The sequence below is a fragment of the Larus michahellis genome, chromosome 7 (assembly GCF_964199755.1).
Source record: "Larus michahellis chromosome 7, bLarMic1.1, whole genome shotgun sequence".
Classification (NCBI taxonomy): Eukaryota; Metazoa; Chordata; class Aves; order Charadriiformes; family Laridae; genus Larus; species Larus michahellis.
The window spans coordinates 1,430,771-1,491,856 of record NC_133902.1 but is presented as its reverse complement, the minus strand read 5'-3'; the positions used below and the strand labels follow the sequence as shown (position 1 = coordinate 1,491,856).

The 61,086-nt window shown below is 41.2% G+C and overlaps 1 protein-coding gene across 5 annotated transcripts; it reads left to right on the top strand.

The window, feature by feature from the left end:
* The first annotated feature begins 9,311 nt into the window (after positions 1 to 9,311).
* On the top strand, positions 9,312 to 58,566 carry RABEP1 (rabaptin, RAB GTPase binding effector protein 1). Of its 5 annotated transcripts, none has more exons than XM_074596268.1 (19): positions 9,354 to 9,493; positions 28,456 to 28,584; positions 30,773 to 30,976; positions 32,242 to 32,402; positions 38,443 to 38,562; positions 41,250 to 41,385; positions 42,151 to 42,329; positions 43,169 to 43,294; positions 45,983 to 46,450; positions 48,598 to 48,702; positions 49,465 to 49,581; positions 50,863 to 50,961; positions 51,393 to 51,428; positions 52,447 to 52,587; positions 53,307 to 53,496; positions 53,765 to 53,820; positions 54,713 to 54,811; positions 55,660 to 55,776; positions 57,927 to 58,566. In XM_074596268.1, exons 1-19 carry the CDS (start codon positions 9,460 to 9,462, stop codon positions 58,026 to 58,028), a joined length of 2,619 nt encoding a protein of 872 aa, XP_074452369.1. In that variant the 5' UTR covers positions 9,354 to 9,459; the 3' UTR covers positions 58,029 to 58,566. The 5 variants fall into 5 exon arrangements, with proteins under 5 accessions (XP_074452370.1, XP_074452369.1, XP_074452371.1 ...); XM_074596273.1 differs by lacking the exon at positions 9,354 to 9,493 and adding an exon at positions 9,527 to 9,646; XM_074596269.1 differs by lacking the exon at positions 51,393 to 51,428 and having other exon boundaries at positions 9,312 to 9,493.
* Positions 58,567 to 61,086: the final 2,520 nt, after the last annotated feature.

Here is a 61,086-nt window from a genome sequence, read left to right as displayed (position 1 = left end):
GCAAGACATCTTAAAGGAATATAACTCACAGTTGCTTCACAATATTCTGAATGCAACTTAGAAATTCCCATATGATGCTCTTTCATGCCTCCAGGAGTCGGAGCTTCTGCACAGGTAAATTTGGGCGATTTGCAACACCATTAATCTGAAAATTTGCCCAGCAACGGAGCCAAGTGTCCTAAGTCCCAGGAAAGGTAATGGGAGCTCTGTGTGCTCAGCCTGTCCTAGCTGAAACACTTCCTAAAGTGAAAGGAGTTAATCTCAAACACCTCTAAATTAGGTAGTCCATATGCATCGGCCCTTGATTCGCCTCTGCTGTCTCAGTTATTGAAGTGAAAAACCTGTGAGCCTGCCCTTCCGCACTGTGCCCAGCAGTGGCATGTGATTTGGAAGGCTGTGGCTGGGGATCTCTTTAAGTACAGGCACTTCATTCTGTTGTATGGTATCAGTCATACAACATGACAACAGCTCCCATTTCCCTCCTCACTCTTCAACTCTGCAGGACGTTTTCTTTCACATAAAGCAGGACTGGCAGTGGGATCTGTCAGTGCTGAGCAGTGGGATACCGTTCATTTCCCCTGGCAGGGAGGTCTTGCATGGATAAATCCACACTAGGTCCCTATGAGGGGCAGAGACGTTTTACACAGACAAAAACTCTCCAACAGGGTTACCCTCTGCAGACACATCAGGCAATATCTTCCCTAAGTCTCTGGATAACCACTCTTTCTTCTTTCTCCATCACCTTGTGGACAGATAAAAAGCCTTTCAGGGAGATCTTAAGTCAGTGTTGCCATTTCAACCCCACAGATGCCAAAGTGATTTTTATACTCTTTCTGCTCAACTAATTGCCAAGCCCCAACAAAAGGACTTTAATGGGTTGCACCAGGCAATAAACCATCCTCTATTGGCTCTAGAAACAGGGAAGCAAGAGAGGGAATGTAAAGCTGGAACAAAGCACAGACCCAGAGCAGGTCCAAATATTTGCAGAAACTGATTTATCCAAAGATTCGATACCAGATGTTCTATTCAGACAACTTTAACAGAGGTCCATAGAACATTAAATGCTTCTCCTGTTTTCAGTATTCAAACTGCTCCATCTGGGCACTTCTGCCACAGGCACAAACAAATGGCTTAATATTAATCAAAGAAGCGAGTTCTGCTCTGCAAGTCCAATATACAGAGTAAGAGCAAACACATGCTAAGCTGTTACTGGGAACACTGAACACAACAGAGGAGCTGTCTTTGATTACATTTGATGTGGCATTTCTAACTTATGCCAGTCCAAAGTCTGATTTTAGGGAGGATATATTAGTGATATGTTACTACAAACATTGTGCTGAAGTGGAGCACTCAGCATATTTGATTAACAAAGGTCACGTTCCTAATACACCAAACATTCCCGTTTCCTTGTTTACCTAGAGTTTCAATAGATTGTTGCACAACTACTTAGTCCATGGAAAAGTTGCATGCTTTTTCTTGGACATCTATTTGGGTATCACTTCTTTGCAGATAATATTAATTTTTCCTGTGCCCATTTTTAGCCTCATGGACTCCTTGTTCTCCTATTAGTTCCTTCTCTCTAGCCCACAAAAGCCTGTAGCCATAGGTAATAAGAATTACTACTTATTGCACACTTCTGTGCAAAACCTTTTTCCAAATAATTTTCCTTCTTGAAATCCAGGACTACCTACATTTTCAAGCAATACAAGCCATTGAGACTGGGCAGTGGCAGCTGAAGTCACTTCTCCCTTATTTTCTCAGCTGCCAGTGCAACGTCCTAGCCTGTTCTTGCTGATTCTGCTCTGCAAAGGGGAAGGATCACAGAATAAGCATCTGGTCCAGTTTTCTCTCTCTGCCATAGTTCCTTCCCTTCATGGACTTAGTTTGCATACTTTTCTTGACCAGCCCCACCTATTGCCCCCTCCACTTCCTCCTGCTTGTGTCTTTTGCTCCGTCAATCATCAATAATTCCAACTCAGAATACAGCTATTCTTTAAAAGACACGATCTTCCAGGTTGTCTCACGTCTTCCTGAAAGGTTGACAACTTTGCCAGTCTTCCCTTACAAGTTCCTTCTGTTACTGGGTGTAGCCTCTAGATCATCATGAGCCCCACCAGGTGTAGCTTGACTATGAGATGTGCAGAGATGCCTTTGTATCAATGCCATTGAGTTTCTCTGTATTTACTCTGATTAGACACTGGATGGTGCTCTTTGCATTTTCATGCCAGCAAAGGCACTTTCAAAGCAAGCAAGCTCCCCCTTCTCATGAGAATTGCAAAAATTCCCCAGGGTCAGATCCGGTTACATGTCTAAGCCTCCAAGTCCTGTGGGAAGAGCATGTTTTGACTACACGGAATGTAGCTGAAGCTGCAGTGGAAGAAGGTCAGGTAGGTAAGGCCAAATGCTAAATAAAATGTCACTGCCTATTACACACAAATACACCCAGTAGTGGCTTTCACATTCCTCCTCAAATACTTCATTTGCTAATTGGTTCCTTATCAATGTTCCCCATAGCAACAAAAGAGATGCAAGTGGCATAAAGTGGGCTGAATGACATTATGGCTGCATGTAAATGTAACTCGGATTGTGCATGGAGGAGATGATCCGAAGGAGGTTAACAACATAATGTGAAACCTCCTGTGGTCTCAGAGGAGAAGGGAGCTTCTTAATGCTGCACAAATGGTGAAAGAGTAAGGCAGGAAGGCATATCTCAGCAGCAAACATTTTTGAGAGAATCAAACTGAGATTCTATAGAAAATGAGTTCATTTGATCTTTTTACCTACGATGAAATATTCATTTTACAATAGATGTTTGTCTTAAGCTATTTTTCGAAGAAGGTCAGAAACTTTTTGATATTTTTAAAGGATATCAAAAAATAAATAAGCAAAGGAAATATACTTTATAGCAAAAAAAGCTATAGGGAGATAGGAGATACACGTTCAGGTTTTCCCCCCTATTGCTGTCTTTTGTGTATCCCCAGGCAAATCAGGCTATCTCTCTGGGTCTTCCCAGCCTGTAAACCTGAAATAATTTCTTCTCATCTGGCTCTACTAAAAGGCTCTTTCTGCACTGAAAGGTGCTACAGAAGTAGAAAATATTTTGTGTGTCTGCATCTAAAGGCCACAGGTCTGAAAAAGGCACTCCAGTGAAATAAAGAGGCAAATAGAGAGACCACTGTAACACCTAGGAGAAATCAGGGAAAACAGGGAATAAAAGGATTCATAAGGATGGGATGGCATTGATAACAAACAGTTGGACTAGCTGGGTCTACCCACCGACCTAAGACGTGGGATTTAAACTGGTATCAACAAGTACTTGGGTTGGTCCACCCCTGGGCATACAGGCATAGGCAGAGCCCCAGAAAAGGCTCGGGAATGACTGAAGAGTCACACCTGGAGTCTACGCTTTTGGAGCTTCGACCAATCCTACCTGGATTAAACTGTACAGAAGGGTGGGCTTGTTCAGATGAAGGATTTGCAAAGATTTGGTGATCCTCTGAAATCCTATGGCATCTCTTCAGCTGCCTGGTCCATTGTTTACACAAAGACTGCTCAGTCTTCTGACTATCACGTTCTTCTAAGTATCTCCAAAGACATTTCTGAAAGGGACATACTGGGAGTTAACAGTTGGATTAATAAAACACTCCAAAATGAGCACTGCTGTTGAAGCCTTAACATGGAAATCTTTTGGCTATACCATTTCAGACAACACACACGGGACAATGAATTTTACAGTACTCGCAACACTCCCTCCTCCTCTTGGCAAGTGGGCATTGCAATAATTAGAATTTATGGGATATCTGATCTGCTTATGCCTCAGAGGAAGAAAATGAGATAAAAGGCCCAATCCTGCAGATCTGACATGACTCACCTTATTGATGTTAATGAACTGGTCTTCTCAAGATTAGAAAGCTGAATGCATGAGATGCTACTGCTAATGTGGTCTGCTGTTTTGAAAAAATACTACATGCAATACTTACGTGCAAAACAGCCTCAATAAAGCAGAACTCCCTATTGTTATTTCAAGTTTTTTAAAGAAAAGTATAATCTCATGAACAGAGTCAAAAACAAGGGAGCTGTCTCTGGGGTCCCATTACCCTTGTTGCCCCTGCTGCTGGATCAAGTTGGGCTTTGCTGGATGAGGTCTGATGAATGTGCGGTGACTGACATGGGCCTTGCTGGTGCCCGCTCTCCTCAAATATAAAATCCTGCTACAAAAACAGAGCTGGCAGGAGGGCTGTGTGCATCCACACTTCAACTACTGCAATACAAAGGCCAGCATCTCTACGTAAATCGCTGATGGAAGCAGATCTGGGCTAAGGCTAAACACCGCATGGCTAAGCACAATCTTACACTCCGCTCCCTCTGCTTCCCTACAACAGCTACCCCTAACACAAAGGCAGAGCAGGCTATAGGGCACTTTAAACCATTATGGGAAGGTTTGTCAGAATATTTGCTGAACCCCTTTGCACCCTTCTCTGTGTGTCTGTAGACAGATGCAGATAACTTTGTTAATACAGGTATAGTGAGTCTGAATGGATTATGGCATATTTTTACATCTTCCAACGAAGGAGTGTGTAAGTACAAAGCAGTGTCGGTTTTGTGCCTCCCTGCAATGACAGTTCTAATGAAGTATTGCTGAGCAAGGTTACCCAAAAGACTATGCTCTTAATGTGTCCTTTGTTATGCATACAGAATGAGTTTCTGATTCCTTGGTTATTTTCAGTAAGAAAAATTGTTTAGTTTCATGGTACATCACAATATTCAATGAGCTTGCCCCTTGGGAACGCAGAGAGCTTTCAAATCTTAATATAGACATCTTTCAAATGAGATCATTAATGTGCATATATCTACATTTAGGGCCAATGCAAGCACTTCGATTTTTGCCTGCCAAATTTTCATTTTTGGCTTCATTTGCTTCCCATATATTCAAAGAACTGTACCACATGGAATCCTTTAAACAATAGATGGGATAACATAATTTTTCAATTGCTCTTGAAAAGGTTTTTAACCACATAAACTATTCCAGGGTTCGCTAAGAAGTTACCATTGCAAATAATGTAATTGTTCCAGACTGAATTCCTTGCATTCCAGAATAACTTTTGAAGCAAAGAGCATGACTGGTTTGGGATTTTTAACCAACCTCTTTATGGTAATACTTAGATGAATGTAAATTTTCTCCAAAAGCTTTGCATTAAAATGAAAGGACCAAAGCCTACAAACACTCATATCTGCAGAACTAATACTTAATGTTAATGACCCATCAATCTCAACAAAAGGAAAATAAATGCTTAAACATTAGGAAACTCTGAACGTTTTTTTGTTTTAAACAAATAAAAAAGTGAGAAAAACAGTAGACAAACTCTGGCAAACCTAGAATTATATAAAGTGCAAGCAATAAATTCTGGTTTTCCCCTTCTCTTTTGCTAGAAGAACAAATCTGTTACTTGCCTTTTGAATGAACCCAAGGCTTGCTTCGCAAGCAGCTGAGTCCCTCCTTAAAGATCTGTGCAACTTCTGTTTCCCTGGGCTTCACCTGGAGTTAAGAACACAGAGTTTTTTCTGGTCATATGTTTGCTCTCCACATTCAAACCATTCTTGTTGCATTCATCTAAAGACAATTTCATGGTTTGTCCAGTGAAGGAGTCCGTTACCAAAATCTTCACTGTGTAACACCGACAGGTAGAGTCATCTGGGACAGGTGGGCTGTTGCTCTTGAAATTAGTTCTTCTTGCTCAGGCGGGTCCTCAGTTCTGCAATTTTCATCCCCTACCAGTGCAGTGGAGTCTTAGTCTTGGCAACCCACAAAGCCACTTCCCAAATCTACCTTGTTACTCAGCTTTTTTGGATGAACTGAATTAAACTGTGGGTGGTTTATGACATGAACTACACTGGGGAGCAGGGCTGTAATTCACTGCATACTCCTACCATACAGCGCACAACGGAATCAAACTTCTTTGTGGCCAGTGGGCCAGTAAAGCAGCATAAATGTGAAACAGCACACTTCAGAGGGTGGTTTTGATCTCCATTTTGATTCTGTGCTACAGGCCAGCTTCTCGTTTCCCACACATCAGCCTGTTTCCACTGAATTCACACCAGATGTAGACTTGGCCTTGCAAGTCCAGAACTTTAGTTTATCTCTTTAAAGACTCTGTTTTTTGTAGAATTGGCTTAGCTGTCATATAAAACAATAGTATCTTGTACCATTCAAAACTAAGGGAATTAGCACTGCATTTTATTAGCCTCACTTCCTATGAATACAAAGCTTTTGTGATCACGCTCTTCATCGGTCTGACCACAGCCCTGGCCCTCTGATCATTGACATGAAGGGACTTGCTGGAGAGTGCAGTGACTTCCCCCAGCGCTGTGTACTTTGCTGCAAGTGGTACTACAATGTAGGTAATTCGGTCTTGTCCTGACAGGGAGTTGGGACATAGCCAGGGTGACTCAACCAGACTTAGGACCTGGGACTAGTTTCACAGATAAAGACTGTGATCATTACAGTCTTCAAAGCCTAATGAAAACAGATGCTTCAGTTAAGGTTAAAGTGCCCCAATTAAAGAAAAAAAAAGAAAAAGCAAAGACACAGAACGAGAAAAATCTTTCTACATGCTCAAAAAAAAAAAAGTCAGGAAAAGTTTCATTTGGAACTTGGAGTATTCATAAGCACTGAAGTCAGTCAACCACAAGACAGATCTATTAGGAAAACAGATTTAATTAGCTCTTTTGCTACTTGTTTTATTTTTCTCAGGCAAAAAGAGAATACCTCTCTCCTAGATGTGTTATGTAAATTACTTCACTATGGTCTTTGCAACCAACCAACCACAGTTCCCCTCAGTTTACTCCTGGTCTCCAGACAACCACCAAGTATACACACTCACTGCTTGTCACTGGATGTTACTGTTAAATAAAAGCTGCAAACTTATCTTTTTCAGTAAGCCTGCAAGATTAAATTTCAGGCACAGTGCAAGGTGACAGCTACTCCTCCAGCTTGTACTAACACGACACACATTCTCCAGGAAGATGCATCTTCCACTAACTTGTGTCTGCTGCTTGTGGTACTGATGCTAAACACGCCCATGATAGACTTTTAAGGCCAAATATATTTGATAAAAATGCATGGGATTCTAGGAGTGTTATTATTTCTGGAGAAGTTTATGCCAGAAATAGTCTCTGCCCACCTGCAGCTCCCCAGATCAGACCCATGTCTCACTGACTCAATAATACTGTGCTCGTCCAACATTTACAGCATGAGGATTGGAATTCAGGACTTTCGGTCTCTGCTGGCTCTGCCACTGCAATATACCTGTTCCTATGACTGCAAACCGCTGTTAAACTTTGCGTACCTCTTCTAAAGTTTAGCTGAGTCACGTCGGAAAATCCTTTGAGATCAAGGCTATAAGAACTACAAGTGATTAGAATGAAATAGAACATTTTGGGAGGGGCAGAGGAAGTTACCCAATTGTTCCAGGTTCCAAGACACTGTGACTAGATACTACATAAGCCTTTGTCTCTGTCAAGTTCAATTACTGTCCAGAAAAAGAAGGAAAGGTTAAGTAAGAACCATACCTATAAAGCTAGTACATCTTTAGATTGGAGAACAAGAAAGAAAAAAAAAAGTACTAGCCCCTTGAGAGTTTTCCTATTCTTCAAACTACTGTATAAAACCCATTTAATATGCAAGCTCAGGAGTTCTGGTGCAGATTTTGAAATGTTGCAATTCCAATAGTCAATATTTTGGCAATGGGAAGTGATGGAAGGGATCTGATATTCATCCCTTCATAAGCGCTTGTAGGTACGACAGAGATCAAATTTATTATCTTACTTTCTGTTTGCAGCAGGAGTGATGCGTAAGGGTTTGACCCCGGACCGATCAAAACGTGTGGGAGTTTTGCCTTGACATGAACAAGATGAAAGTAGCTGCTAATACAGATGGTTTGGGGTACCCATATGAACACACATGAGGACAGAGTTTCAAGAGCTCAGTTCCCACAGTTAGGACTAGATTTTCAAAAGGATTTATGTGTTGAATGCTTCTAATATACAGCTACTTCTAAAAAAGCCTAAGCAGGAGCTCAGAAATTTGGAGAAGTACCTCAAGTGACAGATAATTAGTCCTTTGATCATTTTGTCACTAAGCCAGCAATTCTATGAGCAATCTGCAGCTCTGGGTTCTCCAAATACCTATGAAGAGAAAGCTCTACGTGACTTAAGTTGCTCACACTGAAAAGTTAAGCCTTTAGTTTAAACCTGCTTTTTACAACAGCAAAGACTGAAAGATTTACCTCACCTGATCAAAATACGCAAAATGTAAAGGATTAATTTTCAAAGACTCCCTCTTTCAAGTTTGTATTTGGTTTAACTGAGCAAGAATTTAATACGAAATGCAAACCCCCATGTCTTGCCATACCACCTATTTTGATAGCAAGGCCTGATAAACTGTGGCAACAAGTGAGGGGATGGGCGAAGTCCTGTGAGGCCCAATTTAAAAACTACTGGGTTTTAGGGTATGCAATCTGTAAGAAAGGCAAGCTGTAATAGATCCTGCCCTTGACAGGCCTTGGTATCTTACCACCCACTCCAACGTGGCTTTCTGTGATTTTACATGCACGTAAAGGAAGTAAATCAGCTTTTTTATTGGTAAAAACCTGGAGTTTAGGCATGATCTCCCCATTAGGTGGAAGGATTAGTAACCTCCTCCATCAAAACAGACCTACGCACCATGAAATCCTGGCTGTCAGTGGGAAAGGGATCCTGGGGACAGGCTCCTTCCAACCCCATCCCGGTCACACCCGCTTCCCTCCCTGGATTACACAGCACAATAGCATTCTGTTGGTGTCACTTTAACCAATTCCCTGAATAATAAATACTAATAAATGCTACAGTTTTAGGCTAGCCTGACTGAGCGCAGACCCAGGGATGTCTCTGCGGCCAGGGAGCCCGGCCGGGGCCCTGGGGCCGGGCCGGGCCGGGCGGATTGGGCAGGCGGCGGCTCGGACCACGGCCGGGCCGCCGGGCGAACGCGGGGCGAACGCGGGGCGAACGCGGGGCGCCATCCGCCATCCCAGCCCTTCCCGTCACGGGCGGAGGCTTCGGCCAGGCCCCCGCCGGGGCCGGCTCTGTCTCCCCTCCCGGCCGTTGGGTGACAAAGCACCTCAGCATGGGGCCGGCCGCCGCGGGAGAAGCCACCCTGCCCCCGCCGCCGCCGCCGGCCCTCCCAGCCCCGGTGGCGGCAGCCGGTCCCGTGGTCTCACCGTGGGCGCCTGCGCGGCGCTCCTCCTCCTCCTCCTCCTCCACCTCCCGCCGGCGGCGGCCGCTGTCAGGATGAGGCGGAGGAGGCGGAGGCCCAGGCCGGCAGCTCCCGTCTCTCGCCGGGGCCCCCTGGCGTAGCGGTTCCCGCTCCGACGCCGCGGCTGGAGGCGGAGGAGGCCGCGGCGGCGCCGCCCGCCCGCCGAAGCCATGGCCCAGCCCGGCCCGAGCCCCCCGACGGACGGTAAAGGGGGAGGCGGCCTCGCTCGGCGCAGCCGGGGCCTTCCCAGCCCCGGGCTCGCCTGCGGAGCCGCGCCGGCCAGGGGCCGGGGGGGCAGCGGCCTGGGCGAGGCGGCCTTGCCGGGCCGCGGCGGTGGGTGGTGACAGCGGCGGGGAGGTGCGCTCGGCCGGGGACAGGGTGTGCGTGGGACAGCGGCGGGGGCGTACAGGAAGGGGAGACCCGCCGAAAGGCCTGTGGGGCCGGGAGGCAGCGGTGTGAGGGGAGGGCGAGCGGGCGGTGATCGCCCCGGCGGGGGGAGCATGGCTGGGAGAGGTGGGTCGGCCAGGCCTTGCGAGGACGGAGGGGGCATCGCAGGGGGTTATTAGTCTGTAAATGTGCTTAATGTGGAGCAAGGGCGGCTCCCCGGCGCGCATAGGGAGGATAATGCTTCAGAGGACGCGCTGCTGCCGGGAAAGGGGCTCTGGGACGGGGCTGGGGTGGGACGAGGCCTCCCCGCCCTGGGAAAGGGAGGAAAAGGGTGGCGATGCTTCTATCCAGGTAGACATTTCTCGTCTGGGCAGGACTTTGGCCACGGCAGGCGATGTAAGGCTGTGAGAAGGCACTTGGAGAGGTTGAGGTCAGGATGCTCGGCGGAGACAGTTCATTCCTGTGCTGGAAAAGACAAAGAAAATGACAGCTCTTCTGTCGGGATGGTGCTTACCTGTGCAGGAGGAAGATAAGCTTTCTCTGAAGGTTTTTGTTATGGAAAGGTTATTTGTTTCTGGTTGGGGAGGCATTACGGACAAGGAAGTATTTTTTACCCTTGGAATAGGTTACAGAACTGTACGCATATCTGAAAAACTGTAGGTAATGCATGGCTTGGAAGGTGGACGTGTGGGGTGTGTGGGAAGGGGTGAGAGCAAGAAATTTAAGTTGAGGCTGGTCATAATGTAGAAGTAGGAGGACTAGAGAGAAGTGCAGAATTTTGAAGGACAGGTGCTTACCCAGCCATGGGACTGTGCCAGAGCTCTTGTTTTTTTGGTTTGTGTGTTTTTTTTTGTTTTTTGTTTTTTTTTTTTTTTAAAACAGATGAGTTTCCCTGGGAAAGCACTCTATTAGAAAAGGGCAATGATGTATTCTTAATTATGCATATCTAGGGAATTGTGTGTTGATTTTTTTTTCATGGATTTACATGAGAAAGTGCTCATCCTCAGGGATTTCAGTATTTCAGTCTACTTTTTCGAAGTTTTAATGATGAAGATGCTTAGATTGTGGGTTTTTTTCCTACATTAAGGTCAATGATTGCATGCTTGTCCTTCTAGAGCACTAAGGGGAAGGTGAATTTACTTGCTGTCATGCTTGTAAGATCGATGTTGGTATGGGCTGCTCTTGTGTACTTTCTGGTGAATAACCATTGTTTATTGTTCTTTAGCCTTTTCTTCTGAGAGCTACAGAACAACTTCCAACAATTTTTCTTCTTGGCTCTTGCAGACTATCTGGCAGCAGGTGTGCAGTGGATCTGTGCATTGTACAATGTTTGCTGCCTCTTGACCAGGAAAGGTAGTTGTATGTTAGTAGTATATTAGAAGTTACAAGTTGGATAGATTTTAATTTTTTTGTTGTTTAAAAAGAAGGCCAAAAGGAGCAAGTAAAATTCAGTAATTTGATAGGTTGATGAAGTCTTTCTTGTAGGAGGTACGGATTGCTCTCTCATGCTTTCTAGCTGTGGGAAGATGAGGATGCTGTAAATAAGGCACGTGGCGGCGGGGAACTGGCTGCAAGTTGGCTGGATTCTGAAAGTGGTTGCTGTCTACTCGCACTAAAGAATTAGAAACTCTAAAATGGCTCCTCTCCCCCATCCTCCTTTGGCAGGAATAGGACCAGTTTGGGGTTTTTAATCCACTTTGATTACTATGCTATTGTTCTCATGTGTGTTGATTTTATTTTTAAGTAACTTGCCAAAAATGTGCCTTGAAACTCCTCTGTTCTATTCTAATGTGGAGAAAATATTGAAGAAAGGAATAATTTAATATTTTTAGTTGTCTGCACTGAATTTATTGCTTAAAGGAGTAGCGTAACCTCTGATTTAAGATTACATGTGACGAAATAGAACTGGATTAGCATGTTCCCCTAAGGAAAAATGATGGCTTTTTATAATTACTTATATTGATTATAAATACCTTACGGATTCTTTACTTGTGCAAGTATAAAAGAACTACTATTTCCACTGTAGTAGAAATAACATATATGAAACAACATGAGAAGAATAGAATAAAGAATGTATATTCTATCCTGGTGCCTATACTGAAATGAAAATGTGCCCAAGAAGAGGGGAAGGAATAGCACAAAGAAATAGGAAAAGAATGGACATCAGGTTCTACACCGGTTTTGTACTTTGGCTTAGTATAGAAGTTAATAACCCTCTAATTCTTTTGTGTGGGGTAATAGAGTTTCCATATGATAAGAATCACAGAAAGGCTGAGTGCAGAGTCCTTTGGCTGCTGGTGTAGCTTTGTGCACCGTGCTGTGAACTGTTAGCCAATGATGTCAACCTGGGGTGCACGTAGGTGTGTGCTTCTTGCTGATCTGGTCAAAGTGCTGTTTTTTTGAGATTTTAATGTGTGTTGTCTAGATTGTGGGACTGGGATAGTAATGCCTAATGTTTAAAAATATTTTTATTTTTGAAGGTGGTGTACTCTCATCCTCCCTGGGTTTAATTCAGATCTGGATGTTTGCCGTCTCTGAAAATAAAGGGTTACCAAACAAAATAGTTTGGCGGAGTTTTTCACTATCATCAGAATGCTCAGGCTCTAGTATTGTTCCCTTTCTTGTATCTGGAAAAAGCTTCAATGGAGAGACTGCACTTCCATAAAACACTAATTCTTCAAGACGAAAAAATTAATTACAATGACGTGCAAATTATTAAACTCTTCTTACTGCACTAGTAAAATTAAACCATTAATACAGTTGGACTGATAAATAGTATATCCATTGATACTATTTTGTGATAAAGCAAACTGTTAGTGGCACAGTCTGTCAAATATTTTAATAAGAATTTGCCAGCCAAAAGAATTTGTACAGTATTGGAGTAACTTGTTCTTAACCTTGTGCTTAGGCCAGTAAAAATGGTGTCTCTTTTTTTGTGGTCGGAGATAACAGCAGCTCTCAGTGGAGAGAGCTGCTCAGCTGTATATAGAAGATTAGAGGATGTTGCCATATCGATTTTAATGCCACTAGCAGCACCATGAGCTGCATTGTTTCCCTGTGGCAATAATACAGGATCCTGACGAGAGCTGAGACTTGCTGTCACCGTACTTTTCACGTATCCCAGAGGCTGAGCGTGGCTAGTGGAGGGGTCTGGGATGTCATGTAGAAAATTAAGTAACAAAACCTAAGCCTTAGATGCTCTTATGTTTCTAGTTATTTTCCGTATAGGTATCACATTTAAATTAACTTGAAGTATCTAAAGATGCTATTACTCATCTCAAAAGCTAGGTGTGGTTGGTAGGGGACTATTTTGGGTGCTGAAGTTCAGTTCTGTGTTGTTGATGTAACTGTCAAATATTAAACTCTTCTCTCTTGGGGAGTAACTTCAAAATTGTTGGTACTTTCCAAGAACCAAAAAATTTCTTCCCTCGCTTTCATTTTGCTTTGTCTTAGTTTTATTATGTTATTGAATAGTTATTAATATTATTAAAACAGTATATTTTTTATTAAAAACATAAACATTCACACACCTTTTTTTTTTTTTTTTTTTAAAGCTGCGTGTTTTTCCATGTCAATTCAATGGGCAACTCTGGGACTTGGCTTCAAAAGCAAAACAGGCACGTTGAATGTACATGTTTCCACCTTTTAGAACTTCTACGGAAGCTTTGATCCGCTCAGCAGGTCAGTTTGCTCCGTAGTGGAAATATGCATGTTCAGGGTGTCTGTTTTCCTGTTGAAGCCAAGTCCCAAATCTCTTTCTTAATTTTGAAAAATACTCTGACCCTGCTCTTTATAATTAGCTGTCGAATTGCCTGAAGGCACAATGAATATACTTTTAACACGTGGACTGACACTCTCTTGCGTTTTGAACACCAGAAAATATAAGTTCTTTGCCCATTGGTATTGCTTGTTGGCCACTTCGCCATCATCACAGAGAAGATGGCCCCCCAGTTTTCTTCCCTTCCTGGACTGATACCTCACGATGTGTAGTTGCTTTCCCATAGCCCTTTGTGGATGGAGCAGATTACCTCTGTGGAACTAGTTTGTGTGTGCTCCCTTGAAAGTGACTGAAGAACAAATTTTGTTTTAAAACTTCTAAGAAGCTAAAACAAACGATGTCTCTCAGCGAGGGAGTGGACCAAATCCCGTAGGCTTCCTAACGTGTGATGGCTGAATGGCAGACTTCCTGGGTTTTCACTCCGGGCGCTTTATTAAAAAATACATCTAAGATGTGAAGTTTTCTACATTATACTTAGGTATTTTATTGTATTTAGTATTTTTTGAAATAAAAATATATAGTTTAAAAAAAAAAAGGCATAAGGTTATGGCTTTACTCTGACTGAAGTCTTCCAAGATAAGAACTGATAACATTGATAAGCAGCACTTACTAAGCAGACTTCTAAGCAGTCTCTGACAGCAAGGTTGAAAAAAACCCCAACCAAACAACTACCCCCACCTAGCTATAAATGCCATTGGTTGTGTATTTAAGAAGAAGAACGTCTTTCACTCCAAAGGTCTAGTACTTCTGAGTGGTTCGTAGTCTTTACTTGCAGAATTGTTTTTAGTATCTGATTTAGTGGTGTCTGAGTTAGTGGTACTAGCCTCTGCAAGTTATTCTATAAATAGTGTAAGCATTGTGTAATTTTAGTCATGGTATAGTCAGTTAAGCATGATGATGAATTATCTCTGGAAAAACTTAAATCACTTGATATCTTTATATAAAATGGCATAGGCAGAACAAGTAAGTAGCATACCCTTAGTATTTCTATGTCTTTCAGAAAGAAGAGAATTGCTTTTTAGCTCTACTGAAATACATCTGGTGCTTGAGAGAGCTTCTGGGTCATCCTGTCGCTTTATTAGCGGTGCCTATAGTACCTGAAGAATGCAGAACTGCAGCATGACTGTTAATGTAATGAAGAATTGCTGTGTTTAATTTATTTATTTATTTCCATTCATGTCTGCCTCTGCCAGCCATGACTCCTCTTGGCGTTCAGCTGACCTGTGGTGCTTCTTTTCTCCTTCCTGTCCCCATCCTGTGCTTATCTTCCCTGGCTGGACTCCTCCAGATACAACAGAGAGGAAAAATAAAAGCTTTTGAATCACCCTTCACATCTGTTTCCATCTTTCCTGGCAGTTTCTGCTTCCACACAGTTAAGTGGCAGAAACCTGGCCTTACTTGACCTTTGGTCACAGATTTTTTCCTCTACCGTCGAACAGCAAGTCATTTGACCTTCTCTTGGACAACTACCACTCTTCAGCCAGTCCTCTGGTTTCCTCACTCCGCCTTCCCAGCCGTCGCCTCATGTGCTTTAAATATTGCTCTCCCTATCGCAGGCCTTTTGCAACCTCCAGTCTGTGGGTGTCCCACGTACCTTGCCCTTGTTTTGGCTGCTCCGTCTTTGCTTGCTCCGCTCTGTAATTAGCACACCCTCGCTCTCAGCTTCCTCCAGGCCTCCACTCTTCTTCTGCAGAAAATTGCATGACCATATAAACTTCCTCTGTGAAAAATGTCTTTTCTTTTCCAAACAGCATTGCTCCCTAGCTATGCTGAATTTTAGCTTGTTTGCTTTTTTTTTTTTAATATCTTTTATTTAAGATCTCTCTAGTTTCTTTTACTAAAAAGGGAAGATCTCCTGCTTTACTCTTGATGTAGAGCAAGTACTCGTCTGCTCTTCAACCCTGCCTTATACATCTTCAGGTTCTGAGTTTTCTCAGAACAGGTTATAGTATTCTGCAGGCAATGGACTTCAGTTACTCACCTATTTATCGTGAGGTTGGCTGACATTTAATTCTTTATGCCTCAGTATCTTTATTTGTAAACCAAAGCAGTTATGTGCCTGACAGATTGTGAAAATTAATCGCTGGAAGTTAATTTATGCCTCTTGAGAGGCAGAAGAATATAAGAGTTCCACATTTTGGCAATCAGAGCATTTCTGAAAGTTGGTATCAGTAGGGAGTGGGGTAGGAAACCCGCACTGCTGCGATTTGCTCGTTTTGTTCCGTGTGCAGTTAAGAGCCCTGTCTTGTCTTGTGTGTCTGGCAGTGTTAAGAACTGAAAAATAACCAAGATCTTAAAAAAAGCAGCCCGATTTAGTTACCTAATAAGCAGAAGAGCCTTGTCTTACTGTGGTGAGTCACACCAAGAGAAGAAATTTAAATTCAGGTGGGATTTTTTTATTAATATTTATCTTCTTGCTACATTTTGTGGTTGCTGAAAGTGTTTTTTAGTAAATCTATGGAGCAAAAATGCAATAACAGGTAGAAGTTATACACGGCAAAGTGAATCAGAATCAATAATTGAAAGACAACAGAAGCATTAACCGTGTGGTGCTGCAGAGGGAACGGCCTGTAGGTAAGAGACCAGGATTAACTGAGGCTCAGACCAGACCAGCTTTGTTGATTGTAGCGGTGTTGTCCATGCCTTTAAGAAAGTGACCTGAATGGACTGTATGGTTTTTATTGCATCTTTAGTCGATACATGTTTTTAACTTACAAATAATTGCAACACTACTTGAAGTGGTATTTAAATGGCAACAAAAGAGAGAAACATGCAAAGCGAAAGAAGAGTGCGCTCTCACCTTTTTTTGTCCAAGTGCTTCCATGTGTAACTGTTTACCCACCACACCCCTGCCTTGTCGGGGTAACCTTCTGTTTGCACGGGTGGTTACCATTAAAATACTCCCTAACATAAGTAATTTTTGCGTTATATTTTAATCTGTGCTACATCAGTGCTATGCAAAATGATCAGACTAGCGCCGTGATTGGTCGCTTTTAAAAAAAAAAAAAAAGACAGTAACTTGCAGACAGTAGCTTGGGTACAACCACAGACCATAAAACAATCCTTACATCTGTATTTTCAGGGTCACTGGCTTAATCTACATAGGAGGAAACACAGATGAGTGCTAGAAGTTATGGCTCAAGCAATAATTATGTCAAACATCCACTATAAATTTTCATGTCTGGTACCCTTTAAGAAAATTGTCTTTCTTAAGGCCTGCTGAAGTTCATGTTAGACTCCCGTTGGCTTCAGACACGGGAATTAGGACATTCATCTTGCATTGACAGTAGTCTGTGCCAAAATCACTGTGATAGAATTTAGCTGTGGTGTTACTTGGTTTATTTTGGTGAAATATGAAGCATAAATTTGGCTCTGTTAGTTCAAATCATCTGGCAAGCTGGCATCTTTATGTCATATGCAACATCTTTTAAATTTTCTTTTAAAGATTGGTTTCAACTAGGGTTTTCTTAATTGTCAGCTTGCAACGTCTGTTTATATCCTTGTGTGGTATCTAGAGATGTGTGCTAATCTAATGGGAAAGCCATTAGCCAAACTCTGGTTTCTGTGCGTGACTGACACTTCTAGCTGTGAACATATTATAGCTGTCTGTCTGGTCTTCACACCTTCTGTTTGAGTTTTAGATGGAACCGGAGATAAAGATGCTAAATCTCTAAATGGTGTAGAAACTCCTGATGTTGCAAAGGTTGCATTCATTTGAGGCGCTGAGGCTAACATTTACCTGATGACACACCAGGAAGGGTTGTGATGGCACCTTACAGGGTCTGATCTAACTGCAGTTTTGTACTAGCATATTTGCTTTCAAGTAAGAGTAAATGTGAGCCTAACCTTATTCTGGAACACAAGTATACTTTTTTCTGACGTATTTTTATCTACAGCTCTAGGTATCATACCAGTCTAAATGCATGTATACTGGAGACATCCTTTCAGTTGCATTTGTTCAAAACCGGTATGTAGACGAACACTCATGGGAAAGCTGAGCTTTGGAATTTGCTTTCTGATACAGATTATGTTTGTAAGCTTCCCCTGGAGAGCCTGAATGGAAATCAGGATTTGAGGAAGGTCATTTATCACTTACAAATGACAGTCATCAAGTCTTAAAAAGTAAGTTCTGCTGCATGACTACACTGATCTCAGCTGCCACAAGGGAGAGTGCGGGACAGAAGGAAGGCCGGGCTATTTCTTTTGGCAAGCAGCGTGCTGCACTTAGGTTTAAACTGATTATCAAACTGTACCCATAGGCTGTGGTTTCATGTTGCAGCTGAGCCAGTCTAGAAGGTTGCTGCTGCAGAAAGGAGGGATTCTGCTCTCTTCTTCCTGCTCCCACAGCTGTGTTCCCATTATTTCCTTTGTCCTAGCTCTGTGCGTTGGACCTGTTGATGAGCCAGTTCATCTCAGTCACCCAGCCGAGAACTACTTGCTGCTGGATTAATGAGTTTAATTGATTGAGTGAAAGACCTGATGAGCATTAGAGATGGCATAAAGGAAGGGATGGAGACCACACAGTAGTAATATCAGTGAACGAGGCTATAGCTCAGTCTCTCTTTTCACAGCTTAGATGAGTCTACACCGTCACTGTCATGTTTGTGTCAGTTCTGGTACACGCTCAGCCAAGTGATGAGCGTGATCAGGGACCTGGCTTCACACACTCCCCCTCACCCCCCAGCTTTTGCTGTCTCACTTCTCTGATCCCATCACTGTACAGCCTCAAAGGCTCTCATAGCATGGTGGGGATAAAAGGCACGTGTGGTCAGAGCGAGGTGGAAGTGCTGCGTTACCCTTTCAGGTGACCACCAGTACTTAAGTTGATTTAAAATGATTGTAACTGCAGGCTTTGTAAAGTCTTCATCTTCTATATTGCTTATACCTCAGGCATATTTAAAAAAATTTTGAAAACTTCATGCTGGAGGAGGATTTTCTTCCTTTTTAGCTGTTCCAGAATTAATTTGGTTGACAAGTGGTAGCAAAAAATATGAATATATAGAGTGATAGCAGTGCTTTCTGGCAAGAAACAGATTTTAGAGGCTTGGGGGAGTAGTAGTCTGTTGTTCTCAGGGAAACTATTCAATTGCTGTAGAAACCTTACTCCAAATTGTAGGAACTGTATCCTGTTCCTTATCAAATAAAGTTGTTAATCATCTTTTATTATTTGTCCTACTGTATTTATCACCACGGTGTCTCCATAAATACATCTGGCAACCAGATTTTCCAGGCCATTTATTAAGATTTATATCCTTTAAGTGGTTATTCTAAGGCACTGTGTTTTCATGCCTGTAACCTGCTTTTCTGGCAATGACACTTTTAAGTCATTCTTTCTTGAAAGTAAGTCTTTACCTGTTCTCTTTTTCAGTTTATTCTCTGTCTACCAATTTGGGTGGCCAAATAATGTCAGAAGGGATCCACAGAGGGCAAGAAATCTGGTGTTAACTCCCTTTTGTGGTGCTTGCCCACATTCATAACTCTTGGGTTACGTATGAATTGCTGCTATTTCTGAAGCTTTTCTGGTACCTGTAAAAAGACAGTAGTGCTGTCTGATAGCTGCACGCATGGAAGTGAGTTTGCATGCTATTATTGATTGTGTCAGCTTTTGAAAAAGTCTGCAAAGATGATGATGTGCTATAAATGGTGGTCTCCTCATCCCTGTAGTAATGGTAAATTAGAGAAGCCATTTCCTATACAAATTTCACAAACAGTGACTTCTTTTTGTTTTTCTCTGCATTGTTTTCTTGGTCTAGCTATGTGCTTGTCTCTCCAATTGAATATTTCACTTTTTGTACCTTCCTTTGAATTTTTAAGTGTGTTAGATCATCATTAATGTGTTCTGCTCAGAAATGGGGAAGCAGAGCGTTAGGGGTGGTCTGTAGCCTGAATGCTCTGAGCTACACCTCATTGTTGTCCCTACGACAAATGGCACGACAGCATGAGATCTTAGACTAGTGGTATCTGGGGGAATTTTTGAATTAATTGAATGGTTTTGGTTTATATATTAAATTACTTCATCAAAGAGAACAATGCAGTAGGGTTGGTTTTTTTCCTGAGAGCTGAGTCATACTTTATTCACTTTTTTTTCCCAAAAGAGGACAGCCTTTAATAAATCTGTAGGCGAAGTGATAAACATATTATAAGGAGTCAAAGGGATTATTTTTTTTTCCCTCCTACTGAAAATGAGTCAGCAATTAAATTATCTTGAAAGACAATCATTACTGAGTTTGCTGTCCGGGTTTAGCAAATGTTTACATTTTAAGAAAACATTTATACAGTGTTCAGAGTGATAAGTTGTGTAAGTGGTCTGCTGTATAGTGAAGTCTGTGTCGGATTCTCACCCTAAATGTCTGCCAGTCTGAAATATTGATATTGTTATTTGATCAGAACAGCACATTTCTGATGGTTTACTGAAACAGACGATATCCTCTGTTTAAGTTCTGTTTTTCATGCAAGGCAAGATGCTCTGAAAACCTCACTGTCAAGTGTAATTGCCACGTGAAGTAGTTTAATCCTGTTCTGGATTTGTGGTTATATCCTACGAATGCTGAGATGTGGTAGTGTGGAAAAGCTTGGCAGAAGCATTCCTGCGTAAATACCAAGACTCATTCATATTTTAGATGTTGCTTTGGTCAAGAAGAACAAAGTGACTTGACAGTTTTTGGGGACTTGCTTTAAAATACATGGAAGGGGAACAGGTGGCTCTGCTGGAGGAGCCTCCTCTGTGCGTCTGCTTAAAATACCTTCTGTTGAATGTTCAGCTTACCAGTTAATGAGCTAGGACGGACTGATGAAATCAAAGGAGTGGTGAAAGCGTGCATGAATACCGACATGTTTGACAGATGCATTATTTAAGCTTAGATGTATTAAATCCCCTTTGCCAAGGGGATGAAGTCAGGCTGTGACTGCAGGGTATGTAGATCCACCTCGGCCAGCTCTGAGCTGCTGGTGGTGTAATCGTGGCCGCGGTGATGCTCAGCGCAAGCTGTCAACCCTTCTAGAGAAATGGGACCAATACTTGATACGTCACCTTCACTGAGTTCCGTGCTGCCACCACCATGCTCTTGTTTGCTCAAGCAGTGACTAGTTTGAGCAAATGCACACAGCCTGTAGAGTAAACAGACCCTTCATAAACCCAAGAAGTCATTCAGCGTTTTTGCTGCAGTCTCTTTTTAAAATTGATCCTCTTGTAAAGAGCAGTTATAAAAATGAAAAATCATTAAAGCAAGCGGAGTAAGATGCAAGCACTGAGAAAGCAGGGAAAATGCTGATGATTGTGATTAGATTGTGAACTCCGTTCTCTCCATTTTGTGTCACTGTAGATGAATTTGAACTGTCTGTGCTCGCCAGACTGTAGCTTGCCGTTGGCTTTTGAAATATTCTGATAGGCATTCAAGCTTACCAACGCTGAGTTTCTGAGAAGATTCACTGATGGTAGCAGCAGGATGCAGCCAACATGCTTTCTGTAGGTTACCATCTATTGTGATTTCTGGTTGACTTTTCCAACTCTGTGATTCATTCACTGCCGCTCTATTTAAGTTATCCCTGAATTGATGAGGCAAAGAGCATGGCTGATTGTCTTGAAAAAATGCTAACAGTGTTTTCCTAAATTTTTAGGAGGGATTGTTCTCACTCACCAAAACATCAATGGCAATGGCAGAAATGGAGTAAAACCTAACGATGGCGCATCGAGTTGAAACTTCCGTGGGGAAAATTAGGCATGTGTACAAAACTGAGAGCCTGATGGCAATGCTAGTTAAATGGTGAAGGAAAGAAGCTGCTACTATGGTAAGGGATGTAGGAAAAACCCAGGCAATAGTAACGGAGGTAGGGGGCTGTCCTTGGGCAGAAACAGTGCTTTTAGCAAATGAAAGATAAATTGCTGGAAAAAAATTCAAGCCCACTTCGGTCGTGGTGGACATATGTGATTAACTGCATTCCTGTGATACTTGATGTGAGTGAACACTGTTCCATTGCAGTCCACTTTAAGTAACGTTTAACTAAGCATAAATATAAAAATAGGCTTAAGTTGCCTGGGGCCAGAATGACTAAATGTGTAGAAGAGGTGAGGAGCATTACTCATCACATGAAGTGGGCTTATTAGAATCACAGAAATCAAAACTGGTTGTGTCCAAGAAAGAAGACAAGGGAAACAATAACAAAGCAAGGGAGTAGTTAACATGTTGTGGGTGCTGTGAAAAGGAAGAAAAAGTGGGAAGCGGAAGTGGAAAAAATGGGGAAGGAATCACAGAATGGCGGGGGTTGGAAGGGCCCTCTGGAGATGACCCAGTCCAGCCCCCTGCCAGAGCAGGGTCACCCAGAGCAGGTGGCACAGGAACGCCTCCAGGCGGGTTTGGAATGTCTCCGGAGACGGAGACTCCCCCACCTCTCTGGGCAGCCTGTGCCAGGGCTCTGCCACCCTCAGGGTAAAGAAGTTCCTCCTCGTGTTGAGATGGGACTTCCCATGGTCAAGTTTGTGCCCGTTACCCCTTGTCCTGTCGCTGGGCACCACTGAAAAGAGCCTGGCCCCATCCTCCTGACACCCCCCCTTTAAGTATATTTATAAGTGTTGATAAGATCCCCCCTCAGCCGTCTTTTTTCCAGACTAAAAAGATGTTGGCTTTTTTTCCTTGTAATTCTGCGTGAAGATGTTTGCTGTATAAACATACTTTGAGAAAGATTTGAGTAAAAATGGTTGCTCCTCAAAGAGGACAACGTGTTGTCTTACTAACGAGTACTAAGTGACATTTCTGGTAATCTGTGCTTGACCTGAACCTGGGAACACTCTCACGTTCGTTCGCCTGCTGTCCCCTTCTGCATCGACTGAAACCAGCTGCACCAGAGGCAGCTTTGGTGCCGAACTCGAACTGCGCTTCCCAGTGAATAGCAGCTGCCCCAGCTGGGGGAAGCAGGAACCAGATCTTGAAAGATGATGCACCTGTGAAACACAAGCAACTCATGTAAGATGCCATGAAGATGGTCATATAAACAGCTATGCAAGGTTTTGCAGTATTGTGTCAAACATTACCTAGTTGTTATTGTGTATGGCTATTCAACTGTGCAGGATTAATTAAGCCATTTAAAGGACGCTTTATTTTTCTGTTCCCTTTGTTTTTGTTCTCTTATTGATTGTATTGTAGAAGAGAATCTTCCCATTTATTCAAACACCTACTTTTCTTTAGTTTTTAATTATTTTAATTTGGTGGTGGCTATTCTTTTTTTTCTGAGATTCTTAATGTAGCATGTTATACAGTGTTTAACATAAAAAAAAAGAAAACAAAGAGTAGGAATAGGCACTACTGAGACTGCAAGTTATAATGGAAGGGTGTGTTTCAGTCATTCAACTTCAATGAAAAAATAATACTACTTTCAGTCTTTAATAGTATATTGCAAACTTCCACTTGATGTTAATATACGTATAGTGTGGTTAGATGTTTGTAACACACAGTGCTCAGTGGAATATTCTTGATTCTGCAATTATTGATTTGCTGCAATAAATAAAAAAATCCTGTAACAGATATGATGCAGAAGGCTCAATTCTGCATCATAAGTGATATCTGCGTTTGTTGGGAACACCAAGTTTCTATGTATATAGCATTAAAATTGTACCGGATTGTTTGCTTGTGAATGTTTAGTCAATAGAGAACAAATTGTGGATGTCAGATAGCCTTGAACTGTACAATAAACCAGAAATTGTTGGATGAATGTAACCATGTCTCTGAAGGCCACCCTGCCCAAAATGGGGAACGGCCTGAAAGTTACTTCTGCAGAACTGCTGGTAATACTGGCAAGTAACGGCATGTCTTCCGTTGCACAGCTGCAGCTCAGAATCTTTTTTTTCTTTTTTTCTGGTGTTATTTTTTTTTTTCTCTGTAGCTTAGTTATCATCATTGCATGAAGTGAAGTACTCTGAAGAGGAGAGGTGTGACGGTGCAGAGGGATTTGTTGCCACTCTGAAAACAAAGGTGGCAAGCGAGAAGTCTGGTGTAATTCTGTGTCCTCAAATAGAAGTAGAACAGGATATGCTGACCCGTAAGCTTTAGCCATTTGACCAGGGAAGTAAAATGCTTCCAAATGCAACTTTGGTCTGCCGCTGCTGAATATCTGTCTGTAAGGGGAAATTTTATTGAAAATAAAGCAACCTCCATTTCATAAGTGAAGAATTATTTTTGTTCAATGTGCTTATTAAAGGAACCATAATCTATTTACTTCTGGATGCCTGTTACAGAACAACAGTATTGGAGTATATTTTAAGAGTGTGGAGGTTTTCGGGGTTGTGTTTGTGTGGGGTTTTGTTTTGTTTTTAGTGAAATCCTGTTTGAAGGAAATGAAGAAAAGCTTTTTGCAGTCTAAATACGCATCCTGGTGGCAGACTCTTAGATTAAAGATTTATATAGTAACATAATTGTGGATCCAATATGATGTCATGTTAGATGAAAATTAGTACTCTTAGGAAATAAGCATGAAGAAAAATGGACAGCCATATATTTTTATTTTTCTGTACTTCTGTCTCAAGCAATCACGACAGGAGAAGAAAGAGGTGGAGAATGACATAAGTGATTTTTTTTTTATTATTTTTTTTGTCTTCAGAAAGTTTGTTGTATGTGTAGGTTTTTGGTTTTTTTTTTCTGATCTGTTTTTCAGATTTCAGCTATGTAGGGCTGAACTCTTGATGTCATGTTTGACACTTTAAATATGAAGTAGAAAGCTTTGTGGCATTAATTTTATAAATAGACCTAGTAGTTAAAAATAGCCTTATTGATAATCAGCTTTGTCTGTCTTAGTTCTGGAATGGTCACTACATGTTTGTGTAACTGGAAACTTTGTCATACATAAAACTTAATCCTTTCGGGAGCTGATATGGGGAACAGCATTTAAGTAACTAGTCAGTAAGAAATGTGTGTTTATTCCGGTGTTTTCCTTGAATTGAAATTTTGCTGTGTAGTGGGTTAAGAGAAAGTTGGGTCCTTTTCACTATTGTACTCCAACAGTTTCGTGGTAAATTGATGGCTCCACAGTGAAATGAATTGTGCTGCCCTTGAGTTCCTCCACCTGGCTAAGCCACGGAGCGGTGAACGCTGTACTTTGCTATAAGGGTAGCGCTGAACAGGGAGATTGTGAGCCCTGCGTCTGACCTGAGGTGTCTCTGCAAAATCCGTGTTGTTCGTTAGAAACAAAGCTAGTAATTTAATTGGCGTGTCTGACTGCGCCATCAGTAGTCTATTTGCCCCAGTGCTTCAGGGGAAAAAAAAGCGCTATTTACAGCTAATAAATTCTTGGCCAAAGGGACTTCTTGTTTGTTTGTTTTTCAGTTTGGCATATCAATTTTAATTTAAATTCTTCTCAATGCTATTTCAGGAGTTAAGAAATTGTGTCTTTAGGGGGTTGGTTTGTTTCTTGATGAGTTAGGGCCCTAATTAGGGAATTAGATCTTCCACACTACTGCTCTTACACCATACAGCATGTCCTGTGCCTGTTCTGATGGCGTGTGCAACACAAGATCTGGTTTCAGTCGGCATAGCTCTGCCAGAGCTGCCCATCTATTGACACTTCATCCGTGTCGATAAACATCGATAGCTGCATTCCTGTGCATGGAAATGGGAACAGAGAGTCAGGGACTCTGGCACGTTAATGAATACCGTCATTGCAAAATGTATGTTTTGGTTTGAGGATTATTTTTTTTGGTCAGTTTTAAGTTGATAGCCTATGATGGTAAATACAGTTTTCTTTTTCAGCTCTGTTACAGACCAGGGGTGAGTTGGACCTAAATTCAGAGCAAGAAGTCAGCTATAAATGACAGAGGCCTAATTGAAAATCTATGAACGACTCATATCCCGCCGTTGACTCAATGCCCTTCCAGGCGGACTTTAGCCCACAGTTCCCTGTATCTGGCAATTGGGATCTGGGTCCACGTTTTGGAAAGTGGAGGGTCTTGTATGGCCATCGTACAAATCATTCCCCCAGAGAAGGAAGCAATTTTGGTGAAAATTTAATCATTCGTACTTAGTAGAAAGAAGGTAGTTGTCATACCGTCTTAGAAAACAAACTTTCCTTTGCTTTTACTTTTTATACGCATGTTTTTCAGGAGGCTGATGTATTACACAGCTTAATGTCCTCGAGTTTACGTGCCTTGTACCACTGCGATGGGGACAGTGGTGGTGGGGACACACTCCTCTGCTGTGTGAGGCACGGCAGGGTCTGTCCTGAGCCATATACATAGCACAGGTGGTAAAAACACTTTAAACTTAGTATCTCAATAAACAGGCCGATGTTAATACAGAGTTGCAGTGATGCGTTACGTGCAATTGAGACCTTAAACTGTTTGGGTTTTTGAATGCCTACAGCTGGTCCTGACAGCGGCCAGAGCTCTCTTGTGGTGGGGGTTGATTATTTATTCATTTTTTCGATATAACTGCCAGGCTGTAGGGAAGGGGAATACTGTAAATGTAAGTACTTGAAGTTTAAATTGCATTTCCTGCTCGGTGACTCTGCCATCCCTCTTCCCGTTTGAGCGGGAGGATTTAAGAAGGATGAGTCCATTGTTGCCCCAGCACATGAAGTTGCTGCTCTTGTGCTGTCCTCTCTTCCTTCCATCCTCAGCAGAAGCAATTCTCACCTTTGGAAGAAAAACAACCCGGTGGCCTTGCACAACAGCTCTCTGATGGGAGCAGTAGCACAGCTGCTGCTGTCTCTCTGCAAAAAAACGCTGGAAAGGGATCCAAGTAAACACGGGGCTCTTGAGTCTTCTTTTGGGGATGGGGAGGTTTGCTGATGTCTGCAGTTGATTTTTTTTTTTTTTTTTTTTTTTTTTAACTTTCAGCATTAGTAATTGTAGAATTAAACAATTTTTGCATGGTCTTCAAACCAGTGTTTGCAAGATGAGTGATGTCCGGATTCCTGGTGGGTTTGGTTTGAGAGCGTGTGTGTGGCTTCAGGCCTCCCGGCTGCTGACGGAGCCCATGGCCGCACCTGCAGGGTTTTGCGACCTGCCCCTCGCCGCAGCGTACGGCTCCCTGAGGAGTCAGTGCCTCGAGTAGTTTCCTTTCAAGAGCTGAAACTGTGGGATCAACCCCAAGTCCTCAGAGCCCAGCAGGGCTTTTTTGTCCCCAGAGGTGTGGGGCAGGCGTTGCACGGGGCTGCGGGGAGTGCAAACGCAGGCAAACCCTCTCTCTGTGGAAGACTTCAGCAAGAGATCAAAGGCATCACTTTAGCCTTGGGAAGCGTTTTTGCTGCCTGGGCCTGGCTCCTGGTGTGCTACTTCTTTCCTGGTTTTGATCCAGCCGCTCTCTTAACTCGTTTGAAGGTTTGCTCGCAGTGTGTCGTCTTTGCTGCAGGTTTCTTTCATTTTCTGGAGGGTACCCTCATGCAGTTGGCTTCGTGCAATCCAGGTGGGGGTTGCTGGCCAGAAAAGCTGATGTGTTGATATTTAAGATGATAAAAAAAAAAACCAAAATAAGGATTTCAATAAAACAACAACATTAAAATTTCTTCATTTCTGTATTTATGGATACCTTTTATCTGATACAGAACTGTGCTGTATTTCGTAACGTCGTAAGCCCTCATAACCAGCAATCAGTAGAACATACCTGTTCGTGTCTGCTCTTACTCCAAGGCATCTGGTACTAACAACAAATTTAACTCGCTCCATGTCAATGGCATTGACTGTCCAGTGTTTTACCACTGTAAGCTCTAGAATTGATTCCGCCTCTTTGCAAATCTAAATGTTTGGTGCTGCTGAAGTCACGTAGCCTCTGTACTGTGTTTGCACTACTTGCTTTTGGTGGGAAGCATGGTGGGTGTGATACGTGAATGCCTCTGATGGATCAATATTTTTATGTATCTAGCCTGTGCTATATAGAGGTTATAACTGAAGATCAGTGATTCAGAGTTGGAATGTGTCCATAAAATGCTTTTGCAGAACAGATAGAGAATTGTGTAGAGGAACATTTATTTGCCCAGTGCACTGCAGCACGGAGATGGATTTTGTTCTAGCTCATCTGTCTTTTGTTTCTGTTTCATATTTGAAGTCTGAGGTGCGCAATATGAAACTGTCTGGCACCTAAACTAAACCTATGCTTCTTGAAGTGCAAAGAAGTTAATATTGCCCATGAAGATCAGTATTACAGGGTGGGTGGTTGTGTGAGATCTTTATAGCATCATACAATGGTATTGTATGTATTTTTCAATAATAGCAGCATTGTAATAATCTTTAGGTACTTTGTGGACTTCCTACTGTTCCCTTTTTTGTTGTACCACCAGATCAACCGCTAATGTGGTAAATACTGGAAAAGAGTATGATGTATATGCGCCCTTGAGGATTTTTACCTGCTGGAAATGATGAGAGTTTGATCTTAAGATCAATTATTCCTCCATCGATTGTGGTCATTTTCGGGCAAACTTCTCTGACTGCAGTCTGGTTCACTTTCTTTTGGCGAACGTGCAGAACCGAAGACAGGAAAGATAATGGCACCTAATTTTTAGCTTGGGGGTTTTTCTGTGCTTTGTTCTTCCATAGTTGTTAGCTGAGCAGCTGTCGTGTTCTTTTCTTTACCTCAGCCTTTGAGAACTTGGTGCTTTGTTGCTTGGCCTTCACGCGCTGTTCCTGCGCCCCGGGACTAAAGTCCCAGTGTTTTGGAAAGAAGCACCAATAGAAATAATTCTGGCGCTGGTTTTTTTTTTTTTCCATTTCTTCCCTCATTGTGTATAGAAAATTGTGGTTTTCTTTGGGAAATTGATTGTTTTCTGCAGAATTCCGTGTGACATGCACCTCTAGTGCTGTGAACATGTCTGATTACAATTTGGTGCTACAGTCTGAGAAGACTTATTTTTTTTTTTTTTTGTTGCCTGAAGGATTCTGACTAGTTGTTTTGAGGTATCATGGGGCAGCAACTCACCTAATGAGTAAAGATATTTTAAAAAGAATAAGCTGCAAGACTCAAAACTTGCAGAAGGGGTTGCCTTACCTGTTAGTGATGTACCTTATTTTCTGTTTTATTTTCAGTTGCTCTTCTACAACGGGTAGCAGAATTGGAAAAGGTCAATGCAGAATTTCTGCGCACAAAGCAGCAACTTGAGCAAGAATTTAATCAAAAGAGAGCAAAATTTAAGGAGTTATACTTGGCTAAGGAAGGTAAGTTCTCAATTCTGTGAATTATTCTGAAGTTATTAAACTTCATCTTCAAATAATGCCTTTATGAAGAATAACCTTTGTAATGCTGACTACTACCCCCCATTTACCCATGCACACCATGTGCTTGCCTTTTTTTTTTTTTGGTTTTTTTTTTTTTGGTTTTCCAGTTAGGGATAATTAGGATTTAAGGGGGTTTTCTGCTGGGATAGTCGACTGCATACCCAGCATGGTTGGTGGGTAAGGCATTGTTGTTCTCTCTGATTTGCCAAAAATGGAAAAGCGACTGTAGTCTTTTAACGAACTGTAATAAGAACATAAGAGACAAGCAGAGAGTAGAATTCAGTAGGTGGCTATTTAGCTTCCCAGAATGAATTTTTAGAATTAGATTTAAAAATTTGCCCGCACGATAGCAGTCAGCAGAGCAACTTGATGTACACTCAGAGCACCACCACTGAGTTTAATACTAACTTTCTGAAGTCCTGGTGTGCTTGTTCTCTCAGAACAGCAGCTGGGCTGGTAAGTGGAGGGACATAGTCTGGGTGGTGTGCTGTTTGTACTTTGTGGCTAGCTTTTTTCATGTAGTATTAATTTGTCTTAAATTTCCATCTGAGGTAGAATATAAGCAGACAAACATTATAAAAGTTTTAGTACCAGCCAAGGGCATCTATTTCAATAACAGTCTTTACAGGAAAATTTGAACCATGTGAGCTCAGATGTCTGACGAAGAATTAGAGAGCAGAGATAGCTGCTGTTCTGAGCGCCAAATTGATTTATTTCTAATCCTGATGATTTTCCTGTCCTTAACATATGAAAGCAAAGCCAAAAAATAATGCATTAAGACTGCAGCTGGTTGTATAAGCTTATGAGAGCAGAAATATAACAGGCGTAACGAAGATCAGATCATACAGAAGGCCTATTTCTTTGTGTTTCTAGCAGCTGGATGAAAGGAAATTTAAGATACAAGACACTGCTGATGAGATCAGCAATAATTCTCCTCTCCTTTTTAGAACAGAACAGCCAAAAAATAGAAAATAAAAATAAATTGTGATGAGTGGGGGGAAAAAAAATAATCCAACTTTTACATGTACTGAAGTGGAAGGATACCAGAGGAGAATATATAAGCAATTACCTTTTTTTTTTCCCCAAAAAACCCTTTTTTTTCCCTCCCTTTTCTCCTAGACCCTTTCCTAAATGTACACTGGGACTGTGGCAGCCCATCGTTGATGCTGTCATTTGAGAACTAAGTAATGTAAATGCTACAGGATCTTTTTCTACGCAAGGATTAATGCCCTCCTGAGTACCCGGTTAGCCCCGGGTTTCATATTCTCTGTCAAGGGCTGAGGTGTTGGGCACCAGTGTTTTGGTACTGAGGGAAGTAAATGGTGATAGCTTGCTGTTTGTTGTACACTGGCCAGATGTTTCTGGTAAAAGTGATTGCCGTTGAAATAGACCATGTGGGCATAAAACTATATATTTTGTGTTAGTGCTTTTGGAATTAATTGTATAATACATATCTTCCAGAGTTCTTTCCTTCAGATTAACTGAAAACTCATGAGCGTAATGTGAAATTAGTTTAATTACTGTTTATAGTTGCAACAATTAGAGAAGTAGTAGACATTCCTTTGAACGTACCCCTTTTTTTTCTTTTTTTTTTTTTTTAAATAGAAGCTTAGTTTTAACAAAGCCATGGTAAAGAACAAATTAGGCTGCGTAGTTTTCTTATGTGGGCTCCAGATAGTAGTCACAGAGTGTTTCTGTTCAAGAAATATGAAGTGTTCTATCCAAGTTCAGGACCAAGTTGGTGCTAAAAATGGGGGAAGACCTGTCTTCCTGTCCATTGTTCTTATATTTTCCAAATTCATTACCAGAATGAGTTAAATAATAATGAACTAATTAAAAGCACAGTTCACTTTCATCAGGCATATTGATTCATAGGTTATATCTATAGTGTCTGTTTTGTGGCTGCGTCCATGAGATGGTACTTTTTTAATAAAAGGCAAGGGCAAGCGAAGACAAAAAAGACTAAAGACACCTGCTACGGTTTGTTCAGTTGTTATGGGTAGATGTTTTAAAATCAGTGCTTCCTTCACCCCCTTGTTAGAGCACTCTTCTTTGCTGTAGCAACTATGGGATACGTTTCGGATTGAATTGATTAATCAAGCGAAGTGTCAATAATACTTCCTTTCAGAGGACCTGAAAAGACAAAATGCAGTGCTGCAAGCAGCCCAAGATGATCTGGGACAATTGCGGACCCAGCTGATGGAAGCTCATGCTGAAATGGAGAACATCAAAGCTATAGCTACAGTATCTGAGAACACAAAGCAGGAAGCTATCGATGAGGTGAAAAGACAGTGGCAAGAAGAAGTAGCTTCACTACAAGCTATTATGAAAGGTAACAACCAGGCAAGCTGCTGCCGCTAAGATCAGACACCCCTTTAGTATGTGTCTAGTGATTTGTGCCTGCTCTTGCACGGAACATGGATAGCTGCTTTTCATGGCTTGGCAAAACTGGGCTACAGAAGCGACGGCTGAAGCGTAGTTCCTAAGTGTGTGAAAGGGAACTTGGTGGTTCTTTTCTGTTAACATTGAGGATAGAATTTGGAAGCAATCATGGCAGCAGGAACTCCCACGTATATGCAAAGCATTTTTGAGGGACTATGAGTGTGATACTTCATGCTTCCACGAAGATAAGTATAATGTATGTAATTTGACAAGTCAGAAAACAGCTTTAGGCCGACAGCATGACTCTCTCTTCTCCTTCTGTGTGAACATAGTTCTGCTGTCAGACAGTTAAGTGTCCCTCCAGTACTATCACATGGACTTTTCCCCAGGCCGGTGACTGAACATGCTGCTCTCTGTCAGTCATGGGTCATTGTTTTTTCTTGATAGTTCTGACCTATTCTTTGTTACGTTTGCACATTGCACAGCTGTTGGTGTTTCTGAGACAAACCATGGGCAAGGAACAAAATGCAGGATCTAAACTGGGGACAGGCTGTTGCCGTAACTGACTGCTTTCTTAAAGGTTCACAAGCAGGATCACAATATCCTGAGCCTGCAGCCTGTAGGCAGTTTTTCCATCACCTGACTGTGCTTTTCCCCCAGAGAACACAAATCTTCATGTATATTAAGTACACAAATTTCTGTTTATTTATGATCTACACAGATAGGTGAACCTAGATCAAGGCTCAGTTGTGCCAGATGCTGTACGTATGTAGACAAAGACAGCCCCTTACCTGAAGGGGTAATATTAATATCAGGGAAATGACAGCTGTGTGAGAAGTTCTAGTGCCTTTGCCTGTGGAAGTAAATAAGTAGGGTTTTGGTAGTTTGTTTGGATGATGTGCGTGGAGGTACAGAATGTGCTGCTAAATAGGATGTTAGACACGTACGCTGTTTTGAAATTAGGAGTTACACAGTTTTAGAGGCTTGTTTTTTTGTTTTCTAGTGGTGGTGGTACAAATTGAGATGCAGTTTGTTTGAATCTTTTGCTTGTATAGTTGGGTTTTGGGGCAAGGCTCAAAGGGAAGAGAGGGGAAGGGAGTTGTTGTCCTAGTTTTGATCAATTATGATAAATCATTGACTGGTTGGAGATGGAGTTCCTAAAGCTCTGCTTCTTAACTTACGTTGAAAATAAGTTTTGAAAATACTGTTTTATAGAGACTGTTCGTGACTATGAGCTCCAGTATCATCACAGGTTAGAGCAAGAGCGAGCTCAATGGAATCAATATCGAGAAAATGTGGAACGGGAAATAGCAGAGTTGAGACGGCGACTGTCTGAAGGTCAAGAGGAAGAAAACCTAGAAAACGAAATGAAAAAGGTACGTTGAAATCTAGCTTTTCAATTTCTGTTTCAAGATATGCTTGTGTTCTGCATGAGTTCATTTCTACGCCCTGCTATAATTCCTCAGAAATGCACATAACCTTGTTCTGACAACTTTCGGCTCTTTGTTCATGGAAGTCATCAGGACCTAATCTGCCATTTGCATCCATAAAGGTGTTGTATCTGATTATGTGGATTCAGTAAGATGATAGCACCTGAGAGGATGGTAAAGTTTGGCCTTCACCTGGTACAAGCAGGAGGCCTTGCAATGTCTCGTGTCATATTAACTCAAGTAAAGACCCCTCTAGATTTTTCTGGATTGACAGCAGATTTATAAAATTTCCTTCTGCCCCTCTGTTCCGTTTCTCAAATCTTATACACTGCTTTTGAGGTTTTTAATGGTCACTATATCTAAAACGTCTTTCATCTTATTAAGCCGTGTTTGTGCACCACAGTACTACTGGCTTCCTAGGAAATACAGAACCTTGCTGTTGTAAAACAACAGGCTCTAGATGATGAAAGATAGTTGCTGTGGAGTTTGGAAAGATTTTTTTGTTGTTGTTCAAAGATCTGTGACTTGGAGTTGAAAGAAGTAGATTGACATGCCTTGTGTTGAGTTTTGATGATGGTTGTTGTTGAGTTTGAAGATTCGGTGTATTTCTCTTGCAGGCAGGAAGGAAATTGAACCTGTCATAATAGATCAATGTTTTGGAATCTTTGTTTATCATATTATAAAAACTTGCGTTTAAGTGAGTTTGTCTTCCCAGCAGGCTTACAGTAGTCTTGAAGATATTCTAAGGCTATTTTAATGTAACAAATGATCCTGTATTCAATAAAGGAGTAGACTAACATCTCATAATCTGCCACATCACTGAAATGCCTTGTTTCTGCTTGCTGTCGGAAGAAGAACCACAGTATTGAATGTCACAGACATTCCACATTATAACTATTTTACCCATTTTTACTATGTTGTAACAAGCAATCAGTATTAGTGTTGCAAAATGCAGTTTTGAGACTTTTAAAGAGATTCTTGAATATTGCTAGTTGTAATTGCATAATTGTTGTTTGGTATTTAGTGAGACTGCTCCTCGTATAGGCCTGATTTATAAAGGTGGAAGTCAGAATAAAGCCTATTTGCCAATGTTCTCACTACAGAATTACTGCCACTGGAATTTTTAAGACATCAGCTGTTTATTAAGAGGGGGTTTTAGCCCTGTTTAGGGGAAAAAGACTGTGCTTAAAGCTAGAAGGAAGGTTCAGAATGGGGTCAGTGTGATGAGTCTGGAAGAAACAACCCAGAAGATGCAGAGTTCTCAGTGTAAAAGGCTCTTGACTGAGACGGTCTTTTCAATAACTAAAATCTCAGGACTACTTTTTTTTTTTTTAAGCTGAATGTACTGATCGTCTAACACTTGTAGTTGCAAGTGTCAGATGACAGCTCAGCTCATCTACACTTAACGGTTTTAATATGTGCCACTTAGCATTTAAGTTTGGTATAGCAGATAAATAACAATTAACTATACTCCTTTAAAAAAGGAAAACAATATCTCTTGTAATACTAAAGGAAAAGGTGATCAATTTATTAATCTGTGATTAATAGGAGCGCGGAAAGCTTTATAGTCCTGTAAAGCAGAGGAAGATGTACTTTATGTAATACGAGGGGGAGGGCTAAATCTGGGCTTCAGGGTGCGGCTCGAAATAATTGTTTAAACTGCTTTGCATGGGCTTTTTAATCTTCGTCATTAAACCTGTGAGGTTTTTCCTCAAGGAGACTAAGAATTAGATCAAAATTAGAAAAAGGACATGCATTTCACCTAAAACCCAACAAGCAAATCCCAAGCCCACAAAAAGCTGTGTTTGGCTATAAAATAATGAATATTCATACATCAGCAGTCAGTATGAAAGGAGGAATTTTCTTGATCACTTGGGATGTGCTCTTTGAAGACTTGTGATCAACTCCTTATGCAAAATGGTATTTCCAGCCAACAATGTTGTATTCATCCTCTATCTGTATATGCTCCATTATAACGAGGGATTTATTTTATTTTTAAGCATAAATTTGGAAAGAGTTTTTAAGAAATATCTTCATCTTCAAGATGTTCTAAGGAATCTCCAAAAATCTCAAAGGAATTAGAAAAAATAAAAAACGAAAGTACTTTGCTCTCTGTGCTTTCTGGGCCGTGAGTAGGTGCTGTACCAGCACATACCACATTTCTTAAAACTAGCAGAAAAGCATGCCATTGTCTAGCATTCTTAATGGGAGGCCAGGCAAGAAGAATGGAGAGAGCAGAGACAAGATCCCAAGCCGTATGTTGGTCCAGGACACTGACCTTCTTGGCTGGGTATCTCAGTTCAGTTGTGTTCAATTTGGCTATAAAATCCATTTTAAACAACAACAACAATCCATGACATTTAATACTGTGTCCACGTAATTGCTAATGATTATGCTTGTTGTCTGCATACTTTTTCCTCTGAAAGAGACGAAGGGTAGATAACAAATGTTGCTCCAAATTCTGTAAATAATCTCTTTGAATTTAAAGTTCCCTGCTTTGGTTGAGCATACAGTTTTGGTATGTATGCGTGTTATTTATCCAGGTTTGGGAGCTCTTAGAGCCGCTAGGTAATGTCTTCATAAGCATACTGTTTTGAACTGTATTTGCTAGATTGTGATATTTTGCTGGCAGCATCCCAGTCTAGCCTGCAAACCTGGCGCTTGGCATTCTTGGGCATCCTCTTGTCAGGAAGAGCATGTCTGGTGGAACACTCGCATTTGTCTGGAAGCAGCGGGTTTGCTTTTCTGTGTAAATCTGTTTCCAGCTGCAAATTACTTAATCTCTGTAGAAAACTTCTGTGTTCTATGACTTTTATCATAAAGTGATGATTTCTAAGAAATCTGTGCTGAAAACTTTGTGTGTATTCTGTAAATTCTTCTCGGCTCACAAAAGGCAAATACCTTGTTCTGATGATAAGCGGTGCTTGCGTAGTCATTCATCTTTCAGAAGACATATTGGTGATTTATAAAAATCTCTCCCATCTTCCTGTGCTTCGTAATACTAGATAGGTTTGGGGTTTTTTGTTATCACAGATGCTAAAAGCAGTCTCGCCGTGGCAGACCGTGGTTCCATGCAGGTTCTCTGCTCAGTAATGACTGGGCTCCCTGCAGGCAATGACTTGGTGGGGATGAGTCTTGCAGAATGGCAAAACTTGGTTAGTCCTTTTTATTCAGACCTCATTTTCCATTCAAGAAATGATCTGGTTTTCTGCTGGAGCTGCGATGAATATAAAGACTCTTCCTGGCACGGTTGTGTCAAACTCGGAGTAGCAGAAGTCTGCAGAACAGGTATTTTGCATAGAGAGACGACAAGAAAGGACATGAAGAGGGGAAATTGGAAGGGGAGGGTAATCTGATTTCTGTGACAGACTTGGCCATAAAATCTGATAAAGAAGTGAGCTGCTTTCGTTGGTAATGATAAAGAACAGTGGAATAGATTTAGATGAATGTGGTTTACTCCTGCTTTCAAGAGAGATTCTCAAATTGTGTGTGTGTGTTTTCCGCTTGTCTTGGTTTTTAAGGAACAAATTCATGTACGGTGTGTGCCTGAGATTTCTCCAGCCGGGATTTTGTTCTTCTGAAAAGTGTTGGTTGGAGTAACAGTAAAGGATGTTCCGGATTGCTGTAGCTGGCTGTCGGGCCAGCAATGCAGTGTTTTGTGTGTTGACTTGGATTCATTTTTCAGCATGTTCTCTCTTGGGTCATCTTCACGCCATGGTCTGCAGATCCCTCCAGCGTGTTCTTCGGGGGCTGTGTTGGGAGAGCAGGCTTTGCTCGGGCAGGGAATATCTTCATGTAGAAATTTTCAACAGCACAGATATTCTCGTTTTATTCAAGTTTGAGTGGGAACTTTAACCTCAGTTTGGGAGTCTCAGTCTTCTTTACCTTCAAAAGAAGACCGAGTGACCAGCGCTCATTTAGCAGATACAGGCTGTTCTGGGTGTTAGCTCAGTATCACACTGACCTTTAAAATGCATCCTTCCCCATCCCCCTGCTTTTTTTTTTTAATGAAACACTTGCAATATGTTGCAACCACAGTGCCAAACTTCATCTCTGTTTACCAAGCAGTAAAAAACAGGGTAATTTTTCGGTCATGTGGAATTTGATACAGTTTTGTCTTCCCAGTTAGCTGCTGTTAAACAGGGTGGGTTTTGCTTTCGGGGAACTTTCTGGCTGTTTCTCTGAACTGACTGGCTCCAGCACGGATGCGTTTGTTGCTCTATATTCAGTGTTGAACCATGTGAAATCAGGCTGGCGGTGAAATGTTCTTGCAGTTATCATGAATAATTAGGAGAAAGCTTATTCAACAGTCCTAAAAACATTGGCCTGTTTTTAGTCCATATGAGCCGGCTATAGGTAGCATTAAACGAATAGAACTGATACAATAAATGAAAATAAAGCTGTCTTTGAAGTTGAACTCCTGCTCCCATCTGTTTGAAAAATGTGACTGATGAGTTGCTGGCTGCAAGTGCGGGGATCTGTGCGTATGTGTGACACCGTCACATGTCCCTGGTGTTGAATTCACTGCCTCATGTGATGGCCCTCGCTTTCCTCACGAATTTTATTTGTACTCTTTGGAGACACAAACTAGCAGTGACAGAATGTAGCAGAAGGGAATGAAACGTGAAGAAATTGGTTTTGTCTGTAGAGTTTTCCTTAAAGCTTTTTAGGGCCTGGCAGCTTTTGGATAATTGACAGGTATTGCAATATTATTTTGTCTATTAATTTTAAGTTTAGAGAACTTCAATGGTTAAAATATTGTCTATTTTTCATCCCGAAAGCCTAGCTCAGAACACAGTTGTCAATAAGCTCACCAGAAACTGAAAGTCAAATGAGTACCCTCTGAGACCTGCCGTCTAGTCTAGATTTAAAACAAGACATGAATGTTATCTTTTAGCGACCGTCTTTGCTGATCGGGTTGGGAAAAGTGTCAGCTTTGGGACACAGTCCTCTGCTTTCCCTTCCTGCTGACTTCCTCCAGGAGAAGACAGAGAACAACTGAGCTTTCTGAGCCTTCACACATAAACCCAACCCAAATTAGGTTGCTTAAATTCTTTGTGGCTTGAAGAATTTTTCTGCGGTGAATGTTGGTGTGTTCTGCTCGCTGTTGAGGGAGCTGTCATGGGAGGCTGTTACTTTGCCTTGGGAAATTTTCAGTGCATCCGTGTAGGAAAGCCAGAGTGTTTAAGAAATGGGGATGTCAGGGCCACCCCTTGACATGTGCAATTCAGAATTTGAACACTGAACGCTATTTCTCATTTTAATTCTCACTATTTTTACCTGGCTTTGTCTCCACCCCTCACGCCCCATATCAGTCTTATTCTGTTGGCCTGCTTTGATCTCTTCAGAACTATTTTTTGAAAAAATTGCAGGGTTTTTGATAAATTGCCTGTATATAGTTTTGAAACATCTAGTACAGTAACACCAAAACCTGCTACATTAGTAGTAATTTAAAGTTGAAAAATGGTCTTCCAAAACAGAACAAAGCTATGCTATGCGTTGCTTTGCAGATCCTTTTTCTTTTAACTTCATGAGTAAGCAAATGAATGGTCAATAATTCACCAGGCACTTCTTGTGTTACGCTCTTCTTTTTTCATGTGTGCCATGTGGCAGCAAGTTTGCAGGACAGATAGGCCTTTAATAACAGAAAAGTGTATGTATTTTGAAATGCCTGATCTGTAATTTTTCTCCCAAGTATCAAGAGGGACAGATTTACTAAGATTCTCTTTAAAAGCATATATTCGTGGCCTAATCCACACATGGATTTAAAATTTAACTGCCTTCTGTGAATGGAATAATATCGGCCTGTTGTCATAGAGATGACTGCTGGACTAAATAAATAGCAATAAGACGAGTATTGAAAGTGGAAGTTTAGTCAGCTATTCTTGTTGGCATAGAGATTTTCTCCAAATGTCTCTGATAATGGGAACTGTTGTGGTGAAAACTGTGACAATGTGTTATTCATAATTTATTGCGTTATCTGCAGGCCCAGGAAGATGCCGAGAAGCTGCGTTCGGTTGTGATGCCTATGGAGAAGGAGATCGCAGCGCTGAAGGAGAAATTGACAGGAGCTGAAGAAAAAATAAAAGAATTAGAGGCATCAAAGGTGAGGTGGAGTTGTAACTGTATCCTAATTATATCTCGCATCATGCTACTTCGGTGCAGATAAGTAAAGTCAAATTTTCTATGAGAGAAAAACGTGTATTGTGAAACATTTTGTGCGCCATACATCTTTTCTCCTACAGCTCAAATAACTTACTTGGCCTATATATGTTTTCCTATCTTTCTGGTTTGAGGGTTGAGTTATGTGGGTGTGTCATCTGTGTTTAGCTTAAATTGCATGGCTGCAGCTTTATTATTAAATTAAAAAAGAAAAACCTGCAGAAAAACAGCTGCTTTGCACTACTCCAGCAGTCTGGCCTTTAGGTTAATGTCATGCTTGCGGCTACAGAAAGATTTGCATTTGGCAAAAGTCTTTTAATCTACTTCCATCCAGTATCCGCTGTCTTTCATTTTCTAATCCTGGGCATAAAGCTGAGGCAACATCACCGGAATTTTTATATCTTAAACTTGAAGTAAACCTCAGATTCCTAGAAAGGGATGCTGGCCACTGCCGCCAGAAATGAATGTAAGTGGTTTCCCCAGCGTTCCCGTATTCCTCAGGTGTGTCAGAACCCCTACGGAACTTTCTCACCAGCTGTGAAGGGCAAATAATACTACATCACTGTAAGATAGTTGCGTTTAATGTACTGATTTATAAAGAAATGAAGATGTCTTCTGTAACAAATACTTTATCTTGAAACTCAAATAGGCTGAAACAGCAAATTAACTTACCATTTGGACGTTTTTAAGACATAAAATAAATACCTTGTCTTCTGGATCACTTGCATTCTAATTTAAATATTCATAACTTGCTGGAATTCTTTCTCTTTTTTTTTTTTTTTTAATTTTCCTTTTAGTCCAGCTTGGAGGCCTGTCAGAGATTTGGGAGAACAGTGTAATTCGTTTAACAGTCTTAACAGTTTTACTCGATTGAGGGTCCATGCTTGAGTGTTTTCCTTCTTCATAGATTCTTTGTGGATTGCTTTATAGGTCAAATTTTTGAGATCGAAATGTTCCTAGGAATCGTAGTTCTCTGGGTAGTTCTGCTTTTTTCCTTCATGCAAATAATACTTCCTTTTCCTTGCCAGGCTGAATTTGGGGAAGATGAGGAAACACAAACCTTCTCTTGCTTGCTTGCTCTCAGAACACTTTTTTTTCTTTTTTTTTTTCTTCTTCTTTTCTTAAGAGTAGTCTATTACTTTTCTTAGGACTTTTTTGCTGAATTTGGTTATAAAAATCATAGGTCATTTTTGTCTCCCTCTTTCCTTACAGGCAAGGCCTGGGTAAAATTGACAGTGTTTCTAGACCAGGAATTGTGTTGGTTTCTCTGTCAGTCCTCTAAAATCTGAGCATGTTGTTCTATGGGATGAGTAAAACACAAGCGCACATCTCTTGAAAAAAGAGAATGATCACTTTCTTCACGTTTCTAATCTTTTTGAGGGGTTGTTTTTAAAGAATTCATGCTTTAGGTGGTGATTCTTACCAAAGAAAATAACATAGGCCCTTAATTCTTACCTGTGGTTGATTCCAGTTCATTCTTCCTTCTGCCTGAAGTTGCCAATAGTCCTATTTCAAGTCACCTTTTTAGCCTAATGGGAAAGAACCGCTATTTTGTATCTACCAAGGAGATGTTTAAACACAAACTTGGGAAGTTGTTAAAGTACTTTAATCTACAGCACTCTAAATATGCAAGGTATTTACATGATTTATATTACTAGACTGATATGAGCACTGGCACGTGCAGAACAAGCGATACATTTGGCTTTTCTGTTGGTCGCGTTGAAATCCCTTGAATCTGTTCGAGTCATGTAATTTTGTTTTTCAGTGTCAAGTATTTAGCTGGATTAGCAAAACAATTCATTTCTTCTGCTTTGGTGGGTTTTTAGTTTTCCCCCCCTCCCTGTTCCGTCCTTCCCAAGGGTTATTCTCTGGGACTCAGATTTCCCCATTTCAATGGCTAAATGACTTGCAGACAGAAGACTTGGTACCCAAGCTCTGCAGGATGTTCGTTCCAGTTCTTTGTTAGCTTTGCTATTTAAAAAACAAGAAGAAAAAAGAATCCTAATCTGCTTCTTCAGTCTTTCTTGCTGTAATTGCTTTACATCCCATCCTCCATGAACATATTTTCCTTTCTTTTTGCAGCAACCTTTAATGGGTTTGAATGTTTTTCTTCTTGCTGTCCCCCAGTCTTCTCTCTTCTTAGTCTTACCATCCCTGGTTTAGTTCAAGCTCGCCTCATAGTCGTGTTTTCTGAGTACTGTTACTGTGCTATTTTGAACCGTCCGTCTCCTCATCTTCTTTGGAGTAGGAAACCCAAAACCAAATGCAGAACTTAGTTGTTGGCTTATCAATGCTAATTAAAGGATTGCTTCCTTGTTTGCTGTTCTTAGCCTCCTTACCACCTCTGTGCTCAGTGCCACTGCTGCTGTGATCCAACTGTGGCAACTCTATAAATATACTGGTATGTTTGATTTAGCAGAATTTTAATGAGTAATGTATTCAGAAATAAATACAGATTCAGAAATAAATACAAATTGCACACTTATATTTGAGTATTTGTGATTTCTGGAAATAAACTTGACTTCAGCACCTGTATGTTAGCCAAACAGGCGACACTGTAACTTCTAAGAAAGAGGAAATGCCTGAGAGCATTCCTCCACTGAGACGGTGGATTTCCTTCTTTTTATTCAGGTTAAAGAACTGAACCATTATTTGGAAGCCGAGAAGTCATGTCGGACAGACTTAGAGATGTATGTGGCTGTTCTCAACACGCAAAAATCAGTCTTGCAAGAAGATGCAGAGAAGTTGCGGAAAGAACTTCATGAAGGTACCTATTTAATAATAATCCTATTGACTCTCTTACGCTAAGATGTAAAAACCAACACAGCCGTTTCTCCCTTTCTGATTTCTTATTTGAATTGGATTTAAAGAAATTGGGGCACTTTTAAATGTGAAAGCCCTTGAAATGTTGACAGAAGGGTTGAATGTGGAGTTCTTTTATGACAGAGAACAACAACAGAGCCATTCATTCTCTCGAGGGATGCTGTTGAAATTCTGCTAAGTTCTTATAGTATTGCAAGTTTCCTTCTTACTGAAGCGATTTTACTGCTGTCTTTTATTTGTGTGCAATTATGAGCATTTTTTCCATAGTGTATCGATATATCTCTGAGGTATGTCACTTCGGAATGCCTGGTAGTGGAATGGATGTGTAAATGTACAGGCATGCTGGTACAGCGCAGAATCACTGCTGAGGAATGAAAAATGGAACCTTCTGTTGAAATAAACAGGGGCGTAGAAGACAGTCTTTTTGAAACCAGCAATTAAAAAAAAAAAAAAAGCTATTAGAATTCATGAATGAAGTTAAGGCGTTAGTCTTCTAATTGGGAAATGTTAAACTGTCAGTAATACATACCTAATCACAAGCCAAGTTTGGGAATTAAGAAAATGTCTTATTTCATCCTAAATAGTTGTTGAACAAAGCCTGACTGTTCTTGATTAGAACAATAATTACTTTTATTCATGAAAATGCTTCTCTTTGGAAAAGACGTTAAAAAAATTCTGGTTCAGAATGGCTCTTTCTATTTTTGAATAGTCTGCCATCTCTTAGAGCAAGAGCGACAGCAGCACAACCAGTTGAAACACACATGGCAAAAAGCCAACGACCAGTTCTTGGAGTCTCAGCGTCTGCTGATGAGGGACATGCAACGTATGGAAATTGTTCTGACCTCTGAGCAGCTCCGACAAGTTGAAGAACTGAAAAAAAAGGATCAGGTTACTTGCTGCTTTCCTCTTTCTTTTTTTTTTTTTTTTTTTGTTTTTTCTTCTCTCTCTCTCCCACCCCTGCCTTTTTTTTTTTAAGTACTGTAGGTTTAATGTGTTATAACAGGTATGGAAATCACATGTTGGAGACAAGTTATTTAAGCGTGTTACTATTTCAAAAAATTATAGCTGACAGTTTTAATAGAAATTCTCCATTTGAATGACAGCTGACATGTATAACAAAAACTCCACATTTGTGTGAATATTTTAAGATTAATGTATATAGTAACTTTAAAAGTAATGTTGCAAATATTGTTGAGTGAAAAGGTAATAATATCCAGAGGATAATATTAGAGGAAGAAACAGTAATCTATGACACAAAACATCTGGGTTAAGGATGTTAAGAAGCAAGTTTCACTTCTTTCTAGGTTTTTCCAATACAATGCCTAGTTTAGGCATAAATTAAGAACTTCATTTTAAATTAGCATATGCAAGTGATTATGTTCACACTTTATGACTTAGTATTCTAGTATGTCTTTCTTTTGATTCTTTTTCCATAAGTTATATTCCAGTGTTTAGAGTGATCAGGTCACTTCTTATTTTCACATTTGGTTTTAATGCTTGTAGAATGGCTGTTAATGGGGCCCTTAGCGATGCAAGTATGCTATCAGGTTCCATCCAATAGCCAGTGATTTTTAACCAAAAGAATCCTTACGTGATAAATACTGGGGTTTTAACCAAAATAATCTTTTCCAGTGCCACCTTTGTTTATCATGACAGCTAATGTCGTGACCGCTACAGCAAAATCGAATCCCCCTTATCTATGTTCTCTATCCACCACCAATTTCTAGGAAGAAGATGATCAGCAAAGGCTTAGCAAGAGAAAGGAGCAGAAGCAAAAAGATTCAGATGATGAAACGAAAGCTTCATGTTCTCTAGCCCAAGAGGAAACCCTCGCCCAGCTCTCTAACGAAGAGGTAAAGCAATTGGATAGTTCAAAGCAGCTTTGAGCACTCGCGCGTTCCTCGGGGTGTTGATTATAAATACAAATGCAAACTTAGTGCCTTTTATTCTCTGTAGCTTATAATTCTTATTAAGCAATGAAAAATCTTCAGAGTTGCACTTGAATATGTAAATTCTAATAAAGATTGGAAGACAATATTTCACATTCCTTTGAGAGGTGCTGTTAAAAACTGTAATTTAGTTCTTGCTTTCTGGGTGTTAACTGCTGTTAAATACTCTTGGGATCTGTAACCACATTCTAACACACCTAAATGTTGAGAATTAGACCAATTATATCGGAAAATTCAGCAAGTGTGCTGCAGCTACTTTGCTGATGTACTTGTTGAACTCTGTACTAAACTTCCACTGGTGAGACAAGTGTGAGATCGCTGATGGTGAAGTTAGCCGGTTGCTTAGCCCGTACAAAACAGCACGACGTGTGTGTCTGTATGTATTAAGCTACACCCAACGGTGCAAGTAGAGGTTTCTGGCCACATCTGTTCAGCAACCAAGAATAAGTTTGCCAAGCCAGTAGCTGGGGCTCAGCACCAAGTTTTTACAGGAGCTGCTCGAGCTCTATTAGTAATTATAGCAGCCAGAAAAAAATGATATCGCTGGATGTTATAAGTTAGCAAGCCTTTTGGGTGGTGTGGATAGCCGCACACTGGGACTAGCTGAAATTGTATTTGAAATTTGCCTGAGCTTTTCACTTGTGAAGAAACAAAGTCCAGTGAGCACATAGATTGGAACTTGTAAACAATATCAAAATGGGCAATTACTTATCCTTTCCCGCTACATTTCGCTTGTTTAGCTGATCATCTGACAGGCTCCATTTCAGTTTTGTAAGTCAAAACAGAGACAAATTAATTAAAACAAACCAAGTTTGGGCTATAGAAGCTTATGTAAGCTTTGAGACTTGGCAATTTACAGTGTCAACTGGTATTTTGCCTGTTTTATTTTCTTTTTTTTTTTTGGTTGGGGGGGCATATATACTTCTAGAGTCTGCTTTTTATTCTTATCAACGATGGGTAACAGTTCAGAGTGCAGAGAGGTGTTCAGAATCGTAATGTGTAAATGTAGCTTAGATTAGTTCTACGCTTTATCCTACGGTAAGGCTACAACTTTTTCTATTTCAAATCCTGTGTTGTATACTAACACTTCTGTATCCAGGTATGCAAGTGAGACCTATTTATGGCAAACAAAAGTTTTGTCTTCCGATATTTTCTTTAATCTCGGTTCCCAGGATACTCTTTAGACCCTTAACCACAATATTTATCTAATTCTAGGAATTATACATAATGGAAAACTTTACATTTTGAGTAAGGGTATAGGTTCCAGACTGGTTTTGGTTTTGCTTATGGATTTGGGTTTTTGTTGCTATTTATGACCTTTTTTAGCTGTACAGAATGTGTTTTACAAGTGGTAATGTATCGTATTATCAGTCATGTCTCATAACTTGTCATAATTTGACTTCTGAGCTCTTCTCTGTTGAGCAGTTTGCAATACAAACAAACGATTTATGAACTGTATCACCAAATGGCTGTTGTCTGAAAATGCAGTTTTATGTAAGGCCGTATTCTCTTGACTCTTTGTTATGAACTTAAACTCATATATATGCACGTATTAAAATAAATGTAAATATGCCTAAAAATGCTTAAAACAAGGCATTTACCACAGTCATAAAACCAGTAATACATAATATATTGTTATAAGTTATAAACACCTATATGGAGGTCCCAGCTGCCTGCTAGTCTGTGCTGGACCTATTTCGGAAATGATATTTTTTCTCGAGAGGCTTGTTTTCAGTGATACTTGCCTTACATGTCTCATGGCAAACCAGAAGTGCATAGTATATTGGAAGGTATTTTGAAAGCGGTCATATGCTTTTTAAATAAAGCATTACTGCTCTCTTTTTAACTGCTACAAATAAATAAAAATAGATCAAGAGACTTAATGTGCCTTATACGCGTCACAGGACAGTTGGTGTGGCTTTTGGTATTGGCATTCCCTAGGATGTCTTTGTGTTTAAGCCCAGCCTTTTCCCTTTTCATTTTATTTTATGTACAAATAATATTTTAAAGAAGATATTTGTTTCTTAGACAGTATTTTGTCAGACACTCAAAGCAGAAGAAAGAAACAGAAGAAGAATATTCACTTGTCAGTGTAGAGTTAGATTTCAAGTATATCTTCCTCCATTTATTTTTATGTTAATGTAGAATTTTTTGGTTTATGAAAGACTTCTGAATTTACTTGTGGAAGTGGAGTATTTGCCTTCCGTTGTGTAGATTATAGTTCTAGAAGTGATATTGCAAGTATCTCTCCAGTGGAAGAAGCATCTTGTTTCAAACATTGGAAGATGTAAGGTGACTGTGTCCTTGCTTGTCTGGCAGGAAGACAGATTCTTACAAAAGCATTCTGTTAAGAGAAGACTTCTTTTGCTTGTTTGTTTGTTTTGTCTTTTTAATTCTAGCTGGTATATTTCAGTTCTCTATCCTTTTCTCTGCCGTGTTAAGCTTAGTGGTCAGATGTTCTTGCCAAAGCCAACTTAAACTTACCTTTACCATGTCTGATAACTAGTGGCCAGCATTCCTTTTGTACCATGCTTCTAGAACGGAGTATATAGGTTTTTTTCTTCCCTTTTTTTTTTTTTTTTCCAATTCCAGGTGCAAGTAAATAGCACCCATGGCTCAGTCCATTCATTGGATGCAGACTTGCTTCTTTCTTCTGGCGAATCTTTCAATAAATCGGATAATGATATGTTTAAAGATGGACTACGGAGAGCGCAGTCAACAGACAGTCTGGGAACATCTGGATCTTTACAGTCCAAAGCTTTAGGATACAATAACAAAGCAAAATCTGCTGGGAACCTGGATGAGTCAGATTTTGGACCACTTGTTGGAGCAGATTCAGTGTCCGAGAACTTTGATACAGCTTCCCTTGGGTCTCTGCAAATGCCAAGTGGGTTCATGTTAACCAAAGATCAGGAAAAAGCAATCAAAGCAATGACACCAGAGCAAGAAGAGACTGCTTCGCTTCTTTCCAGTGTTACACAAGGGGTAGAAAGCGCTTATGTGTCTCCTAGCGGTTATCGCTTGGTTAGCGAGACGGAGTGGAACCTGCTGCAGAAGGAGGTGAGTACCCACTGTGTGCCTCTGCTCTGACCGCTGCCGGCGCGTTGTGGGCTGTCTGCTGGGTGACAGCTCTTCCTAATTTACTTTACACGGAGTCAGGCACCAAAGGAAATGGGTAGCATCATATGCAGCTGTTCACTTTTCTCCCTTGGAATACTTCCGTAGGTAAAGCACAGCTGATGCAAACCGTATTGCCTGACTCCATCGTGGGAGAGTCAGCTTTACTAAATACAGGATGGTTTTGCACTTAGGGGAGGGTCTGGCAGAGGTAGCTGTTGATCTCGTAAATACATGAGGGGGTGAAAAATGATGGGAGAACTCAAAGAAAAGGAGAAAACGGGAAACTAAGGAAAGGACGTTACAGTGCAACTGGGGGTGACTAGGAAAGCGCAAAGATTAACAAAAGGAGCAGAGCTAACAGTGTTGGTTTGTACGCCAGAGTTTTACTGAGGATTCTGCATGGAGTGCAATTTAGAAGTGAGCAGCCAAGATATGCAAAACACACAAAGCTACCACAAAGGAAGCCTCAGAAAATTGCTGGGGACTTGCCTCATCAGAAACCAATTTCAGCTAGCGACAAGTGGCAGATTAGATGTAACGCTTGCCAGTTTCGGTATGGGTGACCAGGGAAATCGTTGCTTCTGGGTGTTCTGCCTGTCAGTTTTTCAGCAGCTTTATATGATGCCAGTTCAAAGCTTGCATTTGGTTTATTGCTTGAAAAGAGGAGTATTGTGGGGCTCCTGTGGTTACTCTTTCAGAAGAAGAGAGGCCAAGGAGCAACGCTTTACGGGGAAGAAGGAGCGGGGGGAGGGGATACAATCCATAATGGGTGAAAAGGAAGCCAAAATAGGGGTAGAAGAAAGGAAGGTAAGAATGCAGTGCAAGAGGAGAGGCCAGGCAGAGGACAGGTGAAGTGAAGAACTAGTGATATTTTCTTTCCTCAACTTGTCGAAATTCAGCTTATCTGCAAATCATGACTTAGGAGGTCTCTCCAAACCTATTGTAAAGTTGCTGTTTTGTGTGTTGCTACTTATTTGTAATATCTGGAGAAATTACCATGTCATGATCTCAGAGCTGACTTAAATCCTCTACTCTTGAGAATTTCCTTGCCCTGTTGACATTTGGATGAAATTTTACTCCAACCGTTTCTTAGAATTCAGAAAAGAACTGCACTGCTTCCCACGTGTTTCTGGAGGCAGGAGTAAAGGCAGGGTATGCGAATGCCTCTCTGTGTGGGTGGGACATGAAGCAGCAAATACAAATTTTCAGCTCAAACCTAGCTTGCAGCTTTGATAATACTTCATTTGTCCCCCTGGCCAGACCCATTGCAATTTCAAAATGGCAGCTGGTTTACTCTTTGTTTCCCTGCTGCACATCCCAACGCTTTTTTTTTCCCCCTCCTCTTTGTTTTTTTTTATTTTCTTTTTTAAAAATCTGTCTGACTTTTACTTTATTCTTTCCCAATTGTTCTTTTAGCTGGTTATTCAGTCTCTGATACTGAGCAATACTGGAGGAGGGTATTAAAAAGTAAACAAAGCTTGATGACTGTTGTAGAACAAAATTAGTATGTGCCATTGAAAAATATTCAAAGCTTGGCTACAAGAAGAAAAAGATTGAAGGAAGTCCTGACCTGATTAAGTGACTTGCTTTTTAATTGGCTTATGTTGATTTAAATCAAAACAAAACACCCCCAAACACACACACACCAAAAAAAAACCCCACCCCAAAACAAAAAACCAAACACTGAAGTATTGTGTTTATAATGTGATTTGTAGTATAACATAATTGCAACAGACGGTAGCATTTTTTCATGCAAGCTTTTCTCTGAGATGTCTGTTTCTATACTGGTAATTAAGCAATATATTTCAAAAGGACACACTGACTGACTTGATAAACTCTTACATGTCATGGCGTATTACTTTTGTGCTGATAGTGGGACTTGTGCCAGAAAAAGCTGGTATCCTGCAGCTGATGTACATTATCCTTTACTTGTAGAGCAACTTAATCTTGCCATTACGTGATTCTGCTGCTGTCTTTTATCCCTAATATTTTGTGATCACACAACACACCTGCGAGTACGTAGCGCTCCTGCATTCCTTGAAGAATTTTATGGCCTTTATGGCAGGTGATAACTCTGTGTTCTCCAGGTGCAGAATGCAGGGAACAAGCTGGGTAGACGCTGTGATATGTGCTCGAATTATGAGAAGCAGTTGCAAGGTATCCAGATTCAGGAGGCTGAGACAAGAGACCAGGTGGGATTTCTCTTCAAGCTTTAGCAAGACTTCTGTAGTTGTTCGTACTACTAAGGTTGCAACAGTGAACCGTCTGCTGGTTTATTCATTGGTTTTAATTGAACAATATCAGCATGCTTAAAATCTGGATAACTTCTGACATTTTATTGACATAGCCTGTTTTGTTACTGTTGTGTGACCATGAGCACCACGTGTACCTATTTCTTAGGGATTCACCCTGGAGAACCGCTTCATCCGGTGCTGTAAGACCATGCAGTAAAGGCACTGTTCTATAAAAAGTATTTTGCTCATGATGAAGTCAGTATCTTTCATAATTTATATTCTAAAATGCCTTTCATGCATTGAATTCTATTACCGTTCATACTGCATGAATTGTTAACAGCAAAGGGAAAATTAGAGGACCTCCTCCTACCAGCATAAAATGACTGTAAATTATTGGAGGATGTTTGTTTCCTGCCATATACTGAAGAACGGTTTTCAGATGGGTACAGGAGGCATGAGTCACATTCCGCTTTGAAATGAGTGATTGAAGTCATTGCATGGCGAAGGTCCAGTGCAGTTTGGTGTTCCATGTTTCCTTATAGGTATAATCTGTGATGCAGGCTGTTTCGGAAGAACAGCAAAGGCACTTCTGGGCTGCACAGGGTTTGGAGGACTCTGTTTTGTGGTTTGGGGTGCGATGGGGTGGGTTATGTTTGTGCTCAGGAAGTAAATACTCCCCAAAAGAGTGGAAAACTGTATTGTTTTGTTGTAACAACACAGGTGAAAAAGCTGCAGGTGATGCTGAGACAGGCTAATGACCAGCTGGAAAAGACAACGAAAGATAAACAGGAATTGGAGGATTACATGAAACAAAGCGCTGAGGACTCCTCTAATCAGGTACAAGCATTTTCTCATCAAGATGGTAGGAATAATGAAATGTTATTCAAAAGTGTGTAATAAGAACCCTTGTCTTCTGTTAGATACGGATGGACTACCTGTTGTAGAAGCAACAAAAATGAGAATTTCTAGGGTTAGTTATGCTCCACCTGAGTCTGCCACAGTTTCTAGAGAAGTCTGACATGTCTCCAATACCATGTTATCCACTTTTGGCCCTAAAGTTTCATCTCAAATCTTGAAATCCATTACAGATATGATAACTGGGATTTGAGTAGTGTTTAAAGTTTTGAAGTGACCTGTGTATGAAATCACCCAAACATTCGAAAGTAGCCCAGCGTTCTTGGTCGCTGTCCTTGGCCGAAGAGTGGTACTATTCATACCACTTGCTCTCATCGATACTTGACACCCAGTTAAGGGACTTGTGGTGAAGACATACAGTTCCTGAATATCTGAGCAGGCAGTAACAGTAGTTGGTCCAAAATGTGCACTAAACTTCTGTAAAAAAAATAGCGTACTGAAAAGATTTTTCAGTCTGAGACATGTACATAACTCTCCTGGAACAATGGAACCAAATAGAATGTGTGGTAGTCACAGCTTTAAAAAAAAAAAAAAGTCATCTTCTTTGGCCTGTAAAAGATTACAATTTGAGGTAAATGCTGTGTACAAGACATTGAATTTACTTCACTTGAACTGGAAGACTTTCTCTCTGCCATCCCACCCAGTATTTTTTTTCTTATTAAAGAAACAGTCGTCATTAGGCAAAGTCTCTCAGATGACAGAAATGTGTTTATACATTCTTTCTTTTGGCTGTACCAGGGTGCTCTTAATTAAGTAATGCTTAATCTGACTGTTAAGCGTGTGGTGTTGTAGAATAACTTAATGGTAAAGCTTTTGAAGATCTATGCTTTCAGAGAAAGGTACCAAAAGTTACCTTAAAGAAAATGCTGAAAACTTAGGTAGTAGCTCTGTAGTTTCCCTTCAGCGTCTCTGAACTGGCTTACATTCAAGTTTGATTAGAATTAACTGTTTATTTGTTGTTTAGAGTTTGGTAAATAGAATATAACTATATTGTTGGTATTGAAGAACAGCATCTCTTCTTACTGACTGAACTGCATTACTGCTTTTCTGAGTAAGGAATTAACAAAATAAACTTCAGTGGAATAGTTTGAAATTTCAGAGTGTATGTTAGTAATGATAACAGGCAAGAGAACTTCAGTGGTTATTTCTTCTTCAAAATCTGTTTCATGCTTTATGTCCTTGTGTGGGTTTTCTTTTTTAAAGATCTCTTTGCTTATGGCTAAATGTCAGAAGTCGGAGAACTTCCTCGGCGAGCTGCAGCAGGCATTTTCCCAGGCAAGAAGAAGTGTCCAGGAGCAAATGGTAAGAGAGCTTAAGGCCAGAGATTGCTCGAACACCAACTGTTTGTCTGACCTTTGGAGCTCGGTGCGTGTGTGCCAAAGGCTTTGTCTTGCTGCCCGGCCAAGCTTGGCTAGAGCGAGCTGGGCATCTTAACACGTAAAGTTACTGACCAAATGGGCTCTGATGGCAAGTGCTGGACCTGCAACGGTTCGTAGGGTCGGTCTGTCATACTTTCTGTATGTATGCATATTAATTAATATGGAGATCACTAGTCAACTTCTTTTCTCCCTTATCCATTATGTACATTCCCTGCCCATTTAGTATCTTATTTCACCTCAGATCTGAAGACAGAATAGATTTTTCTTAACACAACTTTTTAGGATTCATCACACGAACCATCACTAGTGAGTATTTTATTGAGTTTTAGCCATGAATGCTCAATGTTTTTACAGGTCAGACTTAAAATACCAGCCCTAACCCACAAAGAGGTATGTATGGGAACTCTTTTTTTTTTTTTTTTTTTTTTTTTAAAAAAACTATTTTGACCATCTTGTAGGAATTAAGCCAGAGAACAGGAATAGAACCTCATTTTCTGGGGCAGAACAAAGTCTAACTTCCTTAGAGCAATTCATTCCCTTCTATTTTAGAATCAGGTTTCTTTTTTCCTGCCTCGCACAGCATCGCAGGGACTAAGAGCATTCGTTCTCGTGAATCCCAGTATTGCAGTTCTAGTGTCTGGGATTGTCTGTAGGACGTTGGGGCGTTGCTTTCAGAAATGTTCTGTTTGGTGTTCTCCGTGAAAGCACGTCTAATGGAGATGCAGGAGATTCAGAAAATGTATTGATCCAAATATGCTTTTCGTCTGCCCACCTGTAATGCAAAGGGCAGCCTCTGTCGGAGTTCAAGTCCCTGTTCTCCGCTACCAAAGCGATCATTCCTCTCAGAAAAATTCGCTGGATTTTTTTCTTTTGTAATGCGAGAAAAACTATGTTTTCTTAATCCTTTTTCTTCACAAGGGATTAGCTGTTTCGATGTTTTTCTCAAAAGACAGTGGGAGGCAGATAGATGCCTACCACTGCAAGTTTCAGGATGAATGTTTAAGGTTTTGGAAGAACCTGATGGTACAGCTGAGTTGTTAGGTGATTTTATTAAACATCGCCGCCTGTTCCTGAAACCACATGTGATTTCACCCCCCCGCCTCCCCCTCCATGAGCACAGCTACCTACTGGGTAAATACGGAAGAAAACTGGGAGACTCAACAATGCTGCATTTATCACTTGCTTCCTCCTGCCGGTCTGTACCGTTGAGATTGACCTTGCCTTGATTTCTGGTGCATAGACCAGGCGAGAGAGAATTGATCATGTTGATCCACGCAAACATTTTGTTTCCCTTCTTCACAAAGAATATCAATTCACCAGAGCTTTGAAAGCAGGGACAGTAAATTCAGATCAGAAAAGATCTGAGCGTGACCCTGAGTGAGAATTTATGCTTTTCTTTATATTGGAGGCTGTCCTGACACAGTCAAGGGAGCAGGTTTCGGAAGAGTTGGTGAGACTGCAAAAAGATAATGAAAGTCTTCAAGGAAAACACAGCTTGCATGTGTCTTTACAGCAAGCCGAAGATTTCATTCTCCCAGAAGCAGCAGAGGTAAAACATTTTAAAGTCATTAACGCAAATAATGCTTGTGATTAGATCTTGCTGGAAGAATCTTCTTCATCAAAAAGCTGACTCACAGTGCACAATAATCTGGATTTTAACCCTTTAAGTCTGTGACGTACAAAATCAGCGGTCTGATCCCACTGCGCCATGAGCACGCTTCAGGGTATGGATAGATAATAATTAAATGAGTTGACTACGGCCTGACGGCTCCTCCGTTGTCAGTGGAGCGTGGGCTTATCCCAGTTCAGCTAGTTTAAGCTGTGTTTTGCAACTGGGCGCACAAGCGTTCAGTCCCTGTGGCTCCAGTGTAGGTATTGATTCAATAAATTAAGCTTAGTCAGCAGCTTTAGTTTCTGTGCAGGCATTAAGACCAGTAATAATCCTGAGCCTTGGATAATGATAAGCCTCGTCATCCTTTTCCTGGCCACTCCCTTATGCTCAAGCACGTCAAGCTTAAAAGATTGTGTGGGGTGAAGGGCAGGGGGAGAGGGTCATAAGCCTGCGGAGACAGGAATCTTTACGGGTTCTTCGCTTACTATGGCCAAGCAAACTGCCGTTTTCTTTTAATACCTTGCTGGGTGCAAGATCTGCTGTGGTGGGACAAACCTCGGGGTGGCGTAACTTTGTCGTTGGCTCGTACGCTGATAAATACGGTGCTGTGTGTGTCTGGAGATCGTAATACAAATCTTTGCTAATCATTGATCCAGGAGCTCCGTGAGCTGATTTTAAAATACCGTGAAGACATAATTAGTGTGCGGACAGCAGCAGATCACCTTGAGGAGAAACTTAAGGCGGAGATTTTGTTCTTAAAAGAACAGATTCAAGCTGAACAATATTTGAAAGAAAACATAGAAGAAACTCTACAGCTGGAAATAGAGAATTGCAAAGAGGAAATAGGTGAGCAGGGGTAAAACAGTCTCAAAATAGTGAAGACTTGATTTTGTGATACGTAGACTATTTTAATTTTAAATACTGTCCATTTTTGATAGCAGATACACCAAAGCTGTGCAGCTGAAAACAACAGTACAATTATTTGCTTACCTTTGAGGTACCTTTGATGTAGCACATGCTTAATTCTCCTTTACATATTAACAGAAGTAAACAGCGTATGTCCAGTTTCCTGTGGTTTTTTTTGCATTTAAGCTTTAATATTCTTGTTTTTCAGCTTCCATTTCTAGTTTAAAAGCTGAACTGGAAAGAATAAAAGTGGAAAAGGAACAGGTAAGGAGCCCTTTCACTATGGGATTTTTGGTTTTGTTTTTTTTTTTTTAAATGAAGAGAGTAGGATTATTTTTTTTCTGCTAGTTCTATCAGTGACATTGTGTTGCTGTCTTTGACGTCAACCTCTTCATAGCAGAGAAAATGAACTTTTTTCCCATCTGCCTCTGAGGTGTCAGTAACACTTCAGATATATTTTTGTATGATGTTCAGTATGCCTGGTACTGGGAGGGAAGGAGCTGAACTAAGGAGAGAATTCTGGAACACGTAACGTTATTGTTCCCTCATCTCAATGGGCTTGTGGGATGCTGCAGGGCTGGCTTATTTGCATAGATAACTATTCATTTCTGTAAGAAGGAACACCAGTCCGTGCATCAACACAAATTGTCTTACTGGAGGCACCGACGCTGTACCGGACACTCTCAGTCTATCGCAACTCTTGGTATCAGCCAAGAATGTCGATGCGCTGTGGTGTAACTGCGCCCCGGTGGCTCTGCGGCCGTTTCAGAGGTCGCGCCTGGCACGTTGAAGGACAGAATAGCTGTGTTGGTGCCAGCGTAGGACTGGGACGCGCCCATCGTTCTGTTGCTTAAAAGGTGTTTTGTCTCTTTATTAGTCTAACACAAATATTGGGTTAACTAATTCCTAACTAATATTAAGCTACCTAATAATAACCTAAATATCAGGCTTGGCCACTTCTCTCCAGCTCCAAAAAGAAATAAATAGAGAGAAAGCGAAGTTATTTAGATGTTTTCTGTGTCCCTAGGAGACATTATTAGGTGTATTTCTGAGTCCCGGGAAAGACACTTAGGCTATACTTCCTGTATGGAGGGACTGTGAGAAATTGAAATGTTAGGAATTTTAGTTAATACTTTTTTTTATTATTATAATATAGTTGGAAAGTTCTTCGCAGGAAAACCTGCAGCAGCTGGAGAGTCTGCAGGAAACAAAAAACACTCTTGAAGAACAGTTGAAGAGGGAGACGGCAGCAAAGGTCGGTCTGGTGTCTGGCTGTGAAGTATGTACGCATCTTCTGTGATGATCGAAGTGTGGTCAGAAGATGTGTCATTACATGAGAATGAAGAAGGAAGCTTTTGCATGTTGATAAGATTCTGGCAGTGAAATAGTGTCCGTTGGATGCCGTTTAAATCCTCATCCCAGTCACTTTGCACTGGGATTTGTAAAGCACGGGATTTGAATTGCCGCTGACTTAAGAAACTCTTTTGGGTTGTCTTCTAAAGTTAGGCTTCGGTAACTCTTCTGCATACAGAAAGCTTCGTGACTAACCAACCCTCGGTTTAAATGCTCTGATACTGTTGAGTACATGTCGTTTTGTTGTTGCTGTAGGAAGGAGCCCTACTTTGGCAGTCAGATGAATTAATTGTGATCTGATTTCTCTCTCCCTCTCTCTCTCTTTTTTTTTTTTTTTTTTCCGTTTCCTTCCCTGTCTCTCCCCAAGACATTTTTGACTAAAACTCAAGACAGCATGGTAGTTATATTTTCACCAGCAGATTACTGCCCTTCATCTGTGATCATGTTCCATTAAAACTCAGAAATCTGCTCAGAATCTGTTTTGAGATCCTTGGACATAGTGTTTTTTAAAGACATTGGGCTTTTTTATGCTTTAACCAATCTAACGAGGATGTTTGCCTGATGGGTATTAGCCCCTGATTTTGCAATTAGGAAAACCGAGATGTAGAAAGAGTCATTGGGTTAATTTCTTGCCAGGACTCTGAGAATAACCATGCTTCTTGGCTCCAGTATCGTGCCTAAATCAGTTTATACAAGCTTCTCCTTTTCTATTCAGTTTAAGCATAGCGTAAAGAATCTCTTTCTCTTCAGGCAAGCCTTGAACAGCTGGTATTTGAAGAGAAGAATAAAGCTCAGCGGTTGCAGACTGAATTAGACGTCAGTGAGCAAGTGCAGAGAGATTTCGTAAAGCTTTCTCAGACGCTTCAGGTAAGGAAAGCACAAGCCATTTCTAAGGTGCTACTTTTGTTTCTTTACTTCCCCAGAGCTGTGTAAGATAAGAAGTAGTAGTTGTAAATTTTCTTACGTCAGTATTTATGAACTATTTTAAAAGTTATTTGTATAATAAACTGATCCAGTATTCCTAGTGTAATATTAGTATTAAAGTCTACTGGGGATTTTATTCTGATTACTTGATTCTAACCGATTCTCAGCAGCAAAGACACACAACTGTTGCGCTAAAGGGAACTGCAGAGACCCTGAATGGTGGCACCTCTAGACCCTGGCATTTCATTGTCCATCTCCTGATGTTTTTCTAGTGTCTTACTTTTCATAGCAAATCATTAGGGTGCAAACATTTGAGGACAAAGTAAGGAACTTGTACTGTTTGAAGAACCATTTATGTGTTCATATCATGTTATATTTGCTGCTTTCAACTTACAATATCTAGAAGTCTTATGCTTGTTGCTGTTGCTATCCTTGTATTTCCTCCAAAAAGTGGAACCTGTGGTTGGTGATGAGGTACCAAGAGATGGCCGAAGGAAGGGGTTTTGGCAGCGGCGTTCATCGAGGCTAGTTCCAGTTTGTCAGGGCGGTCTCTCTTTCTGTTGACTGTAGGGAGCGCAAAGGGACCTGCAGTTTCTGTATTTGCAGGGTGACCCACTGTCTCCTCAGGGAGCCAGGCGACGTCGTTCTCACCTTCAGTGCCTCTGGCTTTAGGATTTGCGCCCCCCAGCACGTTCCAGCTTTACTGGAGGTCTTGCTCACAGAGGAGGCCCTGAATTTGAGCACCGTCTCCTTTGAGTTCTTGGCCCGTCTGCTTGGTGAAGTTCAGCAGAATTAAGAATACAAATTTTTTGCGTCAAGTGTTCAGCTTTATTTGGAAAACTAAACCAGGAATCTCGGAGATCGTTTGCTAGGCAGAGTTTAGCTGGATGGACAATAGGGAAGTGTCCTCCCTTGTTCTGGCTGTTTCTGGAGGAGTAGGTGGGACAAAGGAGACTATTGAATTGTCCTGGCTAGTGAAGTTGCTTCTTGCTTTTCATCCTCATCTCTTTTTTTTTTTTCTTTTTTTTTAAAGTACCGCGTGCACTGGCTTATGCAGTTCTTAGAGCAAAAACATATACAGCACTTGGTGTACGGCACACTCTTCCGAAACCCGCAGGTAGTTCAGCAGCCTTCAGCACGGAGCTCAGTGCCAGCGTTGTGGCTCTGTATTTTGTGTTTTCTTCCTGCCCCTAAGCACTCCTTACGCGGTAGTTTCTCAGCATTTGGTGCCTTCAGTTTACAGTGGTTTGTGCCGTCTCCACCAGGCACAGTACAAGATCTGCTGTGTGACATGGGAGATCACCATCGAATGAGGATTTTGGTTTCTTGGTAGCCAGAGAGGGTTCTTTCCTTCCCTGACCCTGTCCACGGAGTCTCTGGGCGAGTATCACTTGTGTGAGGTGTCCACTGGCCAAATTAGGTATCAGTAGTGGAGAGGAAGGGCTAAAAATCAATTAACCACTAATTGGGAATTTACAATTGAAAGCCCAGAAAGAATATGAAAGTTTGAATGTAAAAAAAAAAAAAAAAAAAAAAAAAAAGTGTATATAAAAATTGTGATCTCTGCATTCATTTCACCACGGTTCTGCTGGGCACTTTTCCAGCGCGTAGGAAAGAGTTTCAGATCGATTATCAGAAAAGCAAGTAACAGGAGTGAGCTTGGAAATGGGAAGTTTCCTCCAAGAGCATTTTAGCTTTGATCTTGAGAGGCTTGAAGGCGTAAGTTAGGCAGGTCTGTACTTCCTTTACATCCTTTCTGTGAACGTTGACATTGTTTTACACATCCCTGGGTTGCCTGGCCAGTGTGGTGTCAGGGACTGGTTATTAGGCAAAACAGAGTGATGATGAAGGCTTGCATGAGGCCTGCAGAAGGTGGCTTTTTATTGTAAAAACACAACTGCCTTATGTCTTCTGAATTAAGCTTGCGCTCCTTCACGCCTTGCATCTCTCAGCCAGGGAGGGTTTGCTGTCTCTTCTGCTGGCACAGGCTCTGGGGGCTGCGAACTGGCCTGTTGGCTCAGCTCGGGTGAGGGGTCTGCGCTCTCGCATCGACACGTTTTACCAGCTCAATTGCGTCTGTTGGTTTCCTGTAGGTGCAGCTGGAGCGGATCCGGCAGGCAGATTCCCTGGAGAGAATCCGTGCAATCCTGAATGACACAAAACTGACGGACATTAATCAGCTTCCTGAAACATGACACCCTGATGAGCGGGCTCCAAGGCTGCGTTTGGGGTTTTTAACTCATCTTTATAGCAACATTAATTATTATTTAACTCTAACCGAAAGAGCAGAAGACAACAGAGGGGAGCAATGACTAAGTTTTGTTTCTAGAGGGAAAAAGGTTTCGTACTGGGCCGGAAGAGAGCACAAGGGTGACTTGCAGTTTAGGAAGGAGAACCTTCTAATGGAAACACTAACGAGTGCGGTGTTTCGTGTTCCACTGAGTGGGATCAGTCCTTACATTCTGAAAAACTTCCCCTCTTTCAGCCGACTTCATAACCTAATATAGAGTTTTGGAACATTTACCCCCCCCGTCTTTCCCTCTTTCCTTTCCCCCACTACTGTGATCAAAGTAGCTGCTGGAAACCATATTGTCCCTCCAAAACATTGAAGCGCAAAGTGGTTGAAGTTTTTCTGTTTGAATAGTCAGTAACAGTATTCAGCTAGCAGAGAGAATGAGGTGTAGAGTATGCTGTATGAATATTTTATATTAAAATATGACTTTATTAGCAGGACACTGGATATTGATCTTATTTCATAACTCAGTACTTTTTTCTTTTTTTTTTTTTTTTTTTTTTTACCATTGGCTTTGTGTTGAAGAATCTGAATGCTGCTGAAATGTGGTGGACATGAGTGAGCTGTGTGTCTTCTGAACAGATAAATGCTAATCCAAAAAAAAAAAATGTGTACTGAGAATTTAGCTCCTTGAAATTTTTCCGTTGAATTCTGATACTTAAAGAAAAGCACAAGAAATGCACTGTTTTGTAATCTCTTTTCACAAATGAAATTTAGAATGTGGAACTACAACCGGTTCTTTCTCATCTCGAAAGCTGAGCAGTACCCGTAATCCCTTTTCGGTGTTTAAAACAAAACAAAAAGTTATAAATCCTATAAACGTATAAATCCTCTACATTGTGTGAGCATTGGCATGGGGTGTACGCAGGTCTGCTTTGCTGCGGTGGGAGACACCAGGTGCGAAGGTGCCGGCTTTTGCTGGCGAGTGCCAAGGTAAGGTGCTGACTGAAGCCGTCAGCCTGACCCTCCGCTTCTGGGTCGGCATCGCGGTGCGCAAGCCAGCGATTGCACTCAATGGCAGAGCACAAATGCGCTGGAGCTGCATTATTCTGCTGGTCCAAGTTTGAAAGGTACAGTGCATCTCTTACTGTAAGGTCTGCTATCGTGGGATTGCGCAGAGTTGAGTCCTGCCTACGCTGTCCCGTTTTTCTCTAACCATACATTTAAATTACACTATGTAACGGGACAGCAGAGGCAAGAAATTCTTGTGATCGATCAGGTGCTAGGTTTGGGTTTCTTGTTCTGTAAGTGTATGGCGGTAACGTGACCATTCCTTCTCTCTTTCCTCCTCCTGTTGGAGTTCCGTGCACACAGTTGGCTGGCAATGGTTTCACGGACGGTTGTGGGTGTTGATAATACTGGTGGTGACACTGAGTTACTGAACTGGCCCCAACTACTACTCAGTTAGAAGAAAGGAGGCTGAAGGAGCAGATCGTTACTGTCCAAAATATTACTCTTAGCCATAGATCTGAAGGTGATGAAGAAGACCAGAAGTGACAGAAAATGCTCCAAACTGTAATGCACATGATTATATTTTAAGTGCTTAAATCCTTTTTTAAGCAGTGTGTATCCTGCTACTAACATAAAGTTAGAACCAGTGGTTTTGAAGAGGAATGCCTTAAAAACAGCCAAAAAGAAGCATACAAGCTCCATTCCTTGTCACTCATTGCAAGAATTAACGCATTTTAGTCACCCTAGCAATTAATTCCTTTCATAATCCTGACACCCACAAGCCATTTTCCCTGTCTTGGTAATGACTAGACTAATAGACGGCAGAGTTGTCATCTTCTTAAGATGACACTTAATTTTACTTAAAAGTGAAATTGAAATGTGGCTTATGTTCTTTACTAATTGGCTATTACCAGATTTTGAGTTTTTTTAACCTTACTCACTATTTGCTGAACTGTGAGGTGACAGCAGCTGCCTCCTGATGCATCACTCCAATACCCGACGCTTTGCATTCAGTTTTCCGATGGTTAGGGTCCTGTTCTGTTGAATAAACTCTGGAGAATAAAAAAATTCAGGCCTTCATTAGGAGCTGCAGAATGAAAAGCTTTTTCCTATGTTCCCTTCCGTCCCCAAAACTAACTCTGACCTGGTTACTGGTAGTTACCCTGTGCAGCAGCAGTTAAGGAAGCCTGGTGTTGTATGGCAAAACCACACCACGTCCCGTCCGTCTCTTCAGCAGCTGAACGCTTGAGGAAATGCACCCGAAGACCTATGCAGAAGAAGACTTTTGGGTTGAGTTTCGGGACTGTGCTCCTCGTGCCGGAGAGCAAGCCCAGTGGCTGGTAACGGCCTTTCAGCTTCCTGTTCTGGTCCACGTGTCCGTGCCCATTCCCAGCAGCCCAACCTTCCTCTCTGCCCACACCACTGCGGCCGTAGCTGACCAGTTTAGCTGGGTTCAAGTAGTGCAGGGCTGCTGTGGCTTTTCCCTTAGTGTATTTTTTTTTTTTTTAATGACTTGTGGCCATGGCTTTGTGGAGGTGTGCCCAGACTGCAGAGGGCTGCAGGGTGTCTGGTGGCAGTTCTGTAAGTGGAGTGGGCAATCAGTTTGTGACCGTTCGTAGCCACAGTAACAAATCCGAGCGTTGCCGAATGGAGTTTTGCATGCGCGTGTGTGTGTTCGTATGCATGCCTGTGTATTTTCTGCAGACAGAGATGGCACGTTGGGCTAGTTAGAGGCGACTGGAGGCATACGCTGTAGGGCACAAAAGGGGCTGAGATGAGGCCTCACCTGCAAGGGCTGGTGCACGTTTAAACCAGGCACCGCAGGAGTCAGTGAAGGAACTTCCTTTGGTTTGGCGAGGAAAGGTGTACAATTTATGGTTGTTTTCCTTTTTACCACCTTAGTCCATCACGCAGCCAAGCACCTTCCCTCCTGGGTCAGTACCAGCTGTGACTATCTTAAGAGTTTAAATTTGCTATGAAATGTGACCTTTTTCACCCACCCGTGCAAA

Coding starts and splice junctions, on each gene's coding strand:
- RABEP1 (XM_074596268.1), top strand. CDS start 9,460: ATGGCCCAGCCCGGCCCGAGCCCCCCGACGGACG. Junction 51,429..52,446: donor CAGCCCTAACCCACAAAGAG/GTATGTATGGGA, acceptor TTTATATTGGAG/GCTGTCCTGACACAGTCAAG. Junction 53,821..54,712: donor TAAAAGTGGAAAAGGAACAG/GTAAGGAGCCCT, acceptor ATTATAATATAG/TTGGAAAGTTCTTCGCAGGA.